General features: G+C 47.2%; 1 long non-coding RNA gene and 1 pseudogene across 3 annotated transcripts in view; both read left to right on the top strand.

Annotated features, from left to right (window-relative positions):
- LOC110741180 overlaps nt 1-24,984 on the top strand; it is a 25,386-nt gene extending 402 nt beyond the window's left edge. The window contains exons 2-4 of one of the 3 annotated variants that reach the window (XR_002516958.2): nt 2,810-2,938; nt 16,887-17,060; nt 21,571-22,332. This is a non-coding gene — a long non-coding RNA (uncharacterized LOC110741180). Of the gene's footprint in view, nt 1-2,583; nt 2,939-16,886; nt 17,061-21,570; nt 22,333-24,211 lie in introns of those variants that run through there. The other 2 variants (XR_002516959.2, XR_002516957.2) reach the window with 2 other exon arrangements.
- A 31,117-nt stretch (nt 24,985-56,101) lies between these two features.
- On the top strand, nt 56,102-58,040 carry LOC101021082 (annotated as a pseudogene).
- The last annotated feature ends 14,049 nt before the right edge of the window (nt 58,041-72,089 follow it).

Below are 72,089 nucleotides of genomic sequence, written 5' to 3'. Positions count from 1 at the left end.
TTTCACCATGTTGGCCAGGCGGGTCTCAAACTCCTGACCTCAAGTGATCCACCCACCCTGGCCCCCCAAAGTGTTGGGATTACAGACATGAGCCACCGCGCCCGGCCCTATTTTTATTTTTATAAAGACAAGGGCTCACTATGTTGCCCAGGTTGGTCTTGAACTCGCAGGCTCAAACAGCGTCCCCACCTTGGCCTCCTACAGTGCTGGGATTACAAGGCGTGAGCCACCACGCCTGGCCTGTGTAAGTCTTTCCTGGGAACATGCGTGTGGAAGGTGTTCAAAAAATATTTGTTAGGGATAAAAAACTTTATGGTAAATTTTTTTAAAAAAGAGAGAGACACAGAAAGAAATATTTGTTGGGCCAGGAGCAGTGGCATACGCCTATAATCCCAGCACTTTGGGAGGCTGAGGTGGGAAGATCACTTAAGCCTGGGAGTTCAAGACCAGCCTGGGCAGCATAGTGAGACCCTGTCTTTTAAAAAAAGAAAAAGAAATACTTGTTGAATCAATGAATGATGAATCTCAGATCTCTTCTCATGTACACTGAGAGAAATTATGAAGCTTTGGCCTGGCAGTAACTCATCTTACTATCATCATTATTATTATTTTAGAGACACAGTGTCACTCTGGCATGCAGTGGCACAATCAGAGCTCACTGCAACCTCAAAATCCTAGACTCAAGGGAGTCTCCTCCCTCATCCCCCCAAGTAGTTAGGGCTACAGGCGAGTGCCACCATTTTTGACTAGTTGATTTTTTATTTTGTATTTTTAGTAGCAATGGAGATTCACTATGTTGCCCAAACTGATGTCAAACTCCTGGCCTCAGGCAATCCTCCTGCCTTGGCCTCCCAAAATCCTGGGATTACAGGCATGAGCCATGGTGCCTGGCCAGTACTCACTTTAAAAGGGGATTTGAAACAGACTAAATCTGTTTCTGTAATTATTGACCATTGTGAACATGGTATAAATTCTGCTCCTACTTTTAGAGCTGAATGAGTTTCCTTGACTGTAAACTGGAGATAAGACCTACCCTATTTTGGCATAGAAACAATGAATGGGATAGGAAGAATAGAAAACATATCACCAAAGTATTCACCGTGAAAATGTTTCAGAGTGGCACTTCCAACAGTTTATTTCAGAATAACATACGGCAGGAGTTCTTTTTACTGTTTTTTCTTCTGCGTATGAGATGAGCAGTTCAACAAAGCCTTCATGTCGGTAATTTTGTAGACATGCTCAGGGCTAGGTTTGTGGTAAAACCCTGAGAAGTCCCCAGTTTAGTTCAATTAAACGTTTTCTCCATGAGAAGATGACCCTCTTCTGTTGAAAGCTGCACACAGTCAGCTTGTGGGTCTTTGAGACCCCAAAATTCATAGCTTCTCTAGGCCCTGGGGGCTGCACCAGGTGGCTCTGGGGTTGTCACCAGGCCACGAAATGAATGTATTGAGTTACCCTGTCAACACGATGGATGTTGTTTGGATTACCACGAGAAAGAGAGAAAGAAGGAAAGTTGGGAGGCTCATGAACATTCAAAGAAAGCCAAACTCTACCACAAACAGTGCCATACTGAGAAAATACGGATAAAAAAGACAGATCAAGGCCTGCACAGTGGCTCGTGAGTAACCCCAGCACTTTGGGAGGCCAAGGCAGGAGGATTGCTTGAGCCGAGTGTTCGAGACCAGCTTGGACAACAAAGTGAGACTCCATTTCAACCAAAAATTTAAAGATCAGCAGGACGTGCTGGTATGTGCCTGCGGTTTCAGCTAAAAGGGGGGCCAAGGCCAGAGGATTGCTTGAGCCCAGGCCACTGAGGCTGGAGTGAGCCATGATTGCACCACTGCACTCCAGCCTGGGCAACACAGTGAGACCCTGCCTCCAAAAAATAAATGGATCGATAATAAAAATTTGCCAGTGTTTCAAATTGCATAGACATTAAAGGGCAAAATTACAGAATACAATCCTCAAATGGAGGCAGCATTAAGGTCACTCGAATGATCACTGAAGGATTACAACGTCTGCAGCAACACTTGGACCAGTTGGAAAGAAAGAGACAGGCTGGACGCAGTGGCTCATGCCTGTAATCCCAACACTCTGGGAGGCCGAGGTGGGCGGATCACCCGAGGTCAGGAGTTCAAGACCAGCCTGGCCAACATAGTGAAACCCCATCTCTATTAAAAATACAAAAATTAGCCAGGTGTGGTGGCGGGTACCTGTAATCTCAGCTACTTGGGAGGCTGAGGCAGGAGAATTGCTTGAACCTGGGAGGCGAAGGTTGCAGTATGCTGAGATCATGCCGTTGTACTCCAGCCTGGGCAACAAGAGCAAAACTCCATCTAAAAAAAAAAGAAGAAGAAGAAGTAGTCCAGGCATGGTGGCTCACACCAGTAATCCTAGCACTTTGGGAGGCCGAGGCAGGCGGATCACCTGAGGTCGGGGATTCGAGACCAGCCTGACCAACATGGAGAAACCCTGTCTCTACCAAAAATACATTAGCCAGGCATGGTGGCACATGCCTGCAATCCCGGCTACTCGGGAGGCTGAGGCAGGAGAATGGCTTGAACCTGGGAGGCGGAGGTTGAGGTGAGCCAAGATTGCGCCATTGCACTCCAGCCTGGTCAACAAGAGTGAAACTCTATCTCAAAAAAACAGAAAAAGAAAAAAAGAAAGAGACAATATCTTCAAATTATAATGTTCTTCCCAAAGATTTCAGTTAAAAAAAAAAAAAAAAAACCTTCAACTATCAATTGATAATTGGTATCATTGATATCATCTGCTCCTGCCATCAATCATTGACATCATGGCCCAGTGATCAGGATCACCTGAAGCAGATGATCCTCCTGATGTTTGTCAGAAGCTCAAGAGAAGCCCAACACTCATCACAGTACTATGCCACTCACCTCGTGCAGCTCACCACATTGCATCATCTCATCAGACGGTAAGTACAGCACAGATATTTTGAGAGAGACTACATTCACATCTCTTTTATTACAGTAGTTTATTGTAGTCTGTTATCATTTTTCTTTATTTTTATTTTTTAGAGATGGTGTCTCGCTTTATTGCCCAGGCTGGTCTTGAACTTCTGGGTTCAAGAAATCCTCCCGCCTCAGCCTCCCAAAGTGCTTGGATTACAGGTGTGAGCCACCACGCCCAGCCCAATTGTTCTATTTTATTATTACTGTTGTTAATCTCTTACTATGCTTAATTTATAAATTAAACTTTTGGCCGGGCGCGGTGGCTCTAGCCTGTAATCCCAGCACTTTGGGAGGCCGAGACGGGCGGATCACGAGGTCAGGCGATCAAGACCATCCTGGCTAACACGGTGAAACCCCGTCTCTACCAAAAAAGACAAAAAACTAGCCGGGCGAGGTGGCGGACACCTGTAGTCCCAGCTACTCGGGAGGCTGAGGCAGGAGAATGGCAGGAACCCGGGAGGTGGAGCTTGTAGTGAGCCGAGATCCGGCCACTGCACTCCAGCCTGGGCGACAGAGCGAGCCTCCGTCTCAAAAAAATAAATAAATAAAAATAAAAAATAAAAATAAATTAAACTTTTTATTGGTGTGTATGTATAGCATATATGGGGTTCAGGACTATCCATGATGCCACATATCCACTGAGGGTCTTGGAACGTACCCGCTGTTGATAAGTTGGGGGACTACTGAATATTATTCCTCCTCTTGCCTGTAGGATACCCCATCCAGCTTCGTCCCAGAGGATTATGAAATGAAACTGTTTATTACATTGGTGCAAAAGTAATTGAGGTTTTTGCCATTAAAAGTAATGGCAAATTACTTTTTTTCTTTTTTTTGAGACAGATCTCGCTCTATCGCCCAGACGGGAGTGCAGTGGTGTTATCTCAGCTCACTGCAACCTCCGCCTCCTGGGTTCAAGCGATTCTCCTGTCTCAGCCTCCCGAGTAGCTGGGACTGCAGGCGCACACCACCATGCCTGGCTAATTTTTGTATTTTTTGGTAGAGACGGGTTTCACCACGTTGACCAGGCTGGTCTTGAACTCCTGACCTCAGGTGATCTACCCGCCTCAGCCTCCCGAAGTACTGGGATTACAGGTGTGAGCCACCGTGCCCAGCAGGCAAAATTACTTTTAATGGCAAAAACCGCAATTACTTTTGCACCAACCTAATACCAAATAGACACCTGCATGGCCTCAATCCTAAATTAAATTATAGAAGAAATTGTTAGCAGCTACGCACATCACTCAGCGGAGCCCAATCTTGGGGACAGGCAGTGGGAGAGGGAGGGAGTAGCATTCTTAGTCTGTATTGCAAAGCTGTGGGTTCTCCCTAGGTAACCCTAGGGTTAATGTAGTCATTACAGACCTCTCTAAAGGCAGTTGTGAAAAGCCAAGGTCTCCTCCGCACACCATAGCCACCCGCACGCACACACACACCCCCACCCCCTCCGCACTCATCGCGTCCTCTCTGCAGAGCTCTGCAGTCAGGGCTCCTAGGATTTCAGCTGGAACCATCAGGCACTCTTTGTCTATCCTTCAGTCGACCTTTCCTTTCCGTAACTGATTTCCCCCGTGGACCAGAGGGAGCACAGCTTTAGGTTAATGTCAAAAGGATTTTTAACCCTTACTCCACTGGGAACTCTCTTGTGCATGTGCATGGAGGTGGCAGGCAGCATAGAGTGTCAGGTTCTCGGCCCTCATTAAGGTCAAGACGAAATTGATCATTGGCACCATGCCAGGACTTCTCCTAGGTTCTGTTGAGGCAGAAGCAAAGGGAAAATAAAATAGGATGTCATGTTCCCCAGCCCCAGAAGCCAACTGGAAACAATCGGAGGACATTGCAGCCCCCATCAGAGGTGGTCTTTATGGTCAGGAACACTGGCTCCCAAGAAACTTTGCACGCTCTACTCTTAACAGAATCTGACGAATAACTCAGATTGTTCAATGCACTGGCATAAACCCAGAAAATCTCTGGAAATAGATCGTGGTGATGGTTACACAGCATTGTGAATGCGCTTAATGCCACGGAATGGTACACTTTAAAATGGTTAAAATGGTAAATTTTATGTGACATGTATTTTACCAAAATTAAAACAGTGACAACAGAGATTTATTTGCTGGCTTCTGAAACCTGAGACTCATTCTGGAGTCTCTTCTTTACTCACCCCACATGACCAGTCTCGTCAGGGCTTCTTGTCACCTGTGCCTCCAGAACTCGTCGGGAATCCATCCCTCCACCTCTGAGGCCATGCCCTGGTCCAAGCTGCCATCGCCACCTCTGAGTACTACAGCAGTGACCTCTTCCTAACTCATCTGCCTGCTTCGACTTTGGCCCTCGGCAGCCAGAGTGAGCTTTTAAGCACATGACTGAGATCATAGTGTTCCCCTGCTTAAAACCTAATGGATCGGCCGGGGGCTGTGGCTCATGCCTATAATCCCAGGATTTGGAGAGGCCGAGGTGGGCGGATCACAAAGTCAGGAGTTCGAGACCAGCCCAGCCAACATGGTGAAACCCTGTCTCTACTAAAAATACAAAAACTAGCTGGGTGTGGTGGTGCATACCTATAGTCCCACCTACTCAGGAGGCTGAGGCAGGAGAATCGCTTGAACCCAAGAGGCGGAGGTTGCCGTGAGCCAAGATTGTGCCACTGCACTCCAGCCTGGGCAACAGAGCGAGACTCCGTCTCCAAAAACAACAACAACAACAAACCTAACAGATTCCCCTGGCCCCTAGAATAAAAGCCCAGCTTCCTCGCTGGCCTCCAGGCCCCATGTGATCTGGCTCAGTCAGCCTCTTCAACCCCAAATCCAGCCCCTCCCTTTCTGACTCATCATATTTTAGACACTCGCACCATCTTTCTGTTCTTTGAATGTGCTCAGCTCACCCCTACCTCGGAGCCTTTGCTCCTACTGTTTCTTCTGCCAGAAATGCTTGTCCCAGGTCTCTGCATGGCTATCTCCTTCTTGGCACTTAGCCCTCAGCTTAAATGTCACCTCTACACAGAGGCCTTTCCCTCTAGGTCACAGTAGCCGCCCCAATCACACTATCACTCATCCCTGCTGCATTTCCTTGCAGCCCTTATCCTAAACATTTCCTTGTCTATTTGTCTAATAATGTATTGTTCATCTCCTCCCCCTAGAATAAAAACTGCACAAAAGGCCAGGCGCAGTGGCTCATGCCTGTAATCCCAACACTTTGGGAGGCCAAGGCGGGAGGATCACTTGAGGTCAGAGGTTCAAGACCAGCCTGGCCAACATGGTGAAACCTTATCTCTACTAAAAACACACAAAAAAGATTAGCTTGGCATGGTGGCGGGCACCTGCAATCCCAGCTACTTGGGAGGCTGAAGCATGAGAATCATTTGAACCTGGGAGGCGGAGGTTGCAATGAGCCAAGATTGCGCCACTGCACTCTAGCCTGGGCAGTAGAGTGAGGCTTCGTCTTAAAAAAACAAAACAAAACAAACAAAACAGCCAGGTGTGGTGGCTCACACCTGTAATCTCACTACTTTGGGAGGCTGAAGCAGGCAGATCACCTGAGGTCAGGAGACCAGCCTGGCCAACATGGCAAAACCTCATCTCTACTAAAAATATTAAAAAATTAGCTGGGCATGGTGGCGTGTGCCTGTAAGTCCAGTTACTCGGGAGGCTGAGACAGGAGAGTCACTTGAATCCAAGAGGCAGAGATCACACCACTGCACTTCAGCCTGGACGATGGAGCAAGACTCTGTCCCAAAAAAAACATAAAACAAAACAAAAAAATTGCATGAGGAGCAGGAACCTGCACTGCTGTGTCTCTAGCATCTAGAATAGTCCCTGGCACATAACGGGTACACAACAAGTATTACTGAGTGAATGGGTGACGAATCAAAGCATATTTCCCAGTCAGGCGCAGTGGCTCACGCCTGTGAACTCCCAGCCCTTTGGGAGGCCGAGGTAGAAGAATCCCTTGAGCCCAGGAGTTCGAGACCAGCCTGGACAATAGAGTAAGACCCCATCTCTAAAAAAAATAAAAATATAAAGAAAAATTTTAAAAAGTGTGTTCCCTAAACATCAGGAATATCACATGTAGTAAGTTGAATGGTGGTCCCCAGCAAGATATGTCCATGCCGCGGAATCTGTAAATCTGCCCTTATTTGGGAAAACAGTCTCCGCAGAAACAATTAAGTTGTCCTGGATTACCCTGGAGGACCCTCCTGAAGAGGAGAAGACACAGAAACACCAAGGAGAAGGCCAAGGTAAAGACAGGGGTGGTGATTGGAGCAACGCTCCCACAAGCCAAGGAATGCCAGGGGCCACCAGAATCTGAGAAGGCAAGGAGAGGTCTTCCCCTGGAGCTGCAGGAAGGAGCATGGCCTTGCCCCACACCTTGATTTCAGGTTTTGGGCTTCAACAATCTCTATTGCTTTAAGCCACCACCTTTGTGTTAATTTACTACCACAGCCCTAGGAAACTAACACACTACTCAAGCGTCAAGGACGCAAGATCTTGCCCCCAGCATCTTTGATCTTATATTATATTCTTCCCTGATTCTCTGTTCCACGGGGTACAGTCATCTGAACTCTACAGTGAAAAATCAATCACTTTGTCCAGCCTTTGTTTTATCTCCCTGGTACAGGTCGCATTGTGTCCCCTCAAAAGATATATTCAAGTCCTAACCCTTAGTCCCTGTGAACATGATTTTATTTAAAAATAAGATCTTTTCTTTCCTGTTTTGTTTTTGTTTTTTTGAGACAGGTTCACACTCTGTCGCCCAGGCTGGAGTGCAGTGGCGAAATCTCGGCTCACTGCACTCTCCATCTCCCAGATTCAAGAGATCCTCCTGCCTCAGCCTCCCAAGTAGCTGCGACTATAGGCGCTCATCAGCACGCCTGGCTCATTTTTGTATTATTTTGTACAGACAGACTTTCGCCATGTTGCCCAGGCTGGTCTCGAACTCCTGGGCTCAAATAGTCCTCCCATCTCAGCTACGGCTTCCCGTAGTGTTGGGATTACAGGCATGAGCCACCACACCCAGTCAGGAAATGTGATCTTTTATAGCTGAGTTATCAAATACCAAAATAAAAAATGAAATAGGATCTTTACAGATGTAACCGAGTAAAAACGAGGTAATACTGGATTCAAGTGAGCTATAACCTCTTCTTTGTAAGAAGAGAGAAATTTGGCCACAGAGGCAGAGACACACACAGAGGGAACACAACCGTGTAAGATGAAGACAGAATTAGGGTGATGCAGTTACAAAGCCAAGAAATGGTACGGATAGCTGGCAACCACCGACAGCTGAAGACTCCTAATTGAGGAAGGAGTCTTGCCCGGAAATTTTGGACTTTCGCCTTCAAAGCTATGAGAGAATAAATCTCTGCCGTTTTGCTTTTGTTTTTGTTTTTGTTTTTTGAGATGAAGTTTTGCTCTTGTTGCCCAGGCTAGAGTGCCGTGGCATGATCTCGGTTCACCACAGCCTCTGCCTCCCAGGTTCAAGCGATTCTCCTGCCTCAGCCTCCCGAGTAGTTCAGATTACAGGCACCCGCCACCATGCCCAGCTACTTTTTGTATTTTTAGTAGAGACAGGGTTTCTCCATGTTGGTCAGGCTGGTCTTAAACTCCTGACCTCAGGTGATCCGCCCGCCTTAGCCTCCCAAAGTGCTGGGATTACAGGTGTGAGCCACCATGCCCGGCCTAAATCTCTGCTGTTTTAAGCCACCCAGCTTGTGGTACTTTGTGACGGCACCCAAAGGACACTAATACAGTCCCTAAACATACCTTCCTTCGAACTCCCCCGGCATGCATCAACTGTGTGTGCAGTTGGATGCTGAACTAACCATAGAGACCAGCATGTATCTTCCACGTGCTTCTCACATTCCCATCACCAGCTCACTAAAGGCTGGATGTTGTCGTTTGGCGTCTTTGCATCACCCACAACAGTTTGTGGAGTGCTGGCATGACAGAAGGCCCCTTGTACGTCGATACTGAATGAAGAGTGGAAATATCAACAGATCAGCTGCTAGACAGGGGCTACAAGGCAATGACTCAGACGTCAGGATAGATCTAGGGGCCTTTCCTGCCTGTGAAAGCCCTGAGTTGATACAGATTTGGGTTTAATTTCGGCCTTCTCCGTACTTCATCTTTATCCCTCAAATTCAGCGTTTAGCTGCTGTTCCCCAATTCCTCCAAGGCTGGACACTGTGGAAAGAGTTGTTAAGGCTTCTTCTCTGCCTGATACTTCTGGTCTGAGTGCTGGCAAGGGAGGCACCAAGATGACGGGAGGTTAAAGGGCTTTGTCCTGGTCCTTTCTTCATTTGCTCCGTCGGTAGGTGGGTATCCAAGTCTGGTGGTGTTCATCGGGGCCTTCCCAGGCAAAGGAGGAAGGGACATTGGAAGAGATCATCAAGGGGGAGAAATAGCTCACAAGAAAGCAGAAGAAATAGGCCGGGTGCGGTGGCTCATGCCTGTAATCCCAGCACTTTGGGAGGCCAAGGTGGGCGGATCTTCTGAGGCTGGGAGTTCGAGACCAGCTTGACCAACATGGAGAAACCCCATCTCTACTAAAAATACAAAATTAGCTGGGTGTGGTGGCAGGTCCCTATAATCCCAGGTACTTGGGAGGCTGAAGCAGGAGAATCACTTGAACCCAGGAGGCGGAGGTTGTGGTGAGCTGAGACCAGACCATTGCACTCCAGCCTGGGCAACAAGAGCGAAACTCTGTCTCAAAAAAAAAAAAAAAGAAAAAGCAAAAGAAACAGAAAGCTCCAGGGAAAAGGGAAAACGTCAGAGCTGGTTAGTTGGTGTGACATTATGATACATATGTGTTGGTTTTCACCCACAGTTTCTGGCTCATAACTCCCATAGCCCTTGTCGTAGTCTTTTATGATCATATCAGGGTGTTTTAGGCCTCTGACCCAGTCTCAGAAAACAGAATCTCTCTCTCTGACCTTTTCCTTCCCTCCTTTTACCTGCTCCTTTTTCTCCCCAAGGCAGGAATCTTTTCCTGCTTTTTTGTCTAGGAGCTAGCCATAAAGAAATTCCCCAACCTACCTCGCCTAATTGTAGGTTACAAGACAACCATTCCAGACAAGATCCTGCCCCGCACCCTGGAGGAAGGACAGCTGCACAGAGAGGTCAAGAAGAATCTAGACAGACAGGCCTTGCTGGCATTCCTGAGTCAGTCCATGAGCCTTTGATCATTCCCTTTTGGTTCAATCACATTTCTGCATGGCCGTCCATGCTTCAATCATGTCTAACCAATGAAGTCTCCATAAAAAGCCAAGGAGGGGCCAGGCGCGGTGGCTCACACCTGTAATCCCAGCACTTTGGGAGGCCAAGGCGGGCAGACCACTTGAAGTCAGGAGTTCAAGACCAGCCTGACCAACATAGTGAAACCCCGTCTCTACTAAAAATACAAAAATTAGCTGGGCATGGTAGGAGGCTACCTATAATCCCAGCTACTTGGGAGGCTGAGGCAGGTGAATAGTTTGAACCCAGGAGGTGGAGGTTGCAGTGAGCTGAGACTGGGCCATTGCACTCCAGCTTGGGCAACAAGAGACAAACTCCATCTCAAAAAAAAAAAAAAAAAAAAGAAAAACAAACAGCCCAGGAGGATGGAGTATGAAGAACTTCCAGACAGCTGACACAGGAAGGTTCTTGGAGCGTGATTTGCCTGGGGAGGGCATGGAAGCGCCATTCTCCTCCCCCATACCTTTTGTTTGTTTGTTTGTTTGTTTGTTTGTTTGTTTGAGATGGAGTCTTGCTTTGTTGCCCAGGCTGAAGTGCAGTGGCACCATCTCGGCTCACTGCAACCTCCGCCTCCCAGGTTCAAGCGATTCTCCTGCCCCAGCCTCCCAAGTAGCTGGGACTACAGGCGTGTGCCACCATACCCAGCTAATTTTTAAATTTTTTTAGTAGAGACAGGGTTTCACCATGTTGGCCAGGCTGGTCTCAAACTCCTGACCTCGTGCTCTGCCCGCCTCAATCTCCCAAGGTGCTGGGATTACAGGTGTGAGCCACCACACTCAGCACCCTCGTACCTCTTTTTATGCACCTCTTCATCTGTGTCCTTCATCATATCCTCTATAATAAACTGGTAAACATCAGTATTTCCCTGAATCCTGTAAGTTGCTCTAGCAAATTAATTGAGCCTAAAGAGGGGGCCATGGGAACCCTTGAAGCTGATCGGTCAACAGTTCTTTTTTTCACAGTTTTGGAGGCTGGGAAGTCCAAGATCAAGGTGCCTGCAGATTTGGTGTCTGGGGAGGGCCTGCTTCCTGGTTCACAGAGGGCATCTTCTAGAGTGCGGGGTCTCTTTAAGGCCTCGAAGGACACTCATCCCATGCTGAGCTCTCATGACTTAATCACTTCCCAATGGCCCTGCCTCCTAATACCATCATCTTGGGATTAGGTCTCAACGTATAAATTTTGGGGAGACACAAACATTTAGACCATAGCACCTTCCCTTTCCTTCATATTAAGATACAAAGTCCATTTGCTAGGCATTAACACCAGAAGAACTGCACCTTATACATGGATTAGCAAGGACTGAGAGATGATTACAGGACCCCTGCAACCATCGTGTCCTGTGAGGCTTTGAAAGTCTGAGAATTGCCGGGCGTGGTGATTCACGCCTGTAATCCCAGCACTTTGGGAGGCCAAGGCGAGTGGATCACCTGAGATCACGAGTTCAAGACCAGCGTGACCCACATGGTGAAACCCAGTCTCCTCTAAAAAATACAAAATTAGCTGGGCATGGTGGTGCATGCCTGTAATCCCAGCTACTTCATTCTTTCAATAAGTCAGTGGAGATGAGGTTGTTAATTGACTGGAGCCAGACATGTCTCAGCCTTCCCCTAGGAAGAGGGAGGGAGGGGAAGGTGCTTAGTTCATACCAAGAAAGCACTGGATGACATCATCTTAAAACATGCCCTGCTGCCTCTGGGACTGTTTTGAGGTTCAATTATGATGATAAAATTCTTCAAATCCCTTTGACAGTCAAAGCCTGGGCCCAGGGCTAGTGGTGTTTTTGTGTATGTCATTTGTACATACAGAAGTGGAGGAAATAGCTCATTCTCACACCCTGTTGGAGGCGTTGCTGGGACTAGAACCCAGGCCCTGAGCCCCAGCCTGGGGTAAAGTATGTCTGGCTACGTGCCTAACTGCATCACATGTCTTGAGATGCAACTGGCATCTAAAGCAAGGGGGGCAGTCCTGAGGCACTGAACCGTAAACCTGGGAGAGCTGATGCTTTCGGGGTAGGCAGTGTCAGAATTAAACTGGAGGATACCCAGCTGGTGTCCATGGCAAAACTGATTCCTTGCTTGGCATGTGGGGAAAAAAACCCACACATTTGGTCACAGAAGTCTTCTGTCTTTATTGTGTAGTGTGAGAGCAGAGGAAAATCAGTTGTTTTTTTACTCTCGCAGAGTGGCTCTGGACAAATCAGACTATGCTCTGGCCTTGGGGACGTCCAATGAAGAGGGAATCGGTATTTGTGAAGAGTTAGGAAACACCAGCCACATGAGGGAACAGTGGACGCTTGTCTTTTCGGAAGGCCACACCTGTTTTTCTTTCCTGAAAAAGGAAAACTGTGGGTTTTTCCACTGTATCTTTCCTGCACAGGCTTCTCTGGGGATCTTTGTGCTCCTTTGCAACAAGGTTCTTGCCTTGTTGGAGAGAAGGGACTCTGTAAATGTTCCGCGGGACTTAGGATCCCTCCCCAGAGAAGGCAGTGGAAGGCCTCCCTGCTCCTACCTCTGCCTGTTTTCAGGATGGGCGTAGACACAGACTGACCCTTCTGCAGCAGGACAGGGGAGGCCTCGTGGCCAAGTGGACGCCACCATGGCGGAGGCCAGTGGGAGGCCTCTCTAGATTACATCCATGGACCACTATGCCCAGCTCTGGCCCCAGGGTACATTTTTAAGAACCGTTTTATTGTCAAATAAAAGCCACAGTACAGGTTGGGCACGGTGAGCCTATAATTCTAGCACTTTGGGAGGCTGACAGGGGCGGATCACTTGAAGTCAGGAGTTCGAGACCAGTTTTGCCAACATGGTGAAACCCCATCTGTCCTAAAAATACAAAAAAAAAAACAAAACAAAAAAAACTGGAGTAGTGGCTCACGCCTCTAGTCCCAGTTACTTGGGAGGCTGAGGCACGAGAATTGCTTGAACACAGGAGGCGGAGGTTGCAGTAGTCTGAGATCGTGCCACTGCACTCCAGCCTGGGTGACAGAGACTGTCTCAAAAACAAAAAAACAAACCACAAGTACGACACAAACACAAATAATATGCACTTAAAAAAAAAAGAAACCACACAGGTAAAACCCACACAAAACCAATGTATGGCCTTAACAAATTATTATAAGGTGAATACTTTTGTAACCACTACCCAGGTCTAAAAATAGAACTTTTCCATTTCCAACCAAAAACCCTCCCCACCCCCAATCCAGTCCTGTCCTGACTTTTTATTTTTTATGTATTTATTTTTCTTTTTTGAAATGGAGTCTCACTCTTTCACCAGGCTCAAGTGCAGTGGAGAGATCTTGGCTCACTGCAACCTCTGACTCTCTGGTTCAGGTGATTCTCCTGCCTCAGCCTCCTGAGTAGCTGGGATTACAGGCACACGCCACCCACACAACTGATTTTTGTATTTTTAGTAGACACAGAGTTTCACCATGTTGGCCAGGATGGTCTTGAACTCCTAACCTCGTGATCTGCCTGCCTCAGCCTCCCAAAGTGCTGGGATTACAGGCGTGAGCCACAGCGCCTGGCTCCCTGTCCTGACTTTTATGAGAATCACACACTTGAGTTTTTGATAGTTTTGTCACACTGGTGTGCATCACTAAACTCTGTAGTCTTGCTCATTGTTTAACTGGAGATAACTGGCCTCTTTAATTTCCCTACAGTTTCTCTAGGACAGAGCCCAGTAACAGATTCTCCGGAAACTGTTGACCTGCAGTTTCCCACAATCTGGATTTGGCCGGTCGCACCCTCGCAGTTCGGTTCAACACGGGCTTCACTTTCTGATTTCCCACCAACTGGCAGCTGGGTCAGAGATTGGATGAGACCCAGGTCTAAGTGGGGGGCAAACAGTGATGGCAGCCACCCTGAGTGGGCTCGAGGACCAAGCTCAGCAGGGCGGGGGGTTGAGAGAAAGGGCAGAGGTGGGAGAGCAGATGCCTCGAGGCCAGATCAGACCCATCAGCGGCTGTGTCTCATGGTTGGGATAGTGAAATGCATCTCTCTGTGCCGGCCCCATGTGGCCCCACGGAGCCTCAGGGACTGAAGCAGGCCCAGTGCAGGTGGAGCAGTGGCAGCAAGGCTCGGGAGCATGTGTCACCTACACCGTGCTAAGACAAACGCTTTACATGCATTATCTCATATAATCCTTATTAAATTTCTCTTATCCCCACTTTATAGAGGAGGAAACTGAAGTATATGGGGTTTCAGCAACTTGACCATGGCATCACTAAGATAAAGAATAAAACCAGGCCAGGTGCAGTGGCTCACACCTGTAATCCCAGTACTTTGGGAGGCCGAGGTGGGCGGATCACTTGAGGTCAGGAATTGGGGACCAACCTGGACAACATGGCGAACCCCGTCTCTACTAAAAATAAAAAAATTAGTGCGTGACTGTAGTCACAGCTACTTGGGAGGCTGAGGCATGAGAATCACTTGAACCTGGGAGGCAGAGTTTGCAGTGAGCCGAGGTCACGCCACTGCACTCCAGCCTGGGTGACAGAGTAAGACTCCGTCTCAAAAATAACGACGACAACAATGTACTGCAAAGACAGATGGGGAATTTAAGCAAAGCGAGGACTGGTAGCCAGTGGCCACTCCCAGGTGTCCACGCTTGAGCCTTCTCTGCAGCCAGCTGGGAAGGACCACTCCAGAGGGCCAGGCTCCTGGAGGATGTCTGCATGCCTTCTGGGAAGTGGATTTGGGATGACAGGATCTCTGCCCTCCTGAAACTTACAAGCAGGGGGCGCTCCATGGGGCCTCAGCTCTGCATATGAGGTCCCAGATCAAACTGTACCCTCAGGGCTACAGTTCAGTGACCTCTCACTACTGCCACATTTATTTTTCCCCTCCACGGATCTATATGGGCTTGTTTACTTAAGAAAGAAGAAGGCCGAGATGGGCGGATCACGAGGTCAGGAGATCGAGACCATCCTGGCTAACACGGTGAAACCCCGTCTCTACTAAAAATACAAAAATTAGCCGGGCGCGGTGGCGGGCGCCTGTAGTCCCAGCCACACGGGAGGCTGAGGCAGGAGAATGGCGTAAACCCGGGAGGCGGAGCTTGCAGTGAGTGGAGATTGCGCCACTGCACTCCAGCCTGGGCGACAGAGCGAGACTCCGTCTCAAAAAAAAAAAGAAAGAAAGAAGAGAGTGTTTTTTTTTTTTTTTTTAGATATTTTAATGAAATGATCAAATACATGGGTTCAGATGGCCCCTCCATGACTACTGGTTGTGTGGTATAAAATACCTTTGTCAACCTCTATAAGCTGTGGTTTCTTCACCTCTAAAATTAGAAATGATAGGCTGTACTCTCAGGGGAATGGTGAGGATTAAAAAAAGCACTAAGGACAGCACCCTGCAAGCAGTCAATGTCAGCAAAACTTCAGTAAACAGGTCAATAGCTTCTTTCCTTAGGGAGTATTCACGAAGTCATTTTCCCTTGACCTTCTTAGTCTGTTCAGACTACCATAACAAAATACCATAGACTGGGTGGCTTGTAAACAACAAAAATTTATTTCTGGTAGGGCATGGTGACTCGCGCCCATAATCCCAGCACTTTGGGAGGCCAAGACTGTAGGATGGCTTGAGCCCAGGACCTTGACCCTCAAGACCAGCCTGGGCAACACAGGGAGACCCTGACTCTACAAAAAAAATTTTTTTTTTTTAATTAACCAGGCATGGTGGCACACAATTGTAGTCCCACTACTTGGGAGGCTGAGGTGAAAGGATCGCTTGAACTGAAAGGCTGAGGCTGCTTGAGCTATGATCACACCACTGTACTCGAGCCTGGGTGACAGAATAAGACCCTGTCTCGTGTGTGTGTGTGTGTGTGTGTGTGTGTGTGTGTGTGTGTATATATATATATATATATTTTTTTTTTTTTTTCACAGTTTTGGAGGATAGGAAGTCCAAGATCAAGGTGCCTGCAGATTTGGTATCTGGGGAGGGCCTGCTTCCTGATTCACAGATGGCATCTTCTAGAGTGAGGGGTCTCTTTAAGGCCTCGAAGGACACTCATCCCACACATGAGAGCTCTGCTCTCATGACTTAATCACTTCCCAATGGCCCTGCCTCCTAATACCATCACCTTGGGGGTTAGGTGGGGAAACACAAACATTTAGACCATAGCACCTTCCCTTTGCTTCATATTAAGAACGAAGTCCATTTGCTAGGCATAACACCAGAGGAACTGCACCTTATACACGGATTAGCAAGGACTGAGAGATGATTACAGGACTCCTGCAACCTTCCTGACCTTTCTGGAGCCAAAAAGGCCAAAGGGATTATGACCAACTCAGTATTCCACTGGAGGCTATATGATCAAACAGCAAACTGTTTATCATGAATGCAGGATGTGAGCAAACTCATGACTGTGCCTGCCTGCCACCAAGAGGTTTCCTGAGGGTCATCACTCCCTGGCGCTGGGCTCCTTGAAGTTATCTACTGGGAAATCTAGCGCCTATTGTTCCCAGGATGCAATCTTGCAAGCCTGCTGTGAATCAAACTGCTGGCCGACAACCACCCCACCCCCTTCTTGTTATCTCTTTTACCAATAAATATGGTAGGCTGTATAAAACTGGGGCCTCTTGTTCACTAGAGGCAAGGTGCCCCCTGACCCCTTCTTCCAAATATACTCTTTTGTCTTTATCTTTTATTTCTGCATTTGCCCCCTTTGTTTGGTCCACCAGGGATCATGGCAGTCTACCAGTGGCACCCCAAACAGCAACACAATCGGGTGCACAACAAGTGGCATCCAAACACGGGACTTTGAGGACGTGAGTGAAGGTCTGCTGGAGCAGAGGAACTGAAATTGACAAGGTGAACAGAGACCCCAGGACGAGTCTGCCAGCAGCGGATATAAGGTCAGTGCCCTAAAGAGGTTTTCTGAATTAGGGTAACATGGGGCAGAATTTGTCTATTGAAGAAAAACATTATGTGCAGTTTCTTAAAGTTCTGTTGAGACAGTTTGGGGCTCAGGTTAGTTCTCAGACACGAAGCTGCTGCAGGAGGCTGTTTTGCATAACCTGTGGTTTTCACAGGCAGGCACTCTTGATGTGGAAAACTGGGACAGAGCAGGAGAAGGATTAAAATGGGCTCATCAAAAAGGTCTTAAAGTTGATTCTTCTGTTTTCTCCACTTGGAGTTTAATTCATACTGTACTTCTGCAATTATCTCCTTATTATTCTGTGGGACAGCAGGCTGAATCTAAAAATCTGCAAGAATCTGTTGTCCCACTCACAGCTCCAACTGAAAATAAAAAACAGGAGAGGGAGGATAAAAATTGGCCTATACCACCCCTCCAATAGCAGAAACATCTGCACCACCTTCTTCAGTGGCAGAAATAGAGACCCCAGTGCACAGAATTTTATGCTCTGCTGCCATAGTTGGAGAGCCCTTAGGACCTTGAGCTTTTCTATTTCCATAAGGCCTGATCCTGTTATGCCCAGACCGTTTATTCCCCGAAGAAGACCACCAGAGTCCAGAGTCAAAGCTAAGCAGCAAGGATCTTTATTACAGGTTCGAACCTGAAACTCTCACTCGCTCGCGAAACGAGACGGGCAGGAGAGCTCCCCCACTGAGCTCCGAGCAGTGTTATATAGTCTAAGAAAAGTGGGCATAGAGTTATTATACAAATCAGATATATGATTGGCTAGTGTTTGAACAAGGCGATTTGGCTAACTATGATTGGTTCCCGCCATTTCTGATATTTCGGTTCAACCTTTGAGGCGGGAGAGCAGGTTTATGGCAGCAAGAATTTATCTTACTTAAACACGTCTTGTGACCTTGCCTCAGAACTTACAAAATCTGTGGTACGTGCAGAAAAACAGGTACTCACAGAACTTACGAAATCTCTGGTATGTGCAAAGATTAGAGAGCAGAACAAAAGGGTGTAGCGGGGGGGGCGGGTACACATCTATCTTTGTGTCCTTTCAATCCAAAAAAAAAGCAGGTTATTCATGAACACACTGCACCAGAGTTTAAGTTGTTGAAGGAATTAAAAGCGAGTGTTGTAAATAATGGTGTACAGAGCCCATTCACTTTAGGATTGCTAGAATCTGTGTTCGGCGCTAGGCATCTTTTACCCTTTGATGTGAAACACTTGTCGTGAACTTGCTTGTCCACTAGTGCGTATCTGACATGGAATTTAAGTTGGCAAGAAATGTGTGCAGACCAGGGTAGACAGAATCATGTTGCTGGATGTGGAGACATTACAGAGGATATGCTGTTAGGTAATAGCTCTTATTCAGACCTGGAATGACAAATGGCACTCCCAGATGCTGTTTATCAGCAGTGTGCACAGGCTGCTAAATGTGCCTGGGCCACAATTCGTGAAGAGGGAGTCCCAGCACAATCCTTTTTACACAATCCTTTTTACAATCATGCAAGAGTCACAGGAGCCCTATGTGCAATTTCTTGCAAGATTACAAGAGGCAGTGACTGTCAGATTCTTCATACTGTGGCTGCAGAAATGCTAACCTTAACTCTAGCTTTTGAGAATGCAAACATGGATTGTAAATGTGCACTGGCACCTGTGAGGTGTACAAAAAACTTGGGAAATTTTTTCAGAGCTTGTCAGGATGTAGGAACTGAGCTTCATTGATCTGCAATGTTAATGCAAACAATGGCTAATTTAGCAGTTGACAAATCTAAAAGGAGCCAAGGGTCAAACCCTAAAATGGGAAAATGTTATAATTGTGGAAAAACTGGACATTTGAAAAAGGAATGCCGCCAGATCTCAGGACAGAAAGGACCTTACAATGCAGTGCCCCACCCAGTGGAAAAAACACCAGGACTCTGTCCTCGCTGTAACAAAGAAAATCACTGGGCTAATCAGTGCTGCTCAAAATTTCATCAGAATGGCACCCCCATGCCGGGAAATGAGACGGGGGTCTGGACCCAGGCCCCACAAACAATGAGGGCATTCCCTGTTCTGACCTCAACCCCGTTTCAGGGATGGGTTCCCAGAGGCACATTGATTCCCTCACCCCAGGAACACCAGGAAGTGCAGGATTAGATCTACCTGTCAGAGAAAGAATAACAGTAGTTGGTGGAGAAAAACCTATCAAAGTTCCCACTGGTATTTGGGGACCTTTACCAACAGGATACATGGGACTAATTTTGGGCAAAAGCCATCTTAACTTACAGGGCATCACTGTGGTCCCAGGAGTGATTGACTGTGATCATGAAGGAGAAATTCAAGTAGTTTTAATGTCACAGGATCTTTGGGTTTTTGAACTGGGAGAATATATTGCTCAATTATTGCTTATTACCTGCAAATTACACCCTTCTCCACCAAAGGAGAAATGAGGAAATAAAGGGTTCGGGAGCACAACTACATGAGAAATCTATTTATCTCAACCCATAGCCTCTAATAGACCTACCTTTATAAATTAAAGGAAAGAAATTTTATGGGCTTATGGATACGGGAGCTGATGCGTCAGTAATATCTAAAGACAATTGGCCCCCATCCTGGCCCTTGCAATTAACTTCTACGCCCCTAGTGGGAGTAGGAACAGCTCAAAGTGTTCAACAGAGTGCTGAGATTTTAGCTTGTCTTGGTCCAGATGGACAGTCATGTACTTTTCAGCCTTAGGTTGCAAATATAGGCTATCAATTTATGGGATTGAGACTTACTTACAGCATGGGATATGAGACTTACAAATGAAAACTTTGATAACCTAGGATTTAAAATGTTGAAGGTCATAAGATATCACAGTAGAAAATGTTTAGGGAATTTTTTTGTTTGTTTGTTTGTTTGTTTGTTTGTTTTGAGATGGAGTCTTGCTCTGTCGCCCAGGCTGGAGTGCAGTGGCATGATCTTGGCTCACTGCAAGCTCCGCCTACCAGGTTCACTCCATTCTCCTGCCTCAGCCTCCCGAGTAGCTGGGACTACAGGCGCCCGCCACCACATCCGGCTAATTTTTTGTATTTTTAGTAGAGATGGGGTTTCACCGTGTTAGCCAGGATGGTCTCGATCTCCTGACCTCGTGATCCACCTGCCTCAGCCTCCCAAAGTGCTGGGATTACAGGCATGAGCCACTGCGCCCAGCAAGTTTAGGGAAATTTCTACGAGGAAACCCTAACCCAATATCAGTAACTGGAAAAAAAGATAGAAAAGGGTTAGGACGTCAGGATTTCTGACGGGGGTCATTGATATTTCTCCTCCACCCACTGCCTTATCATTAGAATGGCTTAGTGACAAACCCGTGTGGGTGGATCAGTGGCTCCTAACACAGGAGAAGCTAAGTCAACTTCATCTGTTGATAAAAGAGCAATTGAATGCAGGACATATAGAAAAGTCAGTTAGCCCCTGGAATTCACCGGTATTTGTTATCCCAAAAAAGTCCAGAAACAATAATGACCTCTGGGGTTTCAGCTCAATGCTCAGAGCTAATTGCAGTCATTCAGGTTTTACAGCTCACAGTTTCAGATCCTGTCAACATTGTCTGTGATTCAGCTTACGTTGTAAATATAGCCAGTCACACATAGGAATTTTACATATATACACACACACACACACACACATATATACACACACATATATATACACACATACATATATATACACACACACACACATATATACACACACATATATATACACACATACATATATATACACACACACACACACACACATATACACACACATATATATACACACATACATATATATACACACACACACACACACATATATACACACACATATATATACACACATACATATATATACACACACACACACATATATACACACACATATATATACACACATACATATATATATACACACACACAATCACATATGGCAGCCTTTGGTAAGCTCAGCTATGTTCATGTGACTATAGACACTTATTCTCATATGCTGCATGCTACATGCCAAACAGGTGAGACAGCTGGTCATGTACGGTGACATTGTCTGTCATTTGCTCATATGGGGATACCTAAACAATTAAAAACTGACAATGGATCCGTTAATACTAGTCATGCTTTTAAAAATTTCTTACAGCTTTGGGCTATAATCCATAAAACAGGAATTCCTTATAATCCTAAAGAACAAGGCATTACAAAGTGGGCACATCAAACATTACAACGCAAGTTGAACAGACAAAAAGGGAGTATAGGAGGCCAACTACCACCTCAGTCAAAACTGCATTTAGCCTTATTTACCTTAAATTTTTTGACTCCTGGTATGAATGGTAAGACTCCAGAAGAAAGACATTGGCAAGTATTAGATGAAAAGGGGAAAGTTTATCCAAAAGTGTTATAGAAATTCCTGGAAGAAGGACAATGGAAAGGAAGAAGGACAATGGAAAGGTCCGATGGATTTGTTAATGTGGGGACGAGGGCATGCATGTGTTTTTACAGGAGATGGCCAAATCGTATGGGTGCCCTCAAGGTACATGAGACACTGGAATGGGAGACTTGAGGAACCCAGGGTGGCCAACCATGGGCCTGGTCCCTCCAGTACAAGCCATGAGCCAGCTGAGCCTGAGTGCAAAGACAGAGAGAAGTCCGACCAGAGTCTGATGACATCAACCCCCATAACCTGAGGACAATTTAAGAAAACCATGCCGGAAGCTGAGAAACTACAGTAGCATCAGGGATAGGCCAAAATCCCTGATTCCATGTTCTTGGCCATGTTAGCCACAATGTCCTGTGCAATGTTTTCCCTGTGCAGAGGCAAAAACATATTGGGCATATGCTCCCAATCCCCCAGTAGTATGACCTGTACTTTGGAGTGACACTCCTCCGGAGCTTTATCATGATCAGGGAGAGTGGGCTCCAGGACCCCTGACTCCCCCTGACATAGAACAGTTAGACTCTCAGAATAATGTCACTAATTATACTGCGCCACTGGAAGGACTTCCTTTGTATGTCACCACAAAGACGTTGCTCAGCCATAGCTGTCTTAAATTCAAGCTCAAACATGATTGAGTCACTATGGAAAAGTCATGTACCTATTAAGTCTTGATTCTATTAATGTAACTGGTGTGCTAACTGTTTTGTTTCTTTTTACTACTATTAATAGATGCAAAGACTAAATATCAATAAAGGCCAAAACGAGCGAAGAAAGTGGCAGCCTTTTATTTGCAAATATGCACCAACTGTTTTGTTTAATTTAATTTAATTTAGGAGAGCTAAATAATTAAACATGAGGCCAAAGTATGTAAGAAAGTGGCAGTCTTTTTATTGCAAATATGCACACACTCTCGGGCGAGGTTCTCTGGTCCTCAGGTGTGGGGGGCCAGGGAAGTCGCGCCGGCGCTCTTGGGTGATGTTCTCCGGTCCACAAATACAAAACAGCTGGTGCTGAAACCCGGGAGCAACATGGATTATGCCTTCTTGTTCACCTTCCTCCATCTTGTCCTTTCTCCTTCACCTAAACACTAACCAACCATTCCTGGCCCAATCACCCTAATTGTGCTGATTATACGGAAAGGATTCCATTCAATAGTTCCTACCCACCTCTATGGACCCAGTGTCTTGGTCCACTGGCTAGAAAACAATCTATGTTAACTGGAGACATTGAGAATTGGGACCTAAAGATCAATTAGATGGAAAAGATGAAAATCAGAAATCATGGCACAAACTTCGCTGGCATTGGTGGCAAGCTTTTAATGCTGCTTCTTTATACAATACTGGGATCCAATCCCAGTCTGCTACCCAGATTGCTTGGCATGGAGCAGGCTTTAGCCTACGTTTTCCTCAGTGGCATTATCTAGGGAGGAAAGGACCAATTCAAGAGATGATATGGAAGGCAGCACTCCCATTTATGAGTGGCAGCATCTGGATTGGGATACTGTCCAATAATAGCAATAGTAAGCAATGAGGTCTTAATGTTACATTTGCAAAGAATGTCACCACTCAATTTACAGTTTGTAATCCTTATGTCTTTTTGGCACCTAACAAGGACCAGCTCCAGGTAAACAATACCGAACTGACCTGTAAATCTTGCCAGTTATATCACTGCATTAATCAGAGCACATTGCAAACACATAATCTGTCTACTTTGATGATTTTAGGTCACATCCCTGGGCTATGGATTCCTGTTAATCTCTCTGAGCCTTGGGTTGCCACACCTGCTTTGCATTTTGTGAAACTTCTTCTAACTCAGCTTACTCATTGTGTCCGTAGAGCCTTAGGCATGATAATTTTTGCTATCAGTTCCTTGGTCACACTAATAACTTCTGTTGCGATGTCCTCTGTAGCTTTGTGTAATTCTATTCAAACAGCTCAGTACATGGAGAACTGGACGCACACATCCGACCAAGTGTGGCTACTTCAGAATAAAATGAACTCTGAGTTACAAACTGAAGTGGCAATGTTAAAATCCATGGTTCTATGGTTAGGGCAACAAGTACAAAGCTTGCAGTTGCAGCAGCAATTGTGTTGTCATTTTAATCACACTCATATTTGTGTAACCAACTTAGAATATAACCAAAGTGAGTATCCGTGGGATCTTGTGAAAGCCCATTTGCAGGGAGCTTTCACATCCAACATCACCTTTGATATTGGTCAATTACAAAACAAAATTCTTGATTTAAATAGGCAAACTCAATAATTTCAGCCTTCTTTAGAAGACTGGACCAAATTCCAGCAAGGCCTGGAGAGCCTCAACCCTTGGACCTATCTAAGGCACCACATTTACATCTTTTTTTTTTTTTTTGAGACGGAGTCTCGCTCTGTCGCCCAGACTGGGGTGCAGGGGCCAGATCTCAGCTCACTGCAAGCTCTGCCTCCCGGGTTTATGCCATTCTCCTGCCTCAGCCTCCCGAGTAGCTGGGACTACAGGCGCCCGCCACCTCACCTGGCTAGTTTTTTGTATTTTTTAGTAGAGACGGGGTTTCACCGTGTTAGCCAGGATGGTCTCGATCTCCTGACCTCGTGATCCGCCCGTCTCGGCCTCCCAAAGTGCTGGGATTACAGGCTTGAGCCACCGCGCCCGGCCCACATTTACATCTTATATGTAGTTCTTGGAATAATATGGTTTTGTCTCTGTCTTCAGTTCATAGTCTGTAAAATCGGATGGACCATCAATCAGAAAATGAGAGCTGCCCAACCTGGCCTTACATTCTTTCAACTAAGACATAAACAGAAAGGGGGAGATGTTGGGTGCTGAAAAGGCCAAAGCGATCGTGACTAACTCACCTTTCCACTGGAGGCTATATGATCAAACAGCAAACTATTTATCATGAATGCAGGATGTGAGCAAACTCACAACTGTGCTTGCCACCAGGAGGTTTGCTGAGGGCCATCACTCCCTGGCACTGGGCTCCTTGAAGTTATCTACTGGGAAATCCAGCACCTATTGTTTGAAGTTATCTACTGGGAAATCTAGCACCTATTTTTCGAAGGATGCAGTCTCACAAGACTGCTGTGAATCAAACTGCAGTCTGACAACCACTACCCCCCTTCTCATTATCTCTTTTACCAATAAATACAGAGGGCTGTGTAAAGCCTGGGGCCCTCGTCCACTAGAGGCAAGGTGCCCCCTGACCCCTTCTTCCAAATATACTCTTTTGTCTTTGTCTTTTATTCCCTTGTTCGCCCCCTTTGTTCAGTCCAACAGGGATCATGGCAGGCTACACTGACCTGTGAGGCTGTGAACAGGATGGGAGAGGGGAAGAAGATATGAGCCTGGAGGTGGAGGTCAAAGTACTGAACACTCTGGTATCACTGGCTTTGAAAGTCTGAGAATTGGCGGGGGTGGTGACTCACGCCTATAGTCCCAGCACTTTGGGAGGCCGAGGTGGGCAGGTCACCTGAGGTAAGGAGTTCGAGACCAGCATGGTGAAACCCCATCTCCACTAAAAATTACAAAATTAGCCAGGCGTGGTGGTGCATGCCTGTAAACTCAGCTATTTGGGAGACTGAGGCAGGAGAATCGCTTGAACCTGGGATGCAGTGAGCCAAGATCATGTCATTGCATTCCAGCCTGGGTGACAAGAGCAAGAAAAGAAAAAGTCTGAGAATCTTCTGCGCCTCTTTCACTTCTCTCTTTCTCCCTTCCATACCTCTTCCCTTCCTTGCTTCATTCATTTATTTATTTCTGTTTTAGAACCAGGGAAGCCCTTGGATACCATTTGAGAAAACACCAGGAAAGACCACTGGGCCCAATCTAGGTTCCAACACTAGCTGGGAAGTGATTTAGTGGGGCCGGAAGACATGCGGAAGAACAGTCAGGGCCATGCATGGGCCATGGAGTCCAGCAGAGCAGGGATCAACCCCTGGTTCCAGGACTTGTAACTCTCTGGATCTGTTTCCCTATCTCTATAAAGGGGGTGCTGTTCATCTCATAGGGTCCTTGTAAGGCTTCCATGAGAAAAGCTCTTTATGCTGCTCCTGATACACAATAAGCACTTTGTACTCTTACTATGAGTATTAAGAATTACTTTGGCCTTGGCTGGGCGCGGTGGCTCAAGCCTGTAATCCCAGCACTTTGGGAAGCCGAGGCGGGCGGATCACGAGGTCAGGAGATCGAGACCATCCTGGCTAACATGGTGAAACCCCGTCTCTACTAAAAATACAAAAAACTAGCCGGGCGTGGTGGCGGGCGCCTGTAGTCCCAGCTACTCGGAGGCTGAGGCAGGAGAATGGCGTGAACCTGGGAGGCGGAGCTTGCAGTGAGCCGAGATCGCCACTGCACTCCAGCCTGGGTGACACAGCGCGAGCCTCCGGCGTAATCAAAAAAACTAAATTTTTTTTAAAAAAGGCCAGGCGCGGTGGCTCATGCCTGTAATCCCAGCACTTTGGGAGGCCGAGGCGGGCGGATCACGAGGTCAGGAGATCGAGACCATCCTGGCTAACATGGTGAAACCCCGTCTCTACTAAAAATACAAAAAACTAGCCGGGCGTGGTGGCGGGCGCCTGTAGTCCCAGCTACTCGGAGGCTGAGGCAGGAGAATGGCGTAAGCCTGGGAGGCGGAGCTTGCAGTGAGCCGAGATCGCGCCACTGCACTCCAGCCTGGGTGACACAGTGAGACTCCGTCTCAAAAAAAAAAAAGAATTACTTTGGCCTGGTGGGGTGGCTCATGCCTATAATCCCAGCACATTGGGAGGCCGAGGCGGGCAGGTCAGGAGGTCAGCAGTTCAAGACCAGCCTGGCCAAGATGGTGAAACCCCGCCTTTACTAAAAAAATACAAAAATTAGCTGGACATGGTGGTGGGTGCCTCTAATCCCAGCTACTCAGGAGGCTGAGGCAGGAGAATCGTTTGAAGCCGGGAGGCAGAGGTTGCACTGAGCCGAGATTGCACCATTGCACTCCAGCCTGGGCAACAGGGCAAGACTCCATTCCCCCTGAACCCCCCCCAAAAAAAGAATTACTTTGGCCAGATCAGGTCACCTCTGTGAACTTCAGGTTTGTCATCCAGAGAATCTGGTTGATGCATAATTATCCTAATAAGCTAAAATACACGCCTTTAAACATTTATCCTAATATCCTAATATCCTGTGTCTGCTTTCCTTCTTCCTCCAAGACTTCTCCTCTTTTCTCTTTGCTTTGCTTTTTGAACATGTTTCAGACAAATAAGTCAGTGCAGATGAGGTTGTTAATTGACTGGAGCCAGACACGTCTCAACATTCCCCTAGGAAGAGGGAGGGAGGGGAAGGTGCTTAGTTCATACCAAGAAAGCACTGGATGACATCATCTTAAAACATGCCCTCCTTCCTCTGGGACTGTTTTGAGGTTCAAATATGATGACAAAATTCTTCAAATCCCTTTGACAGTGAAGGCCTGGGCCCAGGGCTAGTGGTGGTTTTGTGTATGTCACTTGTGCAAAACAGAAGTGGAAGAAATAGCTCATTCTCATACCCTGTTGGAGGTGTTGCTGGGACTAGAACCTGGGCTCTGAACCCCAGCCTGGGGTGAAGTATGTCTGGCTAACTGCATCACATGTCTTAAAAATCTTTCACTTAAAGGCAGTTTAAACTATTGTTTGGAAACAGGAGACCCTGCTCCCATCCACGTCAACATTGAGGGAAGCACAACTGCTAGTCCAAGGGTGGCTGGTCGGGGTAGTAGGAGGCTGGAGGGCCGAAGTGGGCAAGGGAGATGGTGAAAGCCTGGATTCTACAAGTAACAGAGCAGAGGGGACCAGCTTGAGATATTGTATTCCTTTATCTTTTGTTAAATCTAATTTTCTGTTTTGGAAACATTCAGACTCATACACAAGGAGAGAGAATTATATAATGAACCTCCATGCCCCAAGCGCCCATTGTCTTCAGTTACCAACATTTCGTATTTGGGAAGTTGTAAGAGGTGAGATTGAGAAAGTGCAGTCATGGATTAGATAGTGGGGAGCAGGGGAGGAGGACAGGGAAGGGAGCGTGAAAGAGAAGGAAGAATCTGAGGTGGCCCTGGTCTGTGGCTTGGATCCGGTAGAAAGGAAGCAGCCCAGCCGGTCTGGAGAATGGCGATGAGCGGAGTGAGCAGAGGTTCTCTGGAGTGTGGGGGCTGTGCTGTTTGCACTCTACACCCTTCCATTCTTTACACTGATATTTACTAATTGAATATGCAAATGACCCTGGGTAGTGGGACCTCCAAGTGTTCTCAGAGCGTCCTGTGGCACCGGCCAGGTCTGAGGACTGAACTGGGGGAGCTGGCTGCACATCCGAAGTCCCCTTTTGGTTGGCTTTGCCCTTTGAGGATCTCTGAAAATGAAAAATAACCACCTAGCTCTTTTCCAAAAAAATGAGAAACTTAGCGTAGGTACAGGAGGATACAAGCGAGAGTTCTGGAAAGAGACCTGGGCAACGTAACATTGAGGCTGCCAGGTCAGTCTTATGGGGTGCTCCCTGGCCTCTGCCCTGGGGACCCCTTTGCTGGGCACAGAAGTAAAGCACCACCTTCCAGTCACCCACATTATCTCCCCACTGTGCATTTCTAGGACTATGTTCAGGGAGCATAGTGTAGGAAATGGGAGGTGTTCCAGCAAGCCGGGGACTCTGAGGCAGGTTATGGTGACACAGCTAAGAAGGGACTGGGATGAGGAGCCGGCCTCTTCTGCACATTCTGGACAAGGAACTGCCTGTCTTCGTAGTGCATGGTGACACTACCGGTCTCCTTGGATACTGGGAGTTTCCTGCTTCTCCTGCACTATTTCTAACCAGGGATGTTACAGTCCTGGTTGGCTGATCTTAATAATTCCAAAGCAGGCCAGGTGTGGTGGCTCACGCCTGTAACCCCAGCACTTGGGGAGGCCAAGGCGGGTGAATCACCTGAGGTCAGGGGTTCGAGACCAGCCTGGCCAACATGATGAAAGTCCATCTTTACTAAAAACACAAAAGATTAGCCAGGTATGGTGGCAGATGCCTGTAATCTCAGCAACTCGGGAGGCTGAGGCAGGAGAATTGCTTCAACCTGGGACGCGACTGTTGCAGTGAGCCGGCATCACACCCCTGTACTCCAGCCTGGGTGACAAGAGTGAGACTCCGTGTGAAAAAACAAAACAAAACAAAAAACAAAAACAAAAAACTAAAAAAACCGTAATTCCAAAGCAGCTCTTCCTTATCTTACTTATCACTATCTAGTGCAATTATGGACAACACCAGAGGTGCTCTTTGAACCTTTTTATTATTATTTATTTTTTTATGAAGTCTTGCCTGTCACCCAGGCTGGAGTTCAGTGGCACAATCTCAGTTTACTGCAACCTCTGCCTCCCAGGTTCAAGCGATTCTCCTGCTTCAGCCTCCTGAGTAGCTGGGACTACAGGTGCGTGCCACCAGGCCCGGCTAATTTTTTTGTATGTGTAGTAGAGATGGGGTTTCACCATGTTAGCCAAGAAGGTTTCAATCTCCTACCCTCATGATCCTCCTGCCTTGACCTCCCAAAGTACTGGGATTACAGGTGTGTGCCAGTTTGACAGGTGTGAGCCAGTTTTTATCTGCTTTGGGCGTAAATAACTCTGAGTCACTTAATGTGTTTGAATTACCCAAGAAGCCCTTTGGCATTCTGGCATTCTGTTGTATTCTTTCCTTTGCCTTCTAGCCAACAAAACCAAACAAATTGTTCCTGTCAATTAAATTTCTACCAGCCTTCTACATCCGCCTCTGTGATTATCAAAGAAGCCCGTTTTCACAGTAATCTGATCAATCCGCACCCAGAGGCTGTGCTGCTTTGAGAAGTGCTCACGTTGTTGATTGGCATTGAGGACTAAGCTCTGATTTTTTATCTTGCCCAGATTCCTATCTAAGGAGTCTGGGGAGTCATGCCCTACAAAACATAAATTCTCATCAGATGGGTTTTGTTTGACCCTGTACATTGTGACTTACTTTCCAATCTGACTCTGGCATAACAAGGAAGAAAATAAAAATGTTTTACCCCAAAATCTACTTCCTTTCCATACCTTGAAATTGCCCTGCAAAGTCTCTTGTGGGAAAAATCCACATTCTATGCAGAATCCCCTTTCCCCTTTGTTTTCCTTCCTTTCTTCCCACATCCAGGAGATAATCAACTAAGAGCCAGGCACCTTTTTAAGTCTACTACAAAACAATTTACAATCTGCTGTCTCTGAAGTCTGCTTTATAAGAGCTTCCTATGAACAATAAAACTTGGCCTCTACAATCCTTTATCGTTAACCTAAACATTCGCTTTTATGGATCGCATGTCTTTAGACAAACTCAACCAATAGTCAACCAGAAAATGTTTAAATTTACCTACAGCCTGGAAGCCCTCCGCTTTGAGTTGTCCTGCCTTTCTAAACCAACCCAATGTATTTCTTAAATGTATTTGATTGATGTCTCATGCCTCCCTAAAATACATAAAACCAAGCTGTATCCCGAACACCTTGGGTACTATCAAGCCTCTGAGCCCAAGCTAAGCCATCATAACCCCTGTGACCTCCCCATATACATCCAGATGGCCTGGAGCAACTGAAGAACCACAAAAGATGACATTCCACCATTGTGATTTGTTCCTGCCCCACCCCAACTAATCAATCGACCTTGTGACATTCCTCCCCTGGACAATGAGTCTCATGAGCTCCCCACCCTGCCCCTTGTGACCCTCGCCCCTCCCCTGCCTGCAAGAGAACAACCCCCTTTAACTGTAATTTTCCACTACCTACCCAAATCCTATAAAACTGCCCCACCCCATCTCCCTTTGCTGACTCTTTTCTGACTCAGCACACTTGCACCCAAGCAAAATAAAAAGCTTTATTGCTCACATAAAGCCTGTTAGGTGGTCTCTTCACACAGATGCGTGTGACAGGCACATGTTCTCAGAGGCTCCTGAGGGCTGTGTCACAGGCCATGGTTACTCATATTTGGCTCAGAATAAATCTCTTAAAATATTTTACAGAGTTTGGGCCGGGCGCGTTGGCTCACGCCTGTAATTCCAGCACTTTGAGAGACTGAGGCGGGCACATATTCTGAGGTCGGGAGTTCGAGACCAGCCTGACCAACATGGTGAAACCACATCTTTACTAGAGATACAAAAATTAACTGGGCATGGTGGTGCGCACCTCTAATCCCGGCTACTCAGGAGGATGAGACAGGAGAATCGCTTGAACCCAGGGGGCAGAGGTTGCAGTGAGCTGAGATCATGGCACCACGCTCCAGCCTGGGCAACACAGCGAGACTCCATCTCAAAAAAAAAAAAAATTGTTTACAGAGTTTGATTATTTCAGTCAATAGCATTTTGGTGCCATCTCCCAACTGGGTTCAGAGGTCCTCGAAGATGCCCTTCTCCTTCTCCCCTACTAGTGGCAGGTGTCTAGTCTTCATAAGTGTGTTTCATTCAGGGGTGGCTCATCTGATTTTTGGTGTAGGAAGCCAGCTGCCCAAAATACTGAAATGGAAGTCCAAAGTAGCAGAATTTCTCTGGCACAACTCAGGAAATTCTGCATTGACTTCAGCAGCGATGCTTGGGTAGATGTGGCTCCAGGGTGAACCCATTCTGAGTCTCATTTTGGCGTTACCATTTAAGAACTTTAGTGTCATTTGTTTCAAATCTGCCTTCAACCCTGCCCAGAAAGCTAAGCGAGGGAGACGGGGAGGTGAGCAAGGAGGGTGGTTTACTTTCTCACACTCTCTTGCTCTCTGCTTATTCTTCCGGTGTTGAGTTTGGGCCAAGAACGAGGAAATCCCATGGGACTGCCCATGGTGAGTTGTTTATTCTGTGTTCTTTGTAGTGGCCTCTCCTCTTCAGATGTGGCTGCTTCTCTGCCCAACACTGCGGGCACTCTCTTTATAGGGCCAGTGTCCAAATACCGCCTTTCCCAGAGGGACACAGGCCTCAATGCTTCAGCCTCTTCGCCCCCACCCCCACACCTCCCCACACTGGACTCAATGCTTCTCAGAATCCCTGGGCTGAAGAACCAGGCTATTTTTCTTTACTGCCAGGGGTCAGAGACCAATAGTTCCATATAGTACATTAGAAATTACTAGGAAAGGGCCGGGCGTGGTGGCTCACGCCTGTAATCCCAGCACTTTGGGAGGCCGAGGCGGGTGGATCACGAGGTCAGGAGATTGAGACTATCCTGGCCAACATGGTGAAACCCCGTCTCTACTAAAAATAAAAAAAATAGCTGGATGTGGTGGTGGGCGCCTGTAATCCCAGCTACTCGGGAGGCTGAGGCAGGGGAAACACTTGAACCCAGGAGGCAGAGGTTGCAGTGAGCCAAGATGGCACCATTGCCCTCCAGCCTGGGCAACAAGAGTGAAACTCCATCGCCAAAAAAAAAAAAGGGCAGAGAAAGCTATCAGATATGCATTTGTCTTAGGTGAGCCTCAGGGGGTAACTTTGAATAGAATAGGAAGCAGGTTTGCCCTCTGCAGTTCCCAGCTTGATTTTTCCCTTTAGCTTGGTGATTTTGGAGTCCCAAGATTTATTTTCCTTTCACAACAGTCAGAAAATTATGCTGTCCAATTTTGCTACGAAACTTTCTAAAGAATTTCTCTTAACTTCTCGACTTATTTCTTCTCGGACTGGTAACCAACAGTTCACGGACCAGGTCCTGTCCCAGAAATACAGTGTGTGTAGTACTGGTCTAGCCGACCTTGAAATAATCTGCTGTATTTTTAATAAAACATATCCTTTATTATAAAATATTATAAATAACTTGTTTACAATTTTAAAAAACAATATTTATCCTTTCCCAATCCACTCCTCTGCCCCCTCCTCCAGCAGTCAGTTCTACTTCCCTCCTCTTCTTTTCCCTTTATTCCAAAGTAACTGGATGGCTTGACCTTTTTTGATGAGTTAATTTGTATTGCAGCTTCCCTGGAGAACAGATGGGAGTGGAGCCAAGGAGTACAAGCAGTGCCCTCTGTCCTGTATCTTGGGGCAGAGGCGGTTGTAACAACTGCTAACAGTTAATGGTAGTTAACGTTGCAGGAGGAGCGATAAGAGAGACTCACTCTTAGTTAAGCAACAGCAAGGTGTGTTCCAGCTGGCATTATAGGGCGGCCCAAGCCCTGGGCACCTCCAGTTCACTCCCTGTGGCACAGCGTGGGTGCCACTATTACTGCAATCACCCTAACTCACCCCGACCTGCCTTTACTCTTTCGAGGATGTCACATACCCCGTGGATTCCAATTTGGGCTTATACACTCTAGTGAGACCTGTATCTTTTCTGGTGACCCAGTCTGCAGGTGCATCCACGCGGCCCTGTTTCCTAATCGCCACAGTCAGAACCGTCTCTGCCCTGCCAGTCTCCCAGGTGGTTGCCAGATAACAGATTCAGTTCCACATTCTTTCCTTCAAGGCCCACTCAATAGCCTGTGGTCAGCTGAACTGCAAAGATAAGACTCAAAGATACAGTTGTCTAAAGCTCATGCCTGTAATCCCAGCACTTCGGGAGGCTGAGGTCAGGAGTTAGAGACCAGCCTGGCCAACATGGGGAAACCCCATCTCTACTAAAAATACAAAAATTAGCCAGGCGTGGTGGTGGGTGCCTGTAATCCCAGCTACTCGGGAGAATGAGGCACAAGAATTGCTTGAACTCAGGAGGCAGAGGTTGCGGTGAGCCAAGATGGCATCACTACACTCCAGCCTGGGCAACAGAGCAAGACTCTGTCTAAAATAAAATAAAAGATATTTCCCTTAAAAAAAAAAAAAAAAAAAAAAAAAAAACTCACAGATTTGAAGCATGTGTCACATTTTATCCTTAAGTCATGTGAAGCAGGGTCACCTAATTGTCTACAGAGAAACTCTGGGGGCTTGGGAGTGGGGTCAGCCAGGGCGGGATATGTGAACTATGTTCACTGTGTAAGGGGAGAGAGGACTGCAGAAATGGGGTACAGGATGTGCAAGGGGATAAGGGTGGGGATGGCTCAGAGACTTGCTCAGGTGCAGGTGACTGAGCTGTGGGTGTCCCCATCATGACACTCCTTCAGGAGTTTTCTGCCTGCCTTTCTACCTCCCCTCTTGTCCCCCTAAGAGCCATTATCGGAACCCAAAGTGATCCTTTTATTTTATTTTATTTTATTTTATTTTATTTTACTATTATTTTTGAGACAGAGTCTCACCCCATCACCCAGGCTGGAGTGCAATGGCTCAATCTTGACTCACTGCAACCTCCGCCTCCCGGATTCAAGCAATTCTCCTGCCTCAACCTCCCTAGTAGCTGGGATTACAGGTGCCTGCCACGATGCCCAGCTAATTTTATTTTATTTATTTAAGGTTTTTTTTTTTTTTTGGTATTTTTAGTAGAGATGGGGTCTCGCCATGTTGGCCAGCCTGTTCTCGAACTCCTGACCTCAGATGATCCACCCGCCTTGGCCTAGCAAACTGCTGGGGTCACAGGAGTGAGCCACCACACCCGGCCCAAAGTGATCCTTTTAAAGAATAGCTCATTTGTCACCATCCTGCTCCACCTCCTAAGCTGGTTTTCTATTACAGGTGGAATAAAATCCAAGCTCCCCACCTAGCCTCAATGCCCATTGTGACCCACCTCTGATCTGTCTGATACCACCCTCCCTGGCCCACTCTGATGGGCACCTGCTGGACAGCAGTACCATTCACTACCATCTGGAATGAAGGGGGAAGACATTGCAGGGGGCTCAGGTCCCATGGCAACCACCGGAATGTCATTTTCCCCAGGAAGCTGGTATCCACAGATTCATTTGCTAGAGAAGATGAAATTTCCGTTTTCCATATGCTCAATTTAAGATGGGCATCATCCAGTGAGGCAAAAGACATGCAAGCCATTGTGCTCCTGGAGAAATGTTTGTCACATGCACCCAGGGGCAGAAAGCAGAGGTCAGCAAACTGCAGCCCATAAGCCAAAGCCAACCCCAACAACCTGTTTTTTACAGCCTGCAAGCTAAGAATAATTTTTACATTTTAAAATGGTTTTTACATTTTTCTTTTTAAAACATATTTTTACTTTTTAAAAAAAGAAAGAAAGAATGTAGGCTGGGAGCGGTGGCTCATGCCTGCAATCTGAGCACTTTGGGAGGCTAAGGGTAAGAGGATCACTTGAGCCCAGGAGTTTGAGACCAGCCTGGGCAACACAGTGAGACCTCATCTCTATTTTTTAAAAAGAAGAATGTATATGCAACAGAAACCAGCTGTACCCACGAAGCCTAAGATGTTTATTATCTGTTCTTTACAGAATAAGTTTGCTAGACCTGATACACAGGAATAATTACACAGGATTGCTTGTAATAAAAACAACAAAAAAAATACCTGGAAACATCTGCTGGGCACGGTGGCTCACACCTGTAATCCCAGCACTTTGGGAGGCCGAGGTGGGTGGATCACCTGAAGTCAAGAGTTCGAGACCAGCCTGGCCAACATGGTGAAACCCCGTCTCTACTAAAGATACAAAAATTAGTCAGGCATGGTGGCAGGTGCCTGTAATCCCAGCTACTTGGGAGTCTGAGGCAGGAGAATCGCTTGAACCTGGGAAGCGGAGGTTGCAGTGAGCCAAGATTGTGCCATTACACTCCAGCCTGCGGGACAAGAGCGAGACTTCATCTCAAAAAAAAAGAAAAAAACCTGGAAATGTCTGAAATATCCATTATCAGTAGAATAAATAAATGTAAAAATAAGTTCATGTAATGGATATTATGCAGTGATGGCAATGCACAAACTAGCTACATGTAACACTTGGATGAGTCTCATAGACAATACTGAACAAAAAATACAGGACACAAAAAAATACAAACAATAAGATTACATTCAAACAAGTTAAAACAATCAAAAGGGAAGTCCTAGCTAGAGCAATCAGATAAGAGAAAGAAAGAAAGAGCATTCAAATTGGATAGGAAAAAGTCAAATTATCCTTGTTTGCAGATGATATGATCTTATATTTGGAAAAACCTAAAGACTCCATCAAAAAACTGTTACAACTGATAAATTCGGTAAAGTTGCAGAATACAAAATCAACGTACAAAAATTAGTAACATTTCTATATGTCAACAGTGAACAGTCCAAAAAAGAAATCAAAAAATTAATCCCATTTACAATAGCTACAAATAAAATTAAATACCTAGGAATTAACCAAAGAAGTGAAAGGTCTCTACAATGAAAACTATAAAATATTGATGAAAGTAATGAAGAGGACATGAAAAAATGGAAAGATATTCCATATTCATGGATTAGAAAAATCAATATTGTTCAAATGTCCATACTAACCAAAGCTATCTACAGATTCAAGGCAATCTATATCAAAATACCAAAATATTCTTCACAGAAATAGAAAAAAAACCTATTCTAAAATTTATATGGAACCATAAAAGACCTGGAATAGCCACAGCTATCCTGAGCAAAAAGAATAAAACTGGAGGAATCACATTACCTAATTTCAAATTATACTACAGAGCTATAGAAACCAAAACAGTACAGTACTGGCATAAAAATAGACACATAGGCCAATGGAACAGAATAGAGAACCCAGAAACAAACCCATGCATCTACAGTGAACTCATTTTCAACAAAGGTGCCAAGAACATACACTGAGGAAAGGACAGTCTCTCCAATAAATGGTGCTGGGGAAACTAGATATCCATATGGAGAAGAAGGACACTCTCTCTGGCCATGTACAGAAATCAAATCAAAATGGATTAAAGACTTAAATCTGGGCCAGGTGCGGTGACTCATGCCTGTAATCCCAGCACTTTGGGAGGCCAAGGCAGGCAGACCACCCAAGGTCAGGAGTTCAAAACCAGTCTGGCCAACATGGTGAAACCTTGTCTCTACTAAAATTACAAAAACTAGCTAGGCGTGGTGGTGAGTGCCTGTAATCCAAGCTACTCAGGAGGCTGAGGCAAGAGAATCGCTTGAACCCAGGAGGGAGAAGTTACAGTGAGCCAAGATCAGGCCACTGCACTACAGCCTGGGCAACAGACCGATACTCTGTCTCAAAAAAAAAAAAAAAACAAAAAGGGGCTTAAATCTAACACTTCCAACTATGAAACCATTACAAGAAAACGTCAGGGAAAATATTCAGGACATTGAAATGGGCAAACATTTCTTGACCACTACCTCATAAGCATAGGCAACCAAAACAAAAATGGACAAATGAGATCACATCAAGTTAAAATGCTTCTGCACAGCAAAGGAAACAATCCATAATGTGAAGAGACAACCCACAGAATGGGAGAAAACATTTGCAAACATCTTACAAAGGACTAATAACCAGACTGTATAAGAGTTCACGGCCAGGCACGGTGGCTCGTGCCCATAATCTCAGCACTTTGGGGAGCCAAGGCAGGTGGTCACGAGGTCAGGAGTCCAAGTCCAGCCTGGCCAACATGGTGAAACCCCGTCTCTTATGGTGGCAGGTGCCTCTAATCCCAGCTACTCGGGAGGTTGAGGCAGGAGAATCGCTTGAAACTGGGTGGCAGAGGTTGCAGTGCACCGAGATCGCACTGCTGCACTCCAGCCTGAGTGACATTGAGACTTCATTGCAAAAAAAAAAAAGAGTTCAAACGCTATAGGAAAAAATCTTTTAAAAACAGGTAAAAGATGTGAATAGATATTCCTCAAAAGAAGACATACAAATGACAAACAGGTATATGAAAAGATGGTCAATATAATTGATCATCAGAGAAAAGCAAATTGAAACTACAATAAGAGATCATCTCACCCCAGTTAAAATGGCTGATATCCAAAAGACACACAATAACAAATGCTGGTGAGGATGTGGAGAAAAGGGAAGCCTCGTACACTACTGGTGGGAATGTAAATTAGCACAACCACTATGGAGAACAGTTTGGAGGTTCCTCAAAAAATTAAAAATAAAGCTACCATATAATCCAGTAATTCCACTGCTGGGTATATACCCAAAAGAAAGGAAATCAGTACATTGAAGAGATATCCGCACTTCTATGTTTATTACAGCATGACTTACAATAGCCAAGATTTGGATGCTACTTAAGTGCCCATCAGCAGATGAATGAATAAAGAAAATGTAGTACATATACACAAAGGAGTACTATTCAGCCATAAAAAAAAATGAGATCCTGTCATTTGCAACAACGTGAATGGAGCTGGAGGCCATTATTTCATTAAGTGATATAACCAGGCACAGAAAGACAAATTTTGTATGTTCTCACCCTTTTTTTTGTTCGTTTGTTTGAGACAGGGTCTCACTTTGTCACCCAGGTGGAGTGCAGTGGCGCAATCACGGCTCACTGCAGCCTCGACCTCTTGTATTCAGGTGATCCTCCTGCCTCAGCCCCTCAAGTAGCTGGAACTACAGGTGTTTCCCACCACACCTGGCTAATTTTTTTGTATTTTTTGTAGAGATGAGGTTTCACCGTGTTGCCCAGGCTGGTCTCCAACTCCTGGGCTCAAGCGATTCACTGGTCTCAGCCTCCCGAAGGATTACAGAGGTAAACCACTGCCTCTGGCCATGTTCTCACTTATTTGTAGGAGCTAACAATTAAAACAAACTCATGGATAGAAGCTGGAAAGGGTAGTGGGGGATGGAGGGCAAATGGTTAATGGGCACAAAAATATAATTAGATAGAATGAATAAGATCTAGTATTTGATAGCACAACAGGGTAGCTACAGTCAATAATAATTTATTGTACATTTAATAACAACTAAAATTGGATTGTTTGTAACACAAGGAAAGCATAAATGCTTGAGGTGATGGATACCCCATTTACCTTGATGTGATTATTATGTATTGTATGCCTGTATCAAAATATATTCTGTACCCCATAAATATATATACTTACGATGTACCCACAAAAATTAAAACTTAAAGTTAAACAATGAAAAGCTAACTATCAAATTTAGAGATGCATATATGTACGGTATGCTATAAAGAAAAGTAAAAAATTCGGCCAGGCATGAGTGACTGACACCTGTAATCCTAGCACTTTGGGGGGCCAAGGCAGGCAGATCAGTTGAGGCCAGGAATTCTACAGCAGCCTGGCCAACATGCTGAAAACCCATCTCTACAAAAAAGAAAAAAAAAAATTAGCCAGTCATGGTTGTGCACACCTGTGGTCCCAGTTACTTGGGAGGCTGAGGTAGGAGAACTGTTTGAACCAGGGATGCGGAGATTGCAGTGAGCCGAGATTGTGCCACAGGACTCCAGCCTGGGCAACACAGCAAGACTCTATTGAAAGAAAGAAAAGAAGGAAGGAAGGGAGGAAGGGAAGAAGGGAGGGAAGGAGGGAGGGAGGGAAGGAAAAGTGAAAGAAAGAAAGAAAAAGAAAGGAAGAAAAGAGAAAGAAAGAAAAGGAAGGAAGGAAGGAAGGAAGGAAGGAAGGAAGGAAGGAAGGAAGGAAGGAAGGAAGGAAGGAAGGGAAATTTTGATTACCTCCATGGGTGAAGGAGGAGGTGGTGATCAGGAGGGGCACATGGAGGCTCCTGGGGCATTGAGCAATGATTAATTTCCTGACCTTGGTGATGTGGATTTTCCCTGAACAACTAATCTTAATTTGTATATTGAGGTTTTATACATTCAACTCTGTGCAAGATTGTATTGTTTAGTTTTTGCTACAATAATGCTGTGTAACAAACCACCCAACATCCAGTGGCTTAAAACCATAGTTCTTTATTCTCACAGATGGGGGGGCCAGTGGCTCTGTTCAGTCTGCAGGAGTGGAGGTTGCACTGTTTCTTTTTTTGTTTTTCCTTTGTTTCTTTCTTTCCTTTGTCATTTTCTTTTGTTTTTTTCTTTTTCTTTTTTTTTTTTTGAGACAAGGTCTCACTCTGTCACTCAGGTCGGAGTGCAGCAGCACAATCATGGCTCTGCATGGATCTGCAGCTTTGACTCAGCCCAGGCTCAAGCAATCCTCCTACCTCAGTCTCCCAGGTAGCTGGGACTACAGGTGTGGACCATCATGCTTGGCAAATACATTTTATTTTTTGCAGCAATGAAGTCTCACTATGTTGCCCACACTGAGCTCGAACTCCTGGGGTCAAGGAATCCATCCACCTTAGTCCTCCAAAGTGCTGGCATTACAGGCATGAGCCACCACACTGGGCTTGCCCCGCCTCTTGCTTTATGTCTGTGGGTTGGTGAGGGCAGCCTGGCTTGGCTCCATGTGTGCTCATTCTGGGCTCAGACACAGGAGGCAGCAGCTTGCCAGGGGCAGCTCTTCTCACTGCCATGCCAGGCAGTAGCTGTGGCACACTGCTACTTCCAGCCCCCACCCTCGTTACTGGCCAAAGGAAGTCACACGGCTAAGCCCCAAATCAAGGGGTGAGGTCTATACTCTGCCCACAGTAGAGCACTGGGTTAAAGAGTCGGAGTCAATATTTCTCCTCACCAAAGCCTCTGTTAGGGGAGAAATTAAGTGTTTTGGGCATCCAGTTAGGCAGGCAGCCCAGAAAGATCTGGAGCACAGAAAGATCTAGCATGTAGACCAAGTTCTTCCACATTTAGGCGGCAACCAAAGCCCCACAAGTGACTGAGTGGTCTGGGGACAGTGTACCAGGATGAAGCAAAGAGTATTGCCAATGTGAGTTGGGCTCAGGGACATGCTCCGGTGCAGGAGATTTAGACAGGAACAGCCAGAGGGGCAAGAGGAGAGCGCTAGAGGACAGAGTTTGAAAACTGACAAAGCAAACACTGCTGGTGGTGTCGAGTGCTGAACCATGTGCTAGGCCTTTGCTCTTGGGGGATCGCCTTGGAGGAAGGAATTTGGACAGCTCAGTAGGGACCAAATCCCATTTTCAGTGGGTTGAGGCAATGGTAGGTGAAATGGGGCTCCTCGTTCAAGCAATGTGGCTGCCAAGCCACATTGGGGTTCTCGATCTTTCCTTTCACCTCATCCTGTGTAGATTGAGACTTCACACTGCCATCAGAAACAGGAGTGACTTTAACAGTTCCTCCAATTCTGTTTTAGGAAACACTGTTATAAAAAGGATAGAGAAGCTGGGTGCGGTGGCTCACGCCACCTTTGGGAGGCCGAGATGGGCGGATCATGAGGTCAGGAGATCGAGACCATCCTGGCTAACACAGTGAAGCCCCATCTCTACTAAAGATACAAAAAAAATTAGTCGAGCGTGGTGGCGGGCACCTCTAGTCCCAGCTACACAGGAGGCTGAGGCAGGAGAATGGTGTGAACCCGGGAGGCGGAGCTTGCAGTGAGCCGAGATCACGCCACTGCACTCCAGCCTGAGCAGCAGAGCGAGACTCCGTTTCAAAAAAAAAAAAAAGAAAGGATAGAGAAGCAGAGGCCCAGGAAGGACGCAGCACACAGAGAGGGCACCATATTCCCTGTAAATGGAAGTCTGGATTTCTGCCCTACACAAAGGTGAGTTCATGGCCAGTGCCCTTGCGGTATTTGTTGTCTGTGGTGGAAGCGACTCGTAAACACCTCACAGTAATCCAAAGCAGGGCAACACAAGGGCTGAGTAGGCTTACCTGCTATTTGCTGTGACAGCATTGAGAAAGAAGAGATTAATTCTGACCAAAAGGATCAGGGTGGGGGCAGAGTTACAAAACAGGAAGCATTTAGGGAGTGGCTGGGGCTAAAGAGTAGATGGAGAAGACCTAAGTCGCAGCAGCACGCAGCATGTCCAGGAGTGCAAGGGTGTTAGGGGAGGAGGTGGCAGATGAGGCCGGAAAGGAAGTTAGGGGCTCTGGAACGGAGGCCATCTCATGCCAAATGGATTCATGTTTGTACTCTGTCGGCAACAGGGAGCTACTGTGGGTTTTTGAGAGAGGCATGATCCAACTCACATTTTAGTATGTATTTGGTAGCAAAGCGAAAAATGATTTGGTTGTCAGACACACTGGAGGGATTACTAAAGGAACAAACACATGTCCTGTCTTCCTTATGTGACCCACTTTTGCCATGAGGAGTCACTCTCAAGCCTCTCTCGGCCAAGTTTGGTCAATTTCTTTTTTTTCTTTTTCTTTTTTTTTTTTTTTTTTGAGACGGAGTCTCACTCTGTCACCCGGGCTGGATGCAATGGCACAATCTCGGCTCACTGCAACCTCCACCTCCCGGGTTCAGGCAATTCTCCTGCCTCAGCCTCCTGAGTAGCTGGGATTACAGGCACCTGCCACCAGGTCCGGCTAATTTTTTTGTATTTTTAGTAGAGATGGGGTTTCACCATGTTGGCCAGGCTGGTCTTGAATGCCTGACCTCGTGATCAACCCACCTCAGCTTCTCAAAGCGCTGGGATTATAGGAGTGAGCCACCGCACCTGGCCCAGTTTGGTAAATTTCTAAATGAAGACCCACAGGCCCACCAGTGGGATAGCCCAAAGTTCTCAAAATCGGTGCTGATTTCAAACGCTCTGAAGCTGTCCTCACAGTGTTAACAAGAATCCTGGACAGAAGTATGGTTATAATGAAGCATGTACTTTGATTGACTTTCTTGCAACCATAAGTCACTAGATAATGATCATTGGCATCCCCATTGTTCCTACTGATAGGATTTCTGATATGAGAATCATATGGCTTTTTTTCTTTTTTTCTGAGACAGAGTTTCACTCTTGTTGCCCAGGCTGGAGTGCAATGGCGCAGTCTCAGCTTACTGCAACCTCCGCCTCCTGTTTTCAAGCAATTCTCATGCCTCGGCCTCCCAAAGTGCTGGGATTACAGGTGTGAGCCACCACGCCCAGCCGTGCCCGGCTGGGGAGCAGCCTTTTTAAGGATAACCAGGTGGGTTGCAGGGAGCCAGTGAGCCAGGACTGCTGATTGGTCAGGGATGAAATCACAGGGAGTCAACACAGTCTTCTTGCTCTGGGTCAGTTGCCAGGTGGGGGTCACAAGATCAGACACGCCAGTTTATCAGTTTGGATGGCGCCAGCCGACTTGTCAAGTGCAGGGTCTGCAAAATATCTCAAGCACTGATCTTAGGAGCAGTTTAGGGAGGGTCAGAATCTTGCAGCCTCCAGCTGTGTGACTCCTAAACCATAATTTCTAATCCTGTGGCTAATATTAGTCTAGTTCCAGGCAAGAAGGAAGTCTGCTTTGGGAAAGGGCTGCTACCATCTTTGTTTAAACTATAAACTACAGACCAGGTTTCTCCCAAAGTTAGTTCAACCTACGCCCAGGAATGAACAAAGACAGCTTAGAGGTTAGAAGCAAGATGGAATCACTTAAGTTGGATCTCTTTCACTGTCTCAGTCGTAATTTTGCAAAGGTGGTTTCATTCCTGCTGGCATTCACCTGTGCAAGCTTCCAGCTTGCAGGCTGCTCTTTGTTAGAAAATGATTTGGGGCTGCTTTTCATTGAAAAGAAAAACCTTGGCCAGGCATGGTGGCTCACACCTGTAATCCCAGCACCTCAGGAGGCTGAGGTGGGTGGATCACGAGGTCAGGAGATCGAGACCATTCTGTCCAAAATGGTGAAACCCCGCCTCTACTAAAAATACAAAAATTAGCTGGGTGTGGTGGCACGCACCTGTCATCCCAGCTACTTGGGAGGCTGAAGCAGGAGAATCACTTGAACCCGGGAGGCAGAGGTTGCAGTGAGCCGAGACTGCACCACTGCACTACAGCCTGGCGACAGAGCAAGACTCTGTCTCAAAAAGAAAAGAGAAAAAGAAAAGCCTTACTGATGACTCCCATGCCCTTGCTATCTGCCTAAGTAATTTCTTCTTAACTCACCTGAGGTCGGGATTCACCTGAGGTCGGGAGTTCGAGACCAGCCTGACCAACATGGAGAAACCCCCCCCGTCTCTACTAAAAATACAAAATTAGCTGGATGTGGTGGTGCATGCCTGTAATCCTAGCTACTTGGGAGGCTCAGGCAGGAGAATCGCTTAAACCTGGGACAGTTGCGGCAAGCCGAGATCATGCCATTGCACTCCAGCCTGGGCAACAAGAGCGAAACTCCATCTCAAAAAAAAAAAAAAAAAAAAAAGTCTGCTCCCCAAGCCTGCATGCGGTGGTGAACTCCTGACCTCAAGTGACCTGTCCACCTTAGCCTCCCAGAGTGCTAGAATTACAGGCATGAACCACTGCACCCAACGGTTGGCTCTGTTGTTTGTTTGTTTGTTGAGACAGGGTCTTGCTCTGTCACCCAGGATGGAGTACAGTGCTGTGATCACTGCTCACTGCAGCCTCAGTCTCATGGGGCTCAAGCCATCCTCCCTCCTTGGCATCCCAAGTAGCTGGGACTACAGGCACACACCACTATGGCCCGCTAACTTTTTGTATTTTTTCTAGAGATAGGGTTTTACTGTGTTGCCCAGGCTGGTCTCAAGCTCCAGAGCTCAAGTGATTCGCCTGCCTCAGCCTCTAAAAGTGCTGGGACTTAAGCCACCGTGCCAGCCACTTGATTGGTTCTTCTGGTTACCAGTCCCATTCTCCAAGAGTCACCTCATTAGCATAAACTCAAGTATGGTGATATGGTGAAAAGGGGCTCATGAAAAACAAAGGCTGCTCCTCTCCCCTCATCACTCAGGAAATTCCAAAGGTTTTAGAAGGTCTGTACCAGGAACTGGGAGGAACACCAAATATGTTTCTTGTTATATGACAATAGCGCAGTTTGTCTCCGCGACCCCATTATATAACCGTGATGTAATCCCATTATATAACCATCAAGATGATATAGCATCACTGTTACTTGGAGGCCCAAACTACATCTCCCAGCTTGATTTTTTTTTTTTTTTTTAAATAACCAAGAAGTATTTATTTATTTATTTTATTCTATTTTTTTGGAGACGAAGTTTCACTCTTGTTGCCCAGGTTGGAATGCAATGGCGTGATCTATGCTCACCGCAACCTCTGCCTCCCAGGTTCAAGCGATTCTCCTGCCTCAGCCTTCCCAGTAGCTGGGACCACAGGCATGTGCCACCAGGCCTGGCTAATTTTGTATTTTTAGTAGAGACAGAGTTTCGTCATGTTGGTCAGTCTGGTCTCCAACTCCTGACCTCAGGTGATCCTCCCGCCTCGGCCTCCCAAAGTGCTGGGATTACAGGAGTGAGCCACCGTGCCCGGCCCCAAGAAGTCTTTTTTTTTCCTAAATCAAACCATGCATCTTGATTTTGGGGTTCAGATAATATGGACACCACAGCGGTGGGACAAGTCATGCAACATTTGAAGTACTCAGTTTCCCTATCTGTAAAATGAACAAATTGGACACATGGTGGCCCTGGTCCCTTCCTGTGCTAATAGTCCTGGACTCCGAGCCCACACACTAGAAAGGTTGGAGTCCTGGCTCTATCTCTTGCTAGCTGGGTACCCAAACAAGCTAAATAACACTTTTGTGCCTCAGTTTTCTCATCTAAAAAATGATGGTGATTGCAGGGCATAGTGGCTCATGCCTGTACTCCCAGCACTTTGGGAGGCCGAGGAAGGTGGATCACCTGAGGTCTGGAGTTCGACACCAGCCTGACCAACATAGAGAAACCCCATCTCTACTCAAAATACAAAATTAGCTGGGCGTGGTGGCACATGCCTGTAATCCTAGCTACTCGGGAGGCTGAGGCAGGAGAATCACTTGAACCCAGGAGGTAGAGATTGCAGTGAGCCAAGATCACACCATTGCACTCCAGCCTGGGCAACAAGAGCATAACTCCATTTCAGAAAAAAAAAAAAAAAAAGTTAAATGGTAAACTTTATGTTATATGTATTTCACCATGATTCAAAAAAAAGTATTAGCTATGTGGGCTAGGTGTGGTGGCTCATGCCTGTATTCCCAGCACTTTGGGAGACTGTGGTGGGCGGATCACTTGAGGTCAGGAGTTCGAGACCAGCCTGGCCAACATGGTGAAACCCCGTCTCTACTGAAAACGCAAAAATTAGCTGGGTGTGGTGGCGGATGCCTGTAGTCCCAGCTACTCAGGAGGCTGAGGCAGGAGAATTGCTTGAACGCAGGAGGCAGAGGTTGCAGTGAGCCCAGATTGTGCCACTGCAGTCCAGTCTGGTGACAGAGCAAGATTCCATCTCAAAAAAAAAAAAAAAGTGTTAGCTGTTGTGATCTCTTGTCTCAGATATTGTTATCAAGCTGCCAGATGTACACTGTAAACCAAAACTAAAATTCTAAGGCCCCCAACCATCTGAGTGGACTTCCTTCTCAGCCAGGGTGCTCTTAAAATGTAACCTGAGAGACTGGTTCAGGCCTTGATGGGAAGTGGGTGTCTGACATGCCTCATATACCTCTCCAGCATTAAAATCAACACAGACCTGATAAGAAGCATTTATAATCTATTCTCTCTGAAACCTGCTGCCCGAAGACTTCCTCTGCACAGTAAGAACTTTGATCTCCACAACCTTTTTCTCCACAAAGGAAACCCAGACATTTCCTTTCGATTGATCCTAGGTTTGTTTGTTTGTTTGTTTTTTGCTTTTCTTGTGACGGAGTCTAGCTCTGTTGCCCAGGCTAGAGTGCAGTGGAGCGATCTCGGCTCACTGCAACCTCTGCCTCCCAAGTTCAAGTGATTCTCCTGCCTCAGCCTCGCGAGTAGCTAGGACTACAGGTGTGTACCTCTACGCGTGGCTAATTTTGTATTTTTGGTAGAGATGGGGTGTCACCATGTTGGCCAGGCTGGTCTCGATCTCCTGACCTCGGGTGACCCACCCGCCTCACCCTCCCAAAGTGCTAGGATTACAGGTGTGAGCCACTGCGCCCCACCTGGATGCCTTGCTTCTGAAAGCCTTCCTGCCTCATTCAGATTCCAGTCATGTCTGATCTTGTTCTGGTCTTCTTGGTTCAGAGGGGAGGAATTATTGGTTTGGGTACTGGTGTTGTTAGAGGTTACGTTTTCTATTGTGCATGCCCAGGCTCCATGACTTGTAGTTTTGGGCTCTGTTATACCTAAAAAGTAACTCAACATTTTGCTATCAACAGAGTAGGGCCAGTTTGGGCTGCTCCTGTCATTACAATAGCTTCTCTAGAGAGCAGAGCCCAAACAATGCGATGATTACTACTTACCCTGTAACTGGCATTTGCAGCTCAAATTGTGCTACCCCTTGCACGTTCTCAGTTACCTGAGAAGCAAGTTATATTTTCCCCTTCAAATCCAATCCTATCTTTGTCATACGGAACAGACAGCCTTGATGGTGTTTTGGAGTCAAGGAAAGCTGGAGAATGAGGAATGAGAGCTCTAAGGAGAGGGACCCTCCCAGTTCTGCTGGAACTCCAGCTGAACTCCCAGCCCTTGCCATCCTGACCCTGGAGCTACTGCATTGGAAAACAGTTTCCCCAGAAGCTGGACACCCAATGGGGAACTACAGAGGTGGGTTCTCTTGGGGTCCTCTCAGATTAGCACCAGGTGAATGGCAAATCCAGGAGGAGCAATGCCAAGGCCCCATACTGTTGAGAAGGCCCTTGGGCCCAATTGTGCCCTCAGCAAAGCCATATTGAGGCAGAAGAACAGGGAGGGTAAACCAAGGGTTAAGATATAAGCAAAAGAACAGCACGTGCAGCCAGTTCTAGACAAGATTAGGCAGCGCACAGGCCACACCTCGCCCCTGTGATGGCAAGACAGAAGTTTTTACTTCAGCCTCTGATTGACTGCAGGCTGAGGCTCCACTTCAGCCTCTGATTGGTCACAGGCCAGTCCTTCATAAGGTGTAACAAATTGGAGGCCTCTAAAGGGCACCTAGCGGTGTTTTCAAATTCCTTTAGCCTAATAAACATCCTTAAATGAGAGGGGTGGGGTGACTCTTGAGCCGCTTGCTCAAGCCCGCTCCTACTCTGTGGAATGTACTTTTGCTTCGATAAATCTGTGCTTTCATTACTCCATTCTTCTGTTGCTTTGTCTTGTCTTTCGTTGTTTCGTTCTTTTGTTGCTTTGTGCATTTTGTTCAATTCTTTGTTCAACATGCCAAGAACCTGGACAACTCACAGTCAAGACCTTCCATCCAGTAACAGTTTTGCTTTGGGAACCGCAGGGGGGGAGGGCCAACAGGCCTGTGCCTTGGCAGATGATTCTTACTTATAACTTGGCCCAGTAAAATGCCCAGAACAAGGGCTCTGTCACTGGCCTTCACTGAAGGAATAAGGTTTTGTTTCATAAATCTACTGAATGCATCCTATCAGCAAGACACAAAAGCAAGGCTACTTAACCTTGGCCTGGTCAGGACCACCTTGGGGAGCTTAAAAAATACTGTTGCCTGAGCCCAACCCTCAGAGGTTCTTTTTATTATTATTATTATTATTATTATTATTATTATTATTATTTTTGAGATGGAGTCTAGCTCTGTCTTCCAGGCTGGAGTGCAGTGGTGCTATCTCGGCTCACTGCAACCTCTGCCTCCCGGGTTCAAGAGATTCTCCTGCCTCAGCCTCCTGAGTAGTTGGGATTAGAGGCATGCACCACCACATCTGACTGATTTTTATATTTTTAGTAGAGACGGGTTTTTGCCATGTTGCCCAGGCTGGTCTCGAACTCCTGACCTCAAGTGATCCACCTGCCTCGGCCTCCCAAAGTGCTGGGATTACAGGTGTGAGCCATCGCATCTAGCTTTTTTTTTTTTTTTCCCCAGAGGTTCTAATTTAATCAGTCTGAGTGCAGCCAAGTACTGGGATTTTTAAAAAGCTCTCCAGGTGAGTTTAACATGCTAGCCACTGCTAAAGACTCAAATAAGAAGACGATGTCCTCCGTGAGCAAGGTGGGGGCTGTCACAGAGGGAGAGCTTTAAAAAGAGGTAAGGATGTCCCAGGCACCATAGAAGTGATGATCTCACTGGGGAAGGTCATGGACATTCTGCTGCTTCCTGTAGGCAAGAGCCATCGCCATTGCTTGGTCTGTGCACACACAATGAGGTGGAGATCCTGCCTATTGAAAATGTGGTTTTGTGTTACATAAAATAGTTCCGCAAACAGCCGCTTTTCCACCAGGCATGGTGTCTGTGCTTCTTGCTTTGGCTTATCTTGTGACTATTGACAGGGGTGTGGTCAAAACAAACCTCCCACATCCCGTACGCGTCTGCTGACTGCAGCTTTCCTGATGTAATAACAAAGCTGTCAGATGTGTTTCTTCACACCATAGAGTCTGCAGTCCCTACTGTTTTGAAATCCATGCGCATTAAGACACTGACTCACTTCCCTTAGCCTGCTGAGTTGTGTTGCTTTCTGGACCAACAAACCCTGTGGGCACCTCCCCCTCCAGAGCTCACTGAAACTGTCAGGCTTACCTGCAGGGGCCTGGGATTCTAAATCTGATTCTCTCTCACTCTTGGCAGTGAGGGGAAAGCTGTATGGGCATTGAGGTGACATTTCTGGGCTTTGATGTCTCCATAGGAAAGGACATATAAATACAGAATGTGGTTAACCCTAATTAACCCCTAATTCAGACCTTTGGGGACAGAACCAAGGTCTATTAATTTTTTCTAAGAAAGGAAAGAAATTAGAATATTTCTCTCAATTGTGTAGAAGTGTTGGACAAGGTGAACATTCCTCTGTCAAGAACTAGCTTTTGTTTAATCATTCAAGACAAATCAACTGCCAAACACTGCTCTAGGCTCCTGAAAAAATGATCATGGGAAGACAGGTATGGACCATGCCTCTTCATGGAACCTACCAAGATGTGTGCTTGGGGAAATGCACTGACTGTCTTTGGACTATTTGTTTCTTAATTAATTAGTAATAGCTGACACTTAGGGAGCATTTACCACATGCCAGTTTCTGTGCTAAACCTTTGCTTTGCACTCCTTTTAAAAATAGCTATTTTCTGGCCAGACATGGTGGCTCATGCCTGTTTTGCCATGTTGGCCAGGCTAGTCTCAAACTCCTGACCTCAGATGATCCACCTGCCTCGGCCTCCCAAAGTGCTGAGATTATAAAGGTACATCCACACATATGTTCATTGCAGCACTATTCACAATAGCAAAGACATGGAATCAACCTAAATGCCCTAATTAACCACTAATTTTTACTAACCCCTTAGTTTCCTGCTGTGGAACAGGAAAAACGCATTTGCCTACATGGCATAAACCCTGTCTCTACTAAAAGTACAAAAATTGGCCGGGCGTGGTGGCTCATGCCTGTAACCCCAGCACTTTGGGAGGCCGAGGCAGGTGGATCATGAGGTCAAGAGATCGAGGCCATCCTGGCCAAAATGGTGAAACCCTGTCTCTACTAAAAATACAAAAAAATTAGCGGGGCGTGGTGGCATGCGCCTGTAGTACCAGCTACTCGGGAGGCTGAGGCAGGAAAATCGCTTGAACCTGGGAGGTGGAGGTTGCAGTGAGCCGAGATCACGCCACTGCACTCCAGCCTGGCAACAGAGCAATACTCTGTCTCAAAAAAATATATATATATATATACACAAAAATTATGACCGGGTAAGGTGGCTCACGCCTGTAATCCCAACACTTTGGGTGACTGAGGTGGGTGGATCATCTGAGGTCAGGAGTTCAAGACCAGCCTTGCCAACATGGTGATACCCCGTCTCTATTAAAAATACAGAAAATTAGCCGAGTGTGATGGCGGGCACCTGTAATCCCAGCTACTAGGGAGGCTGAGGCAGGAGAATCGCTTGAACCTGAGAAGTGGTTATTGCAGTGAGCCGAGAATGTGCCATTGCACTCCAGCCTGGGTGACAAGAGTGAAACTCCATCTCAAAATAAAAATTAAAATTAAAATTAAAAAATTAAAAAATTAGCCAGGCGTGGTGACACATGCCCATAATCCCAGCTACTCAGGAGGCTGAGACAAGAGAATCACTTGAACCCAGGAGGCAGAGATGGCAGTGAGACTCTGTCTAAAAAAAAAAAGTTATTTAAGTTATTTTCTTTTATCACAATTCCTATTCCCTTCTCCCCTACAAACAACCATCCTAATGCTTTTAATGTTCACCTTTGCCTGTTTTCTTGGAATTTCAGGTTATTTTCTTTTTTATTTGATTTTTTAAATACATCATATACCTTTTCACAGCAGGAATTAGAGGTTGAGTCAGACGTGATTGGAAGATCTCATTCCAGTCTTTTGCACTTAATAAGATAACTTTTTTTTCCTCAACTTTTAAGTTCTGGGACACATGTGCAGGATGTGCAGGTTTGTTCCACAGGTAAACGTGTGCCATGGTGGTTTGCTGCACAGATCAACCCATCCCCTAGGTATTAAGCCCAGAATCTATTAGCTATTATTCCTGATGTTCTCCTTCCCCCTCTAACCCTCCCATAGACCCCAGTGTGTGTTGTTCCCCTCATGTGTCCATGTGTTCTCATCACTTAGCTCCCACTTGAAGTGAGAATGTTCAGTGTCTGGTTTTCTGTTCCTGCGTTAGTTTGTTGAGGATAATGGCTTCCAGCTCCATTCATGTCCCTGCAAAGAACATGGCCTCATTCTTTTCTATGGCTGCATAGTATTCCATGGTGTATATATACCACATGTTCTTTATCCGGTCTATCATGGATGGGCATTTAGGTTGATTCCATGTCTGTGCTATTGTGAATAGTGCTGCAATGAACATATGTGTGGGTGGATGTACCTTTATAACAGAATCATTTATATTCCTTTGGGTATATACTCAGTAATGGGATTGCTGGGTCAAATGGTATTTCTGCTTCTAGATCTCTGAGGAATCACCATACTACCTTCCACAATGGTTGAAGCAATTTACATTCCCACCAACAGTGTAAAAGTGTTCCTTTTTCTCTGCATCCTTGCCAGCATCTGTTGTTCAGGTTATTGTGCATACATGTATTCGAATATACATTTATGTCAGGTATGTTTATGCAAATTAGAATATATAGACTTTTTTCTTCTACACTAGGTTTGTAAGGTCCACCTGTGCTGCTGTGTGTGCATCTACAACCTCTTCTCACAGCTGTGTGGTGCTCCACACAGTGCAGCCACCGCCTTTTACCTGTCCATTTTCCCCAGTGAAGAACCCAGCTAATGTTTGTACTTTTGGTAGAGACGGGGTTTCACCATGTTGGCCAGGCTGGTCTTGTACTCCCAACCTCAGGTACTCCTCCCACCTCGGCCTCCCAAAGTGCTGGGATTACAGGTGTGAGCCACCGCACCCGGCTGTGCTTATGAATTCTAATAAATCACAATTATTAACAAGGAGAGAGCACTTTCTCTGTGCCAGGCACTATTCTAAGCACTTAGCATGTATTTCACTCGTTTAATATCCACAACTCTATGAGGTGGGTAATATTATTGTACTCATTTTGTGGAGTAGAATATAGAGGCTAAGGTTCTCACCATTAGTAAGTAACAGAGTAGGGATATAAACCCAGGCTCCCCAGGCACAGAGCCTGCACTGTGGGTGTCCTACTGTCCCTTGTCACTCTGGCCCAGATAAAATACGGCTTTTAGAAACTGTGAAATACAGGCGCAGTGGCTCATGTCTGTAGTCCCAGCACTTTGGGAGACCGAGGCAAGTGGATGACTTGAGGTCAGGAGTTCAAGACCAGCCTGGCCAACATGGCAAAACCCTGTCTCTACTAAAAATACAAAAATTAGCCAGGCGTGGTGGCATGCGCCTGTAATCCCAGTTACTTGGGAGGCTGAGGCAGGAGAATCACTTGAATCCAAGAGGCGGAGGTTGCAGTGAGCCCAGATTGCACCACTGCACTCCAGCCTGGGTGACAGGGTGAGATCTGTCTCAGGAAAAAAAAAAAAAAGAAACAGTGAAATACAGATAACTAAAGTAGGCTCTAACTGTTTTATTCTAAGTGAGCTCCACCCGGGACACTCCAAAGTCCAGAATTGCATTGGTGAACACTTGCAGTGGTCTCAGTGGCCTGGAGACCTCACATCCCTACTGGAGTCAAAGTCTCTGAACATGTCATTTGGTGAAGAAAGTCCGCTAATTCATTAAGTCAAAAGTCTTCATTAAGTGACTATTTGGATAGCCATAGGGCCCCATTTCTTGGCCCAGTCAGATGGCAGGGTGCTTGTCACTATGTTTGGCAGGTGTTCCCAGTCCCCTGTGGGTAACCCAGTCCTGGGGGCTGAAAGCATGACTGCTTCCTGGGAGCCTGTGCTGGCTCTGGGACCTTTGTTCTTGGCCACAGGCCCCATTATTCTCAGATGCCTTTCTTTCTGTTTGATCATCTTTTGACCTCATCTTGGTTACTGTTCCTGACCCTCATGTTTCCCCTCACACTTCCCTTTTGTCTCTAGCTTTCATCTCTTTTCCTCTCTTACCTCTTTCTCAGGTTTGAATCACATTTTGTCACCTGCCCTTTCTTCCCCTTTCTCTTTTCTCTGACCTTGAATCCCAAGGCCATATTGGAACTGGAGCTGGGTCTATGCAATGTCACTTCTCCTTCCTTTCCGGTCCCATGTCCCACCCCCTCCAGGAAGCTCCTGCTCTGGGCTCCCTCTCCTCCCTCTCCTCCCTCTCCTCCCTCTCCTCCCTCTCCTCCCTCTCCTCTTGCAGGCTCGGCCGCTGTCAGAGCAGTTTCCCTTCCCATAGCTTTACCTTCTTCCTAGACTGTCTAGAGAACCCAGCAGGAGGGCAGCCTCCTCGGGTTGTGTGACAGTGGCTCTAAAGGGTCGTTTGGTCAAATTTAGATGTAGCAGCAAAGTAGTTCTGGCTGCCTCTTGCTGAAGTTCTGATCGATTTCTCTTCCCCAGGGAAAGTGACTGGGCATGGATCCTTTTTGGTATCTCCTTCATTTCCTGGGAATAATCTCCTCTACTCTACTCTTCCAGGCAGTCCTTCTCATGTCAACTCAACCTATCTGACCTCTAATTAGTCTCCACTCCCGCTCTCCACCATGCCTTTGGGCAGATTTATCAGGCAGCCCTGCCCTGCCCTGTGAACTGTCTCTACCTTATCTTGTGTTCTGGCACCTGCCATTGTCAAATGCTCCAGGGTGCCTGAGTTTCTGCCTTCTCTTGCCCCAACAGACTCACCAGGGAAGGTTGAACAGGTACTAAAAGGGCACTGATACGCCATCAAAGGCACACTTGACTTTTTTTTTTTTTTTGAGACAAAGTCTCGCTCTGTCACCCAGGCTGGAGTGCAGTGGCACGATCTCAGCTTACTGCAACCTCTGCCTCCCGGGTTCCAGCAATTCTCAAGCCTCAGCCTCCCGAGTAGCTGGGATTACAGGGGCCCGCCACCATGTCCAGCTGATTTTTGTATTTTTGGTAGCGACGGGATTTCACCATGTTGGCCAGGCTGCTCTTCAACTCCTGACATCAAGTGATCTGCCCGCCTCAGCCTCCCAAAGTGCTGGGATTACAGGTGTGAGCCACCGTGCACAGCACACCTGACTTTAATTTAAAGGACATAGATCATTTCTCAGCACAAAACCTGAGCTCCCTCCATAGCTAAGTCCAGCCATTCCTTACGTGTTCATAACTGTGAACACCTTTCACCGCCATCACCTTCATGCATTTGCTTGTCCTACCCTTTGCCCCCTCAAATCTCCCACTGCACACCACATCTCCCCAGAGCGGAGAATGCCTCCATGCCCTTTCCAGTACAAGTTCTGGGGCTCTTCCAGGGCCTGCCTCCCCTGAAAAGCCTTCACTGCTCTGCCGTCTTCTCTGAGTCCCTGTGGCCCTCCCTGAGGGGCATGGGCACTTACGTCCTTACCAACACTCCTGACATGGCTAGTACCTTTTTTTTTTTTTTTTTTGAGACGAAGTCTCACTTTGCTGCCCAGGTTGGAGTGCAGTGGCAAGATCTCAGCTCACTGCAACCTCCGCCTCCCAGGTTCAAGTGATTCTCCTGCCTCAGCTTCCTGAGTAGTTGGGATTACAAACGGGCGCCACCATGACTGGCTAATGTTTGTATTTTTATAGAGACGGGGTTTCTCCTTGTTGGTCAGGCTGGTCTTGAACTCCTGACTTCAGGTGATCCACCCGCCTCAGCCTCCCAAAGTGCTGGGATTACAGGGGTGAGCCACCACACCCAGCCATGCTTATTAGATTTATAAACCAAAAATAAAATCTTAAGTCCCCAACCAACTGAATAGACCCTCTTGGCCAAGGTGACCCCAGAGAAACCTGAAAACCTGAATTCCTGACCAGGACAGGAAGGAAGGCCAGCCATCCCTCATAGACCCTCTCCCTTTGGAGTTCAGTGAAAAATTATGCCAGGGCAATAGATATATCTCTGAGACCTGTGGTTACCAAGAAGGTAGCCAATGTTGGGGAAGACAAAACCAACTAACTGCTAACACCAGAGGGCACAGTGTGAAGCGCTGTTCCATTATGTAGATCATCAAATCTGCAAATCCGCACTCTGTAGATTTGTATCATCAGCTCCCTGAGGAACCTTCACTAAAATGGATTGTGAGAGTAACTCTATTGGAAGCAGTATCTTTGGTTTTAAATGCTGTAAGAGTGGAAAAAACATGTTTGTGTTACTGGAAAGGGGTCCCAATCCAGACCCCTAGAAAGGGTTCTTGGACCATGCCAGTCCATAGAATATATTGAAAGCAAGTTTATTAAGAAAGTAAAGGAATAAAAGAATGACTACAGACAGAGCAGCAGCTTTGGCTGCTTGACTGATAGTACTTACAGTTACTTCTCTTTTTCTGAGACAGAGTCTTGCTCTGTCACCCAGGCTGGAGTGCAATGGCTTGATCTCAGCTCACTGCAACCTCTGCCTCCCGGGTTCAAGCGATTCTCCTGCCTCAGCCTCCGGAGTAGCTGGGACTACAGATGCGTTTCACCATGCCTGGCTCATTTTTGTATTTTTAGTAGAGACGGGGTTTTACTGTGTTAGCCAGGATGGTATCGATCTCCTGACCTCGTGATCTGCTTGCCTCAGCCTCCCAAAGTGCTGGGATTACGGGCGTGAGCCACCGCAGCTGGCCTATTACTTCTTGATTATATGTTAAACAAGGGTGGATTATTTATGAGTTTTCCGGGAAAGAGGTGGATAATTTCCAGCACTGAGGGTTCTTCTCCTTTTAAGACAGCATAGGGTAACTTCCTGATGTTGCTATGGCATTTGTAAACCGTCATGGTGCTGTTGGGAGTGTCTTTTAGCATGCTAATGATTATAATTAGCATATATATAATTAGCTGCGAGGATGACCAGAGGTCACTTTGTGGCCATATGGGTTATGGTGGGATTTGGCTGGCATCTTTACCTGTTTTGTCAGCAAGGTCTGTGTGACCTGTATCTTGTGCCGACGTCCTATCTCATCCTGTGACTTAGAATGGCTAACTTCCTGGGAATGCAGCCCAGTAAGTCTCAGCCTTATTTTACCCAGCCCCTATTCAAGACGGAGTTGCTCTGATTCAAACTCCTCAGCCTCCTGAGTAGCTGGGACCACAAGCACATGCCACCACGCCTGTCTCTTTTTCTTTGTATTTTTTGTAGAGCCAGTCTAGTCTCAAACTCCTGTGCTCAGGCGATCCGCTTGCCTCAGCCTCCCAAAGTGCTGGGATTACAGGCGTGGGCCACCACACTGGGCCTTGTTACTGTTATTGAAGGCATTCACACAGGGAAGAGGCAGGAGCTTTCTTCCTGCTTCATCTCCAGGAGCAGGGAAAAGAGAATTTATAGCCCCAGGGCCCTGTGGGCAGATTCTTTCTTGGCTCACTCTACAGAAGGTTCCAGGAAAACTGGCAGGCATGGTGCGCACTGGGCATTTCCCTGCAGCTCAGCCTCCCAGGGAGCCAGGAAAGAATCCTAAGAAAAGTCTTTCCAGCATGCAGGACTCCCAGGGCTCCAGAATCCCTCCTGCAGTGCCAAGCCTGGCCATCATGCTGACTGCACCAGCAGCAGAAAGCAGGAAGCAAGGGGATGATGCGGGACTGGGGGAAGTATTTGGCAGGTGGGGAGGAAGGGGTCAGCTGGCAGCAAAGCCATGGTCCTTGGAAGTTGGATCCTTTCCTTACTCCACATTGCTCACAGCAGAATCTTACTCCCCACCACATCCCCACCCCCACTGGACCTAGCCCTCAGGAAGCCACAAGCCTGGAGGACTCTCCTGTTAGATTGGATGCTTGCAGACTGAGCACTTGCTGACTCCTGGCTGTGACACAAAGCCTTCTGTTGCTCCCCCTGGGTCCCTCACCCGCCAGGATTTACTCATGTTTCTAAGAAGAGGCTCAGAAGCCAGGGGACCTGGGGCAGGAGGCTCCCTGTGAATACAGAGCGTCCTATTCACGGATGAGGGCTCAGTGTACTTGCCCTAAGGGAGTTGGTTGGGGCACTGGGACACACAGGCAGTTCGTGGCAAAGCAGGGACTGGAGGTGGGTCTCTGATCTGAGTCACCATCCATGGCTACTGCCATCTCCTTCCCTGCCCACCAGTGCCCATCAGTGTCAGGGAGAGCTCCCTGGTACTCCCTGGTTCAGGAGAGGCATCTTGTGACTCCTCATGTAGCCAAGGCCTGGGACCTGGGGCCAGGGAAGATCCTGAGCCTCTGTCACGGGAGAGGGAGTATTGGCCTTACCCTAAGACTTCTCTGCCAGAAACCCCACCCCTTATCCCCAGCTCAACCCCCAGGCAGAGGGCCTTTTCTCCTCCTCCACCTGAATCTCCAGTTCCAGGAAATAAGAAGCTGGCTCCAAAGGAAGACCTCCCCTTTTTCAAGGCCCTGTTTATCTCTAAAGTGGACATGATTGATGCCACAGGAATGCATTCAGCTGCAAGTAACAGAAAACATGACCAACAACGTGGGAAAGATTATAGATGTTTACTTTGCTCATGACAGAGCTTCTTCTCTGAGAAAACACCAAATGGCAGATGACACAGTGCAGCGGGAGGCCCAGAGGCCCTGGGATGAGGAACCGTGGCAGCTTCTGCAGAGGCTTCGGCACTGGCATCTGGGGCTGGGGTCATGGCCAGGGTTGGGGCCAGGGGCATGAGAGCTCCAAGGCTATGGAGCTCTCAGAGGCAAGGCTGAGGATGAGGAGTGGATGCCTGTCACCAAGCGGGGCCATCTGGTCAAGGACGTGAAGATCAAGTCCCTGGAGGAGATCTATCTCTTCACCCTGCCCCTCAAGGAGTCATATCATTGACTTTTTCCTGGGGGCTTCTCTCAAGGATGAGGTTTTGAAGACCATGCTGGTGCAGAAGCCGACCTGCGCTGGCCAGTACACCAGGTTCAAGCCATTTGTTGCCACTGGGACTACAATGGCCACCTCATTCTGGGTGTTAAGTGCTTCAAGGAGGTGGCCACTGCCATCCAAGGGGCCATCATCCTGGCCAAGCTCTCCATGGTCCCTGGGCATGGAGGCTACAGGCCATCATGGCTTTGTGCTAGTGCACCTTAACCCTGCACCCAAGGGTGCTGGCATCATCTCAGCCGTGTTGCCCAGGAAGGTGCTGATGATGGCTGGTATCGATGACTGCTACACCTCAGCCAGGGGCTGCACTGCCACTCTGGGCAACTCTGCCAAGGCCAGCTTTGATGTCATCTCTAAGACCTACAGCTACCTGACCTGACTTCTAGAAGAATACTGTATTCACCAAGTCTCCCTACCAGGAATTCACTCGCCATCTTGTCAAGACCCACACCAGAGGGTCTTGTGCAGAGGACCCAGGTGCCAGCTGTGGCTACAACATAGTGTTTTTATACAAGAAAAAGTTAATTTGGCCGGGCGCGGTGGCTCAAGCCTGTAATCCCAGCACTTTGGGAGGCCGAGACGGGCGGATCACGAGGTCAGGAGTTCGAGACCATCCTGGCTAACACGGTGAAACCCCGTCTCTACTAAAAAATACAAAAAAAAAACTAGCCGGGCGAGGTGGTGGGCGCCTGTAGTCCCGGCTACTCGGGAGGCTGAGGCAGGAGAATGGCGTAAAAACCCGGGAGGCGGAGCTTGCAGTGAGCTGAGATCCGGCCACTGCACTCCACCCTGGGCGACACAGCGAGACTCCGTCTCAAAAAAAAAAAAAAAGACTGGGCACCATGGCTCACGCCTATAAACCCAGCACTTTGGGAGGCTGAGGTGGGTGGATCACTTGAGGTCAGGAGTTCAAGACCAGCCTGGCCAACATGGTAAAACCCTGTCTCCACTAAAAATACAAAAATTAGCTGGGTATGATGGCAGGTGCCTGTAATCCCAGCTACTTGGGAGGCTGAGGCAGGAGAATCGCCTGAACCCGGGGGCAGAGGTTGCAGTGAGCTGAGATGGCACCACTGTACTGCAGCCTGGGTGACACAGTGAAACCCCATCTCAAAAAAAAAAAAAAAAAAGGGAGAAGAAAAGACAGGGCTCTGGGCTGTGGTCATTCTGGTTCTTTTAGGTTTCCCCTCATGGTTTCACAATGGCTGCAGCAGCCCCATACATCACATCCTCACAACATGTTCAGATGCAGGAAGCAGGGGGTGATACCAGGCAAAGATTTTTCACCTCCCAGCTTTGATCTTATCAGCAAAGAAAGACTGTTTTCAAGAAGGTCTCAAGAGGTCTCCTGACCTCTCCTCACAGCACTGGCCAAACAAGGGCTATAAAGTCTAAAGTCCTCCCTGACCAAGCTGGGACATATCTGGCCATCCCGTCCTTTACAGTGAGTGGAGGACAGGAAGAAAGGTTTTGGGACTGATTTTGGGTTAACCAAACAAAAGTACTTGCCACAACTGACCAGCTCTAGGAGTCCTGGTTTTGAGCAACTAGACTTGGGAACAAATGTATCACAAGGCTAATCCTCCCTAGCTTCCTGACAGTTTCTCTCCATCAGAAGAGAAGTGGATCCTCACTGGTGTTCTCTCCAAGCTAGAGTCCTAACCACTGTGAGAATACATTCCACTACTGCTCCACAAATAAGCCATAAGCGCAGGGGTTAGATCTGAGGCTCTTTTTTTTTTTTTTAATCTGTCTTTTGTTTGTTTTGTTTTTGTTTTTTACTTTTTAAAATTAATTTATTATATTATTATTATTATTATTATTATTATTATTATTATTATTATTATTTTGAGACAGAGTCTTGCTCTTGTTGCCCAGGCTGGAGTGCCATGGTGTGATCTTGGCTCACTGCAACCTCTGCCTCCTGGGTTCAAGCAATTCTCCTGCCTCAGCCTCCTAAGTAGCTGGGATTACAGGTGCCCGCCACCATGCCTGGCTAATTTTTGTATTTTTAGTAGAGACGGGGTTTCAGCATGTTGGCCAGGCTGGTCTGGAACTCTAACCTCAAGGGATCCGCCTGCCTCAGCCTCCCTGGCCTGTGGCACCCTTTTTGAAAGTTAATTGACTTTACATGTACCGGTTTATTTCTAGACTCTAAGTTGTACCTCATTGATCTACACCATTAATTTCTAAGGCAATGGAGAAAGGGGCAAATGAACACAGGTCCAACTCTTTAGAGAAACAAATTTAATAAAGCAAAACACTCTTCTCACTGGACTACATTGACCTGGGCAGAATTTTTGGGGTTCACGATAGATTTTGAGTCAAAATATCTTATCTAAACTTCTTTTGTTTTGAGACCGGGTCTCATTCTGTTGCCCAAGCTGGAGGGTAGTGGCATGATCGCAACTACTGTAGACTCAGCCTCCCGGGCTCAAGCGATCCCTTTACCTCAGCCTCAAAAACAGCTAGGAGTACAGGCATAAGCACCACACTCAGCCTTATCCGAACTTTGAACATTGGCATGACCTTGGTTCCTTTTTCTTTGGAGACGAAGTCTCGCTCTTGTCGCCCAGGCTGGAGTGCAGTGGCGCGATCTCGGCTCACTGCAACCTCTGTCTCCGGGTTCAAGCGATTTTCCCGCCTCAGCCTCCCGAGTAGCTGGTACTACAGGTGCATGCCACCATGCCCAGCTAATTTTTTTGTATTTTTGAGACAGAGTCTTGCTCTGTCACCCACGTTGGAGTGCAGTGGCGAGATCTTGGCTCACTGCAAGCTCCGCCTCCCGGGTTCACACCATTCTTCTGCATCAGCCTCCCGAGTAGCTGGGACTACAGGCGCCCACCACCACGCCCGGCTAGTTTTTTGTATTTTTAATAGAGATGGGGTTTCATCATGTTAGCCAGGATGGTCTCAATCTCCTGACCTCGTGAACTGCCCGCCTCGGCCTCCCAAAGTGCTGGGATTACAGGCGTGAGCCACTGTACCCCGCCAATTTTTTGTATTTTTAGTAGAGATGGGGTTTCGCCATATTGGTCAGGCTGGTCTTGAACTCCTGACTTCTGGGGAGGTGGCCATCCACATGCTGAAAAATGGCTTCTTCTTTTTAATCCTAACCAACTGTCCAAGTCAGATAAACACAAATTCACGCTGTGAAGTTTTGGCCTAGAAGTTACTTTCCCTGGGGAAGCTGATAGCCCCCCTATCTTGTCAATGCCCTTCCTATCAACCCCCTCAATAAGCTCTCCTAAAAGAACAGACTCACAGTCCATATAATTGTGGGGGAGAAAAACCCTTGGTCCCCTGGGTGGTAACAAATGGAGGACATTTAAGGCTGGCAGTTGGTGTCTGGGGAACAGTCTGGATCTCCCGTGCTCCACGACCTACAGATTGCAGACAGCTGGTCAGGTGGAGCCAGGCTGTCAGTTCTCCCACCCCCCGTCCCCACCCCCGACATCATGGGACAGAAAAAGCTGGCACCCGTGGGTGGGAAGAATTTCAGAGAGAAAGAGAGAGAGTGAGCAGGAGAGGAAGGCTGCTTGCAGCCTTGAATAACATCTTTCTTTGCATATTTTCTTCCTCCAGAACAGTTTGGAGGCACAGCCCAGCTGCTGCCTTTGGCGTTTGATCAGCATGATTACCCACGGGCCCATCCTTTCTTAGCACTGTTAGAGACCACAGAGATAGCGCTGGCTTCCAGAGTGTTCTGGGGGTGCCTTTTCTACCTTTTGCTATCCTTCCATCCATTCCTGTGGGTTCTAGGGCAGCTGCTGGTTTGAAAGAGAGCAGAGAGACTTTTGTTTGTTTGTTTTGAGACGGAGTCTCGCTCTGTTGCCCAGGCTGGAGTGCAGTGACATGATCTCGGCTCACTGTAACCTCTGCCTCCCGGGTTCAAGCGATTCTCCTGCCTCAGCCTCCCGAGTAGCTGGGACTACAGGTACATGCTCCCACCACACCCGGATAATTTTGGTATTTTTAGTAGAGACAGGGTTTCACCATGTTGGCCAGGCTGGTCTTGATCTCCTGGCCTCGTGATCTGCCTGCCTTGGCCTCCCAGAGTGCTGGGATTACAGGCATGAGCCACCACGCCCGGCCGAGAGACATTTTTTAAGAGCAAAATCCATGCATGGCCAGGCTTCGGAATCTTTCTATGGCTTCCTAGACTCTCAGGGCACCCACCATGGCAGTGGCACTGACATGCAGCCCAGTGTTGTGGCCCAAGGAGGGCTTACGAGCTGACTCAGAGGAAGGAAGCTTGTTCTTGGCTGCAGGGCAAGGCTAGCCATGGGGGTGGGCGCTGGCCAGCTGGTGTGATATTCTTGCTGGTCCTGACTTTCATTTCCTCTGGAAATCCCACACACTTGACCGCAGAGGCTTTTGCAATATGTGTGTATCCTAATTCCCCTGGGGTTTTTCTCTTTTTGTTTTCTGAGCAGTGGGTCACCTTAAGTAAGATTACACACAAAGTTGGAGCTTTCTGTTCCAGGAAGGCAAAGGTTACAATCCTAGCAAGCCTAACACCCAAAAACACAAACACTGAAACCAGGAGAATGGGCTAGAAAATATGTACCCTGGTCGGGTGCGGTGGCTCACACCTGTAATCCCAGCACTTTGGGAGGCTGAGGAGGGTGGATCACCTGAGGTCAGGAGTTTGAGACCAGCCTGGCCAACATGGTGATTGAGACCACCCCGGCCAACATGGTAAAACCCCATCTCTACTAAAAATACAAAAAATTAGCCGGGCATGGTAGGGGGCACCTGTAATCCCAGCTACTTGGAAGGCTGAGGCAGGAGAATTGCTTGATCCCGGGAGGCAGAGGTTGCAGTGGGCCAAGATCGCGCCATTGCACCCCAGCCTGTATGACAAGAGTGAGACTCTGTCTCAACAAAAATAAATAAATAAGAAAGAACCTAGCTCCTTCCACCTGTTCCCACTTGTGTCACTTACTTTTAAAGTTCTGCAAGCCATGTGGGCCCACCCACTTTTTCCAGCCTGGAGTTCCCTGGGTTCTAGCCCCACGCCCACAGAGAACTTCCGATGGATTTGTTCACAGGGGCTGGGAGTCTTCCGGTTTAAGTAAAGGACAGTGGCAGAGGTGGATCTTCTGCCCCAGAAACATCTTGGCTGAAGGAGACTCCATCTGCCTGGCCCAGTATATGGGGAGAATGCCAGCCCCTTGTTGGTGAAGGTGCTTCCAGGGACAGGGACAGTGGGCTGCCTTTCTCCAGCGATCTGCCCCTCAGGGGCATATGTGAAGAGAGAAGCTGAAGAAAGAAAAGGCCAACTCGTCCTCTTGGCTCGACTTGTCTCTCCAAGTCACCTTCTTCCTCACTCCATCCAAACCCAAGTACCATCCGCCCATCCAACAGATACTGACTGAACATCTCCCAGGTGCCAGACACCCTTCTAGGCACTGGGATATGGCAGTGATGATGACAGTAAGGCCCAGTGACTCTCAGAAAGTTCACACTGTAGTCAATGGAGGCTGAAAAGGGTCGGTATATTCCGCAGAAATAGTGTTAACTACAAGAAAGCAAAAACAGTAATGGCATAGAGAGGGACTGAGTCTTGGGGAGATGCACCCCTTTGCAGAGGGGTCAGGGAAGGCTGCTAGGAGCTGACTCTCCAGCTGAGCCCTCCGTGCTGAGAAGAGGCCAGCTCAGGAGAGATTAAGGGAAGAGCATCCGGGCAGAGAGAACAGTGAACATGGAAGTCCTGAGGGGCATCGAATATGCCGGAATCCGGAAGTCCAGGGAGCACTGTGGAAAATCTCTTGGATTGTTTTCCCTCTCACCTGATTACTCTCGGAGATGTTCATGGAAGCAAGAAATCCTTCCCGTCTGCAAAAAGTATATGCACGTAGGCCGGGCGCGGTGGCTCAAGCCTGTAATCCCAGCACTTTGGGAGGCCGAGACGGGTGGATCACGAGGTCAGGAGATCGAGACCATCCTGGCTAACACGGTGAAACCCCGTCTCTACTATAAAATACAAAAAACTAGCCGGGCGAGGTGGCGGGCGCCTGTAGTCCCAGCTACTCTGGAGGCTGAGGCAGGAGAATGGCGTGAACCCGGGAGGCGGAGCTTGTAGTGAGCTGAGATCCGGCCACTGCACTCCAGCCTGGGCGACAGAGCGAGACTCCGTCTCAAAAAAAAAAAAAAAAAAAAAAGTATATGCACGTTTGTTTACATGGAGCGTTGGCTGGGCATGGTGGCTCACGCCTGCAATCTCAATACTTTGGGAGGCTGAGGCGGGTGGATCCCTTGAGGTCAGGAGTTCAACACCAGCCTGGCCAACATGGTGAAACCCTGTCTCTATCAAAAATACAGAAATTAGCTGGGAGTGGTGTGCATGTCTATAATCTCAGCCTCTTGGGAGGTTGAAGCAGGAGAATTGCTTGAACCCAGGAGGCAGAGGTTGCAGTGAGCCGAGATCGTGTCACTGCTCTCCAGCCTGAGCAACAGAGTGAGACCCTGTCTCAGAAAATCAAAATGAAGACATGGAGGGTCATTTTGACTAAGTAGAGCAGTAGATGGCAAGCTACACTGTCAGCAGGGACCCTTAGCTTTCATGAGGAGAGAACACAGCCTTCTGTTTTCCCTTTAGTGCCCCATGGAGTCAGACATTCCCGTCGCTCGCTGTACAGACTGCCTGACTCCCATGGGCCAAGGATGAGGGTGATGAAATTTCTTCTCTTGGTGAACAACGCTTCTGCTGACTTCTCTTAGTACACACAAATCTACTGAACACTTACAAACGCAGTCTTTTTTGGCAAGGTAGGCTCCAAACTCCTCTTACAGCAGAGGGAACAAGGTTTTGCTCTCTTCTTCCTTCCAGGAGATGTGGGGCCAGACCAGGTACAGATTAACCTTGCAGTGGGCTCCCTGCTAAGGCTCCGTGCAGCGCCAAAGCCAGGCCCTTGAACTGCGGACTAAGAGGCCTGCTCCCACACTGCCAGGTCACCCACTGAGCTCAGGACAGCTTCTTTTACTTAACTGACCAGAAAGCTGCTGAGGGATCTCAGGGGTAGGCCAGACGAGCTCAGGAACTTTGAGCCCCTACCCCTCCATTCACCCCTCTCATTGTTTCCTCCAGCTGACCCTCCTGAGTTAACCCCCCACACCAGGACTGGGAGATCCAATCGACAGGTGTGGTTTTCTCTAGGAAAATAATCATGATAATGACATGCAGGGGGAGGAAAAATCATTCAAGCCCACTCCCAAATCCCAGGGTGAGGGTCTCCCTGGTTTCATCACTTCCTGAAGTTTCTTGATGGTTTCTCCTTAGGGTCTTTCTAAAGTCCCTGGGGCAGCACTTTGCCACCAGCCACCGTGAGTAACACAAAGCGTGCCCGAGTCCACCTCGGGGCCTGAATCTTCCCTGCACCGGGCGCCACTTTGGCTGGCAGGAGAGCAAGGTTGGGGAGGGGAACAGGACGGAGAGGAGGTGGGGAGCATGCCACGTGGCACAAAGGCCCAAGAAGCAGACACTGGATCCGAAGACGATGAGCAGAGTGGGAGCAGGCAGCGTCATAGCGGGGGCACTCGGATGCTGTGGATGTGACTCCCCAGGACAGGGAGCAGTGGGTTAAGGAACAGGCAGAAAGAAGGGTCCTATTCTGCTATGGACCAGCAGAGGAAGGGGCCACATCATGGTGAGCCCCCTACCCCACCTGGACTGAGCCTCGGGTTCTCCCAGCCCGGGTGGGCAGTCCAGGAGACCCACTGAACATAGCCAGCCTGGTCCAGCATGTAGAGGAGGCCTGGGCTGGGGGCAGCCTGGACTTGGTCAAACCGCGCAGGTAATTCTTCCTTCTGTACACAGCTGAGGGTCAGGACACGCTCCCCTAAAAGCCCCGGCTTCCCATAAAAGTCTCAACAGAGGCAGAGTTGGGGCAGCTCCAGGTGCTGAGAATTGCCAGACACCATGATTTCTAAAGCCACTTTCACTCTTTCACCATGTTTGACTCTGTGACACTTGGGTTTCAAGGCCACCTCAGTGAGATAAGGAGGTACAAGGTCAGAGCTGCCAAGCAATAAACTGTGGTTTAGCGGTGGGGACAGGGATTGCAAAATCTAGGCAAACAATCAATGATATTATTGTAGGGACATTCAACAGGTTATAGGGTCTTCATGTCCGTCCATCCTCACAGCAACGCCAGGAGGTGAGCAGAGCAGGTAACCTCATGCAGATGCACATCCAGAGAGGTGGCTATCGTGGGCTTCACTGCCTATGTCCCTACCCTGCTCTGGACCTTTAGGGCCTACCTTTATTTTATTCTATTTTTTTTAATTTTTATTATCTATTATTTATTATTTTATTTTATTTTATTTTATTTTATTTTTTTTTTGAGACAGAGTCTCGCTCTGTCGCCCAGGCTGGAGTGCAGTGGCCAGATCTCAGCTCACTGCAAGCTCCGCCTCCCGGGTTCACGCCATTCTCCTGCCTCAGCCTCCCGAGTAGCTGGGACTACAGGCGCCCGCCACCTCGCCCGGCTAGTTTTTTGTATTTTTTTTTAGTAGAGACGGGATTTCACCGTGTTAGCCAGGATGGTCTCGATCTCCTGACCTCGTGATCCACCCGTCTCGGCCTCCCAAAGTGCTGGGATTACAGGCTTGAGCCACCGTGCCCGGCCTATTATTTATTATTTTAATCTTTTTTTTTCTTTTCTGAGACAGAGTCTTGCTCTGTTAACCAGGCTGGAGTGCAGCGGTGCGATCTCGGCTCACTGCAACCTCTGCCTCCCAGGTTCAAGCCATTCTCCTGCCTCAGCCTCCCAAGTAGCTGGGACTACAGGTGCCGGCCACCATGCCTGGCTAATTTCTTTTTTTTTTTTTTTGAGACAGAATCTCACTCTGTGGCTCTGGCTGGAGTGCAATGGCGCGATCTCAGTTCACTGCAACCTCTGTCTCCTGGGCTCAAGTGATTCTCCTGCCTCAGCTTCCTGAGTAACTGGGATTACAGGTGCCCGCCACCATGCCCAGCTAATTTTTGTATTTTTAATAGAGATGGGGTTTCACCATGTTGGCCAGGCTGGTCTTGAACTCCTAAACTTGTGATCCACCTGCCTCAGCCTCCTAAAGTGCTGGGATTACAGACATGAGCCACTGCACCCAGCCTATTTTTTTATTATTTTAGAGACAGGGTCTCACTCTGTCACCCAGGCTGGAGTGCAGTGGTATGATCATGGCAACTTCAAACTCCCCGACTCCAGCAATCCTCCCGCCTCAGCCTCTTTAGTAGCTAACACTACAGGTGCACAACACTGGGCCCGGCTAGTATTTTTCTTTTTTAATTTTTAGTAGACAAGACCTCTCCCTATGTTGCCCAGCCTGGTCTCAGAACTGCTGGGCTCGAGCAATCCTCCCGCCTTGGCTTCCCAAAATGTTGGGCTTACAGACATGAGCCACCATATCCAGCTACTTATTTTATTTTATTTTTTAAATGACACATAAAAATTGTACATATTAATGGGGTATATAGTGATATTTCAATATATATATTTTCTAGTGATCATATCAGGGTAATTAGCATATCCGTCTTCTCTAACATTTATCCATTGTTAGAAACAAAATGCTTGTTCCTTGGTGCCACAAGGAAAAATCAGCATTCAGACAAAAAGTTTTCACAGCAAGGCAGTTTTACTTTCTGCAGAAAAGGTGCTGCTCGTCAGCAATCTTGCCACGAGAGCACACTGAATAAAGAAAGGCAGGAATATTTATCCCTTATGTATTGGGTTCTTACTGCTGTGTCCTATCTCCATTGGTTGAAGCGGGACCTCACAGTCTAAGTTAAATCCGGTTGGCTAACAACTTAAGACTTTCCTAAATAGGTAAAGGCAATGGAGAGCAAAAGGAAAAGAGGAAGTTGCTTACGAAAGGACTTAGAGAAGTAACAGCATTTCCAAATAAGGAAGAGGCGGAGGCTGCGAGCTGGGACATGCCTAAGCATGTCCAGAACAAATATCTTGGCTAAAGTACAAGGACATAGAATATATATATATAGTTTGTTTGTTTGAGACAGAGTCTCGCTCTGTTGCCCAGGCTGGAGTGCAGTGGCACAATCTCAGTTCACTGCAATCTCCACCTCCCAGGTTCAAGCAATTCTCCTGCCTCAGCCTCCTAAGTAGCTGGGATTACAGGCATGTGCCACCACACCCAGCTAATTTTTGTATTTTTAGTAGAGATGGGGTTTCACCATGTTGATCAGGCTGGTCTCAAACTCCTGACCTCGTGATCCACCCTCCTCGGCCTCCCAGAGTGTTGGGATTACAGGCGTGAGCCACTGCGCCCAGCCAGACATAGAATATATTTATTCCCTTATATCTAACAGTTACATAGGATAGGTCTTAACAAAGAGTTATTAGCAAAAAGCAAGAAGGCTTTGGAGGAAGTTAGTCTTTAAAAGAAACTATTATTTCTAACATTTATTATTTATTCTTTAACAAGATGGGAAACTTTGAAGAGGAACTTTTTACTTTCCACATCCATTTATCTTTTTTTTTTTTTTTTTTTTTGAGACAGGGTCTTTGTCATCCAGGCTGGAGTGCAGTGGCGTCATCTCAGCTCACTGCAACCTCTGCCTCCTGGGTTCAAGCGATTCTCATGCCTCAGCCTCCCGAGTAGCTGGGGTTCCAAGCGTGCTCCACCATGCCCGGCTAATTTTTTGTATCTTCAGTAGAGACGAGGTTTCACCATGATGGCCAGGCTGGTCTCGAACTCCTGATCTCAAGTGATCCACCCACCTTGGCCTCCCAAAATGCTGAGATGACAGGCATGAGCCACCACACCTGGCTTTCATTCACTATGTCTTTTTTTTTTTTGAGACAGAGTCTTGCTTTGTCGCCCAGGCTGGAGTGCAATGGCTCGATCTCAGCTCACTGCAACCTCTGCCTCCCAGGTTCAAGCGATTCTCCTGCCTCAGCCTCCTGAATAGCTGGGATTATAGGTGTGAGCCACTGTGCCTGGCCCACCATGTCTTAAAAGTGCTGGAGGGAAGTGGGAGCTGCGACCCTTCCAAAGGACACCTTTCATACCTAGAGCCCGTGCCGCAGGCAGACAATTTATTGAAAAGCAATCTGTCCCAAAACAACCAACCAAAAATCAATTTGACAAATTCACCCAAGAGCCCCTAGGCTGGAAATGATCTCTCTCTGTCTCCACTTCAAGCCTGTCTCCCAGAAAGTATTTTTTGTTTCTTTATAACATGACAGCTCAGCAAGTCATTAAAGATTTTTCCTAGTCATTCTATTCCCCTGGCCCTCTTCTCCTCCTAGAACTTGTATTTCTAGCCAGCAGAGTTGAGACATAGTACATCTTACTTAAGCAGATGTACTGGCCAGGCACGGCGGCTGACACCTGTAATCCTAGCACTTTGGAAGGCTGAGGCAGGTGGATTGCTTGAGCTCAGGAAGTTTGAGATCAACCTGGGCAACATGGCGAAACCCTGTCTCTACAAAACAAACAAACAAACAACCAAAAAGACAAAAAACCAAAAATTAGCTGGGTACGGTGGTACGTACCTGTAGTCCCAGCTACTTGTGGGGCTGAGACAGGAGGATCCCTTGAGCCTGGGCAGCAGAGGTTGCTGTGAGCCAAGATCGTGCCACTGCACTTCAGCCTGGGTGACAAAGTGAGTCCCTGTCTCAAAAGAAAAGAACACATGTGTTGAACATTGCTCAGAATAGAAGGCCATGCCTCTTTTTATGATTTTTTTTTTTTTTTTTTGAGACGGAGTCTCGCACTGTCGCCCAGGTTGGAGAGCAGTGGCACGATCTTGCCTCACAGCAAACTCCACCTCCCAGGTTCCCGCCATTCTCCTGCCTCAGCCTCCCGAGTAGCTGGGACTACAGGCGCCCGCCACCACACCTGGCTAATTTTTTTGTATTTTTAGTAGAGACGGGGTTTCACCATATTAGCCAGGATGGTCTCGATCTCCTGACCTCCTGATCCGCCTGCCTCAGCCTCCAAAAGTGCTGGGATTACAGGCGTGAGCCACCGCACCCAGCCTTTTTATGATATTTTTATCTTGTAGACCCACAGAGCTTCTGCTCTCATCTCCCTAAACAAGGGGTAGGAACAGTGTGTCCACTCTCTCTCCCATAGCACAGAACACTGTGTTTGCTATGGAGTGAATTAAATATTAAGCAAATATTTATAAGATGAGTGGATGGGTAGGTAGCTGCATAGATGATGGTTCTGTCTTGCTTATGAAGAAGTCATCCCTTGAGGGACATCATTAGCCAGGGTTTGATTCCCTGCAGGCCCCAGCATTGGTTCTAAATGTAGAATGTTTGGTCCTATCCATCCTTGCCCCAGGGACAGAACAGGGATCTCCTCCTGCCAGAGGCCCCTCCAACACCCACTCTTCTTCTCTGCAGGTGATTCTCCAGAAACGCCTCACTACCTGCAAAGGGTGGCTTAGTAGGGATTGGCAGATCTCCGTCTCGAGACCATTTGCCTCCAAAGCTTGATCTCTGAGCCTGGAACAAAGGGCTTTGTTGTCAGGTGAAAGCTTTCCGCAGCCCTAGAGCCAGCCCCACAGCGCCTCCTGCTACAGATGCTCTGCCTGACACCCTATTATCCTGGAAAGGCTGGGAGGACATTGGCAGGGAGGGACAAATAAAATGAAGCTATCCTTCTGAGGAACACGGCATAAAATCCAGAAATTGCTCCTATGGCCTATGGAAAACTGATGTCTGATAGAGGCAGCATCCCAAGTCATGGGAAACAATGGGTGACTTTGGCGGGCACAATGGCTCACGCCTGTAATCCCAGTACTTTGGGAGGCCGAGGCAGATCACCTGAGGTCAGGAGTTCGAGACCAGCCTGGCCAACATGATGAAACCCCACCTCTACTAAAAATACAAAAATTAGCTGGGCCTGGTGGCATGTGCCTGTAACACCAGCTACTTGGGAGGCTGAGGCAGAAGAATCACTTGAACCTGAGAGGCGGAGGTTGCAGTGAGCTGAGATCATGCCATTGCACTCCAGCCTGGGCGACAGAGCAAGACTCCGTCTCAAAAAAAAAGAAAACCAGAAAGAATGGGTGACTTCATAGCTGGTGTCAGGATAGCAGGAGAGCCTCGTGGACTCAGAACCAGCTGGAAGCATTCCTCATGCTGTGGACCACAGTGCATTCCAAAGGGGTTGGGGATTTATTTATTTATTTATTTAGAGACGAAGTCTCACTTTGTCGCCCAGGCTGGAGTGCTGTGCTACAATCTGGGCTCACTGCAACCTCTGCCTCCTAGGTTCAAGCAATTCTTCTACCTCAGCCTGCCAAGTAGCTGGGATTACAGGTGCCTACCAACACACTCAGCTAACTTTTATATTTTTAGTAGAGACAAGGTTTCACCAAGTTGGCCGGGCTGGTCTTGAACTGACCTCAAGTGATCTGCCCACCTTGGCCTCCCAAAGTGCTGGGATTACAGGCGTGAGCCACTGCGCCCAGTGGGGTTGGAGATTCAAATGTAAAGATGAAACCATACAAGTCTAACAGAAAACATAGACCAATTCTCCTATAATTTGGGAGTGGGGAAAAATTTCCTAATGTTGACTCAACACCTGGAAACAATAACGGGAAAAGATGAACAAGTCTCAAGGAATTAAAGTTTTGTATGGAAAAAAAAATTAAATGAAAATTTTAAACATACACAAAATTAAAAAGAAAAATGATAGATTGGTTTAAAAAAAACAACAACCTTACAACCTATATCACAGACAAAGGGCCGATATTCTTAGTATATGAAGAGCTTTTAATATAGATAAAAAAGGCCAACAACCTGAAAGAAAAATGCACTAAAAATACAAACAGTTTACAGAGAAAGAAAGGCAAATATTTCAAAACTATATAGAAAGACACTCAACCTTGCTTATAGTAAAAGAAACACAAATTGCCCCAAATAACTTTCTTGTTGATCAGATTGGCCAAAATCCAAAAGCTTACTACTGTACACTCGCTTTTCCAGGCTGTGAGAAAACCAACATTCTCACATATTCCTGGTGGGAAATGCAAAATGGTACGGTCTCTGTAGAAGAGAATTCGGTAATATCTAGCGAAATTATGAGTGCATTTGCCCTTTGATCCTGCAATCCCACATCTAGGAATCTATACTAAAGATACACTGAAAACAATACAAAAAGGCACTGAGACATGCTGTTTATTGCAGCTCTGTTTGTAAAAGCCAAAGCATGGGAAAAAGCCAAAAATCCATCAATAAGGACTTTGAGAAATAAACAATAGCACATCTACACAATGGGGTACTTTGCAGCCACAAAAAGAACAAGGAAGATCTCTACAAGCGAATACAGTATGATCCTAAGGACACCTTAGGATCTGTTTCTCTAAGAAGGAAAGATACAAATATAAATAAAAATAGATAAATACAGGGCCGGGCACGGTGGCTCACACCTGTAATCCCTGCATTTTGGGAGGCTGAGGTGGGGAGATCACAAGGTCAGGAGGTCGAGACCAGCCTGGCTAACATGGTGAAACCCCGTCTCTACCAAAAATATAAAAAATCAGCCAGGCGTGGTGGCGCGTATCTGTAGTCCCAGCTATTCGGGAGGCTGAGGCAGGAGAATCGCTTGAACCTGGGAGGCGGAGGTTGCAGTGAGCTGAGA

The sequence above is a fragment of the Papio anubis genome, chromosome 12, assembly GCF_008728515.1.
Source record: "Papio anubis isolate 15944 chromosome 12, Panubis1.0, whole genome shotgun sequence".
Lineage (NCBI taxonomy): Eukaryota > Metazoa > Chordata > Mammalia > Primates > Cercopithecidae > Papio > Papio anubis.
This window is presented reverse-complemented; position numbering and strand designations above follow the sequence as displayed.